Raw genomic sequence first — 72,089 nt, forward strand, 5'->3', positions numbered from 1 at the left:
CAACTGGCCAGAGGTGAGAAGGCCCAAACAGCAAACACACTTCTAGAACATGTGTGGTCCACGCAGCCATCGCTGCCACCATGTGGTTACCGCACGTTGTTGCCGCATGTCTTCGCCACGCCATTGAGGAAGACAGGCCGCTAGCGACCACTACACGAGGTCAAGGAAGACAGGCCATTGCACACCATCATTGCACTGTAGCCATCGCTGCACGAGGTCGAGGAAGACAGAATGCGCAATAGATCTAAGTAGAGTTGTGGCGTGTTTCAGGTCCACTGATGGGTCTCGGGTCCCCATCGGGGCTAGGGTCATTTTGCACTTGGTAGCAATTTCGGGGACGAGTCGGGTTTGATGTATCGGGTTTTAGGTCAGTGCAGCCTCACTCCACCTAGCTCCAACCCGACCTGTTGCCACCCTTGTGGAATACCTAAAGAGCAAGTTATCACATTGACCTCCTCCACCATTGATGGCTCCAACTATGATTTCATTGACCTCCATGTTTTCGTTGGATGTTGTTGACTATGCATTCATGAATATAGAGCATGTTTAGATCCTGTCTAGAATGTGTGGAGTCAAGACTTGATATGCTAAGCAAGAGAGAGAAGCCACATCCAGGGAACATACTGAGCCAGGATGAAAGATGTGAGGCAGAAGTAAGCCATAAAGCCGTCTCCTTCTAGTTCGCTTCATGATGAATAGAGTGAAGCTCTTGTGAGGCGACACCTAAGTTGCTCGAGGGTCTATCCTGTGTTTCCACTGGGCAGCACCCCACCACCAGCTTCCTTCACCTCCACTGAGTCTAGTCTCTCCCTCACAACCCCTTTGTTGTTATCACTGCTCCTCCAAGCCATGCCGTCTCTGAGTTGAGCTGCCATTCATCCACTTTACCGCTACTTGGGCATCCATGGCTTATCAGTCATTGTGCCTCTACTCTCCGACGTCGTAGGCCATCATATTTGCGCTTCCCCAACCAGATCTCAGTAGGGGAGCTAGCGATTTGGACATGCCATAGGGGGGCATCTCTGCATCGCCTTTCAACAATCACCACCCTAGTTACCCTTTTTCTGCAACCTGATGCCAGCCCATTAGCTAGAGCACCATACCATGGTGGTCCTACCATGACCCTGCAACTGCTGCCACTCGCGCCATCACCTCCAGAGGTCGTGGCTTCCACACTCCTCCATCGCTCCCCTATGCCACCTACGGATCTAGGTGGCTACCTCCTCAATTCCACTCTGTCACCGCCTTGATCCTGGCCATTGGCTCAAGATGAGGTTGATATGGTGCCTTTAGTGCCTGAGATTTACACCCAAAGCGGATCTCCACCGCCTTTCTCCTATGCAGCAATCACCAAACTCCCACCTCCAACAACTCCAGACTTCAAGTCCATCATTACTGTGCCAATCTAGCATCAAATAAGCGAAGGTGAAGACGTTTAATCCCCTTTAATTAGCTCCTCAACTCCACACCGAAGCCGCACATCCACTCAGAGCAACTCGTGAGAATATTTTCATCAAGATCAAGGATGGATCAAAGTGAAAAGCAGGCACTGGGTGCAACAGGACACTTGATCCAATGAGGAGCATAGTTCATGGGCCATGACTTTGAGGGGTTTTCAAGTCCAAATCTTTGTAGGAGAACTCAAGGACGTTGTTTCATCTGCCTTGCCTTAGACTACAATGCTTCATCGTGCTGAGACCTGGTGAAGTGCTGTGGCTCTAGCCACCACGAGCGGAACTGCCGCCCTCCAATAGAAGTATGCCTACGACCATTGTGTGATCATCATGGCTACAATAATGATAACTTCGATGCCCACAATAACCACGAACTCGTCGGCCATGACTTTGAGGGGTTTTCAAAGGTTGTGGGCATTAATGAGGTGCACCTAGAATGTGAGCACTCGTCGCGACAACATCATCGCCAAGGTGCAGACCAATAGATGGGTAGCCAACATCGCATGATCTCCTTTGTGCCTAAGCCATCCTTTCTGTCCAAGGATGGACACATAACAAAGTCTGACATCACCATGAGCAAGTCTATGCATCAACAAATCCCCTCCATGCTAAGATGTGGGAGCTCCAAGATGCAACCAAGCGGTGGATGGCCATTGTTGAGGACTTTGTGCTCCAAGTTGGGAGCATGGCCGACAGGCAGCGCACCTATTTTGCCTCTCTTCTCCTGACTAACCATGTGAGTGGGGATCAAGTGTGATGCCATTGTGTCTCTCCTCGCCTTGTGTTGCATGTGTTAACATGGTGCAGACGCTAATGCCAAACTGCGTCGATGCCCCTTCGGCCATGTGCGAAGGCATGATAGCTACTTCACCATCAGTGTTTTGATCGTGATCATGATCATAACACGATGAACAATGTAATAACTGTTGATGTAATAATTGTTCATCTCTCTTTTATATTGGGTGAGTGGGGGTATTTATAGGTATATCTCAACCACTCCCATTGTCATTACATCTATACCCCTTATCTACAGGAATATTCCTACTAACACTAGGGAATATTTTAGTGTATCTCAAGGGTACTATGGTCATTATCTACCTATATTGCCCTAAGCAACCAAATCTCAACACGTGTCTTGGGGGACCCACATTGGACCCTTCGTTAGGGTTACTAATGATCTCCCTTCACCCATTTCATTGTCGAGTTCTAGCTAACTTGCAGGTCCCTCTTTAGGTTAGCCTTCATTCTATCACTGAAGGTGCTCATGCCACCTTCCTTCGGCTTTAGGGCTTCGCTGGACCCTTCATCCTTAAGCTTTGTTGCACCCCTTTTTCCTCAGGGCTTCGCTACACTCTTTGTACTTTGGGCTTCATCGCACCCCTTCGACCTCAGGACTTCGCTACACTCTTCGTCCTTTGGACGTCATCGCACCACCTCAGCTTTTGGGCTTCACCTTCAAGCTTCGGTCCTTGGGTTTTGCTATGCCTTCTCGAGCCTAATTCTTGCATAACATAAAGGGAATTATCCCTACCTTGACATTAGCCTCTCTGTTTTGGTTTTTGGGATTTGACCATTGTGGTCAAAGTCAATGAACAGGGGCCCACGCAGTACCATTCCCCCAACAGTGGCCCATTTGCGGTTTTTGTCCTGACTTTGGGGGGCCAAAGCTGAGAATCTTTAGACAGTGGGTGGTACCCTTGCCTCGGTCTCCCCCTTTAGCTACACAAAGTAAATTCCCAAAAACGGCAAAATTAACCTGTTATAGAACAAAGGACATGAAAAATATAGGCATATATATTAAATAAGGGCATACCCCTCCACTGTCATGCAGTGAAAGCAAAACACAATACATTCATTATCCAATGGCGCTAACCTTCTAATTACATGCTAATAGTATTCAAAATATAGTCCCTACATGACCTATACAACATATCTATGCGTTGCGCGAAGGGTGAATGCTTCTCTTTTGCCAAAGCTACCTACTCCAAACTTGGAATAAACCAAGTTCCTGGTGCCCACTGATGTGCTTCGGAGATAGCCTGGCTGATGGCCAGGACATTCGCTGCAACATCCCACTACCAGACGTGATACTGGGCTCCATCACGGCTGTCAAGCTAGCTAAGGAAGTGGATGCAGCCTTTGTGAAAGCCCACGAGGTCCCTATCCCCTGCGAGGATGTACCATGTGTCATCCCAGCTCTACAGTATTATCTTCTCATGGAGTTCTCGGGTCGCGATCCAGTTTATGCAACCTGCGAGGTTCCAGTGCCCATTGTTAAGCACATTCCGGTCTTCACAGCTATGCGGTGCCTTCGAGGGTGAAGTCCATCAGATGCCGTCTGGTGGTGGAACCCAGAGCATGTTTCTTCGGAGGAGGATTACATGGCTCCTTGCCCGAATGTTCCATGCAGGTTCTCCTCCTTTGGGCCATATCCGTGCCCATAGCTCCTCTGCCAGCTCCGATGTCTAGCCATCCATACTACCAACTTGCCACCATGATGCATCCTCTAAGTACTCTCCAAATGTGATATAGCAGTTGTAGTATGCATAGATGATAATAATTCTTTCATAATTGGCCCCCGGCTTCAGGCGTATGAAGAAACCATTCGGGTTCTGATAGTGGGCTCATTCCGGTAGCTAGGGTAGCACAAAAACCGATCTAGTTAGTGGGTTTACGACTTTGAAAGAGTCATCATCGCAGATGAACCCTAACAAGTAGCTCCCTTCAAAGGTCCTGACTTGTGTTATGCGCCCTATGAACGAAGGGACTTGAATAATGAAAGTTCACTCCTCGGTCAACAAGTAGAATGACATCTCACCTGACTCATGGACTTCATTCATCTAGAGGACCCAGGGGTGAACTACGAGTGCTCTTTGTGACAGACGTTGTTGCACCACCCAGAGCAAACTGCCCTAAAGGACACAAAGTCCCTTGACTCATCAAAGTAGTCAATGATGACACAAAGGGCTAGCTATGAAAGGTCTGCCCACTCCATGACTACCTTGTTGGGGCTTTGTTGAGCTTTTAGCATCACTGGCTAGATGGCGTGCAATAATGTTGGATGGGCGTGGAGCTATGTGAGGTTCATGGCAGTAAGTTTTGTATTTATATGCGGCTGATTGGGACGGTTTTAGGGTGTGAAGAGTCGCATGTCACTTGGGGTTAAGTGGTATGATTTTCCATGGAAGCCCATGCGTCTCTGAATAAGGGCTTATGAGGGGAAGATGGCTCGGAATAAAAAGGAAATTGGATTCCGAGGAAGGCCATATGTGGACATGAGTCTTGGCATCGACGTGAAGCTCAAGACCATCACACTGGTCATGAAGCATCTTGGCTTTCATGGCCTTGCTTAAGAGTATTGTGCAACTGCACGTAGTCCGCTCTCCTTCAGCTAGATGTTCGAAGTGGTGCCTAAGAAATCTTCGAGCGAACTTCAAGTTTTTAAAATACATATTGAAGGGGCCCCAGGTAAGTGTCCTCGTGCATTTAATATCCCCCTTTTTTTGAGATGATGTGATTACTCACCTTTTATGATAGGAAGTGTTGAGGACATCGAGGTGGAGGCACAAGCTCTTCTCTGGCCATATACTGGGGCCAAGCACGAGGAACTGATGGCGAGGGTAGCAGGTGGATGGATGAATCGTGTCATGGACATCATATCCTTGAACTATGGACCTCACACTCCACCTCCCGAGGTCACGCAAAGGAAAAAAGTGGTGGATGTCACTGCTGATGATGCATCCAGTTCTGCTGCTGCCAAAGGCCCTCCGGTGAGGTTCCGGATCATGTAATGAGCCAGGACCAAAGAAACAACAGGTTGTACCCATCATTGAAGGACATGGTGATAGACACTGTGGCCTACCTTCAAAGCAAGCCGGTGATGGGGATGCAATGACGACTTCATCAACTCCTAGACCTCGCAGTTGGTGCCTCATCACTGTGATGCCTCTTACTTCTATGGCTCCCATGCCTTGCAAGGCTGCTCATGAAAGAGACGATGTGTGCAACAAACTCTTTGATTCCAACTCCATGGGTGATGATGAGGAGGATATTGGGGAGGAGGGTGCAGTGAACTTGCCCCCCCCCCCTCAGTGTGGCCCATGAAGGTTCTTTCATTGCCACTGACGGCTCTGCTTCAGATCCCAAAGGCTCTACCATGGGTCTCATAGGATCCTCTGACTGTGGCAGTGACATCCATCTAGACGCGAGTGCAGAGAATACTTCGGTTACCTTTCTTACATATTTATCTGACCTGTGTATTATGTCTTATGCCATATTATATTTGTTCATTAGAGAATGCCACTCCACACTATGCCTCTCTGCTGAGACTAGGCTTGGGGAAGGGTAAATCGTTGATGGGGACCCTAAGGATTCCTCAGCCTAGTGGCAGTAGCTTTGCTTCTGAAGGTTTTGACAACATGGATTTCTTTGCGAGGTCCTCTACATGGTAGGATCTTATCGTCCTTGGTGAGTCACTAAACAAAACTGTGATAGAGACAATGGAACCTCACTATGCTCCTGATGACTTGATTGACCGTCTGTTCATGGTGACTTCACATGTTTTTGTGTTTTCATGTCATTTCTCCGATGCTAACATGCGCGTAGATTTATGACATGGTTTGGTTGTTATGTGAAGTGCTCAAACTGTCATTAGCCATATGCTGGCTCAGCTTGATGAGGCAAGGTCCCGGTGCTACGGTGCCGAAGAGGAGGTTAAGGACCTACGACTACAGTAGAAAAGGAGTTTTAAGCGTGGCTTGCCTCAGAGGGTGCCCTCGGAGAAGAAAAGAGAAAATGACGTGCCTCTGATTATGCCTGCAAAGCGGAGAAGAAACAACGATGCGCTTTGGACTCTGCTCAGGAAGAAGAGAAACAGAGGAGGCTTGACCTTGAGGCCGCCCTCGAGAGGGAGCAAGGGCAGGTGCTTGAATCTACTGCAGCCCTTGAGCATGAGAAGTGTCACGTCCCCAAAACCGTAATCATGTCATTAAGCATAAGCATGCATCATGAGCATCATGTTTATTTGTTGAGTGCTTGTTAAATTCTTTTGGTGGTTTAACTTGCATTTAAAGTTATGAAAATATCATGTTTATTTGTTCAGTTCTTGTTAAATTCTTTTGGTGGTTTAACTTGCATTTATATTTATGAAAATACCCGATGCTAAAGTTTCTTTTAGTTTATATCCCGCATAGGTGTGGTGGGTGAGTCCAGTTTAAATGGGGTTCATCTCATTTTGTTATCGCTGCATAAGAATTCATAGAATTTATGGAGCATTAGAGCATCCTTTTGGGTAAATAGAAGAGGGTACGAAAATGGGAGAGAAGGAATAGAATTTCAGCTGAAATATTTCAAACTCTAAGGCATGGGACCCACTAGTCAGCCCCACCACCTCTTTCTCTCTCACTCGGCTGCAAGACCAGCAGCTCCAGCTCACTCCCTCATGATCTCTCTCTCTCTCTCTCTCTCTCTCTCTCTCTCTCTCTAAATCTAACTCTCTTGCTCACTCCAACAAGCCAAAGAGCAAGAAAGGGCAGCAGCTCCCTCTCCTCTCTCAAGCTCTCCCTCTCCACCCCAAAAATCTGCCTTCTAGAAGCTAAAGCAAGGTTTGCCTGTCACACCACCAAGTTCCCCACTTCTTAGCTCTCCATCCATCCAAGAAATTCTTGCATGCATGGAGATTTGGAGGTTTTGCAATCAATTTTTGTCACCCCTCTTTTTCTGAAATTTCAGGACCTTGGTTTCTCTTCTCCAAGCCATTTCCTCTATTTCTTTCCCAACCGAAGGTCACCAATCACAACAAAGAACATTGGGTAAGTTCATTAGGCTCCTATGGTGGGAATGCACGAATTCATTTGGCCTTGGATAGGATTTGTGGTTGTGTTGTTGAGGCTGCGAAGTACTTTTTGTTCTTGATTAAATGGAGATAGTAGGAGGAGAATGGATGAGATAGAGCTAGGGATTCATGTGTATTTCGTTGTTGGATGAAGACTAGAACCCATGTACTAGTGCAAAACCACCTTTTCTTTGAGTTAGTGAGACATGCAATCGAAAAGACCTTGGGTTCTTTGTGAAATTAGGCAAATTGGAAGTATCAGAAGTTCCGGAAAAAAAATTTTGGATCGGAATTTCCAGTTAACCTCGAGTTAACCCAACCGAGGGCCTCGTTTTCGTGCAAGTCCAGAATATCTGACCCGATCGGAAGTTCCAACTTTTATACCGGAACTTTTGATTGAATAGAGCTACAACCTCACAAACCTATTTTAGTAAAACACTGGATGTTCCGACCCGAGGATTGGAACTTCCGAAGTTACTATTTATCTGACAATTTTCCCCCTTTTTTTTACTTTGTTGATAGCTTGTATATTTTGTAATTAATTTATACAAACTCCAAAAATAATGAAACTAGTTGCGTTAGTTTACTTTGAGTATTAAATACATGTTAGAACTGTTGGAACTCCTGAAATACTTTCTGATAATAAATTAATTAATTAAATGTGTTTCAGTTTAATTAAATCACAGTTAATTAATACCATGTCCTAAAATTATAAAACCACTTGAAAAATTCATGTTATGATCAGTGCTATCTAGGAAAAATACAATTTGGTATGGAAGTGCTGTTTAAATTGTTGAAGCTCATTTAATCTTGATTGCTAGCTTAATTAAGGTTTTTTTTGACAGACCTTAACTAAATCATGTATACCATGAGCATATGTACTTCAATTCTAGTGAATCTTATTGCGTTTTGATCTTTACTCAGTACCACATCCCCTATTAAATTTTCATGCTATTTGGTGCATTTATCAAAGCATTTCGTCACGTTGATTGTGATACACCGTTCTTTCTTTTAGCGATCGATGAACCGGAGAGCGACGGGGGTATTCTTGAGGTGAAACCTAATTATGATTTTGTGTGTGAAGCAACTTTGCACCAATTCAAGTATCTAAGCATACTCATCTAATTACTTTGGATCATATGTTGTGTCAAATTGATAAGTTATGCTATTTGTATGTCTTGCATGATGGCTTGTTAAATATCAGGTTTTGTGAGTAGATCGTAATTGTTGCATTGATATTCCTTGGTATTGTTATCTCTTGATCTATTATAACCCTGGGTATCACAATCAATGGTCTAACTTAAAATGAATACATCATGCTTAGCAAGGCTTAGGTCATCGGTAGAAGTCGAGTGGTGATTTGACCATTGTTCATGAGCTTAAGGCTTACTCTTATCAAATACAATGATGATGATGGGACGTGTAACTCATTGAGGATGAGACAAGATTTGGATGGGCAATAGAGATGGCTCAAGAAGGAAGTCTCGGATGCTATAGGCTCGCTTGAATCGATTAAACATCGTCCGTTGTTGTAGTTGGCTTTAACACTTTCTGTACTTACCATATGTCGATATAATGGTAGGTAAGCCAAATACCATTTGTATCTATGACCTTTTGGCTTGTGGGCCTATGGTGTTGTGGGGATAATAGACTTATAGAGGTAACATCATAAAGGTGTTGTGGGCATAATAGGCTTATAGAGGTATCTAGTTTTCTCGAGGAGTAGTTCTAGTTACCTCCACATCTTTAGGAGGCGTGTGTTCCGATCCTGGAAGTAAACACATGTTGATACTACCGGGGTGATATTCCGATTAATCATTATGGACGTGATTATGGAAAAATGATCGTCCTAATGATTACTTGAATACTATTTGGATAGTTCCCCACAAGATGGTGAAGCAAGAAGAGCTAACCGCTTCCTTCGATCGGGAGAAGGAGGCACGAGAAAAACTCACTGCCACCCTCGAGTAGAAGAAGGTGGCACTCGAGCATCAGAAGGCAACTCTAGAAAATGAGTTAGTCGATCACAAATGATTGTTTGTGCCATTTCTGAGGCAATGTCTAAGCTATTCGGTGAGGTAGGATTGGTTGACTCCCCCCCCCCTCGTAGCTGGGTCTAAACTCCGAGGTGCCCTTGAGTGGATTGGTCAGGTGACATTTTTCTTGAAGATTTGTGTGCACTACTTTTGTGACTTCTCCGTTGGGGTGTCTATCAAGGCAACTTTGGCTGCTCTAAGGGCTACCAGCTATTCTCATGTTGAGATCCTCAGTGCACCACACTAAGTGCTCCCAACGAGAGCCGCCTTGAAGTCTGTGGGTTGTGGAGTGAAAACAACCAATCGTGCTTTTTTTCAACAAGTATTGGCATACCTGCGGGCAATCTGAAGCCCTTGCTGGCACATGGGATGTTGGCTCCAGCACTTCAGCATCAACGGCCGGAAATGATGGAGTGCATGGCGGGGATGCATCGGAAGGAGGTCAAGGCGAAGGAGTTAATATTGCATAGCCCAAGTGTGACTTTCTTATCCTGGCTCTGCCAATATGTTTCATTAGGTCATAGGATAGGTCACAGGCCAGGGCCTCTGCTCTGATTTTGTAAGGACTGGGGTCTATGTCAGTTCTCTGTAAGGCAAACTTTTGGTAATGGAAAAACCATTCATTAGCTTTGCTTCTTATTTGTTCTCTTCGTGTCTTTCAACGTTTCAAACAAACTGTCAGATGTGGTCCTCGTCCTTTTTACATGATGGAGAGGATGGTGTCACCAGTCCCCGGCCCGACTAGATGAAATTCCTCTAGCAATGGAGTATGAAGGTCTCTACATGCACTGTGCAACATGGCAGACATTTCTGTGTCAGTATCCACAAGGGGAATTTGAAAACTATTATCGTTTGCGAAGGGTCACTCAGGATGCCTCTCATGCTCAAGCCTCTGCATTTTGGAGGACCTTTGAGAGGTCAATTTTAGAGGCTCGACGAAAATACAGGGGAGCTCAACCTTTTTCTACGGCTGAGCTCCTCACCCCAAGCCTACTGAAGAAGACGAGGTTGTGACGATTGAAGGCTTCACTATGACTTTGTCATTGGAGTCCCCTTATTTTGGGAGCCCGTCTGATCAGGAAGTGGATCCTGAAGCTCCTTTTGACGTGAGTCACGACCATGCCTTTGCGTCCGCGCGTAGCCATAGGTATAAGGAGATTTTCTCCCATGATCCTTCGGGATCTTCAGTCGGCCCCTGACCTGTTTGTAATTTTGTAATAATTTCTATTAAATAATGTGTTGACAACCGGTTGGCAGCCATTGCACAATTTCATGTTCTTACGTACATTCCGAGCTATTAAGCATTTCTAACACTTGGGTCTGATCAGTATTTTAGGGAAATTGATGCCATGTGTGAGTATCGACCCTCTATTTGTTATGGGCGAGTCCTTAGACTTTAGCCCCTCATGACCCTTAGGCCCGACCGACATATTGGAAGGATTGACCCTTTGATTATTATGGACGAGTCCTTAGACTTCAGCCCTTGGGAACCCTTAGGTCTCACTGACATATCAGAAGGATCGACTCCATTCGAGTGGGTATTGACCCTCTGATTATTATAGGTGAGACCTTAGACTTCAGCCCTTCAAAACACTTAGGTCTGGCCGGCGTATCGGAAGGATCAGCCTCATTCAAGTGGGTATCGACCCTCCAATTATTATGGGCGAGTCCTTAGACTTTAGCCCTTCAGAACCCTTAGATTCGGCTGGCATATCAGAAGGATCAACCCAATTCGAGTGGGTATCGATACTCTAATTATTATGGATGATACCTTAGACTTCAGCACTTCAGAACCTTTAGGTCCAGCCGGTGTATTAGAAGGATCTTTAGCCATTGGAGTGGGTATCGACCCTTCGATTATTATAGGTGAGTCCTTAGACTTTAGCCCTTCGGAACCCTTAGGTACAGCCGACGTAAAGGAAGGATTAACGCCAGTCGGGTGGGTATCGACCCTCCAATTATTATGGGCAAATCCTTAGACTTTAGCCCTTAGACTGCTACCCTCTTTTGTTATGGGTGAGTCCCTTAGGCATCAACCCTCTGGGGCCATTGGGCTTGTCTGGCTTTTTAAATGGTGTGTCCTTGAACGTTGGCCATGGGTGAGTGCTTGGACTATCACCTTTGATTATATGAAGCACAAATGCACATTCTTCTTCGGGGAATTAATTTTCATTCTTCTGTGGTTTACATGAGGAGTCTGGCTCATTAGAAACCTTGCACCCTAGGATGGGGCTTCCTCTGCAAGGAAACGAGTACAACTCTGAAGTTACTTATATATTTTTATAGAAAAGTAAAGGCCGTAGCTAATCCTACTTATCCTAAAGGGTTGCACGAAGGCTGGTCCTTTGACCCAGTACATGTGGAGCGAATCCGCATTCCAAGTGTGATTTAGTGTTTCACCATCTAAAGTGGCCAAGCAGTATGAACCTGGTCGTTGGGACTCCATTATGACAAACATGCCATCCCACTTGAACTGTAGCTTCCCTACTATTTCATGGTTTAGTTTGCACCGAAATACTAGGTCTCCAGGATGGTAGGTTACACCTGTGATTTTCTTATCGACCCAATGCCTAGTCTCTTTCTAGTACTTTGCTAAGCTAGTGGTGGCAACGAGGCACGTCTCCTCCACGAGATCCTTCGACACCTCCTCATCGCTAGTGTCAGTTGATAGAACCCTCAAGGAGTTAATACAGGCCTCCTCCGGGGTCATCGCTTCATCCCCGAATAGCAGGCAGAATGGTGTGAAGCCCGTTGGCCAAGTAAGTGTTATGCGAAGGGACCATAGAACCTTTGGCAGCTCCTATACCCATTTTCACTTAGGCAGTCCCATCAGCCGCTTCGCTGCTGCCATTCATATGCCTCTATTGGCTCTCTCAACTTCTCTGTTAGACTATGGGTGGCCAACTAATTCGAAGCACAGCTTAGTTCCCAAACTGTCACATAAGTGCTTTAATAGTGTTGAGTTGACTTGTGTCCCATTGTTGAGGGTCACTTCTCAGGGGACCCTAAAGTGGTATATGATGTTCTGCCGAAACATTGAATGTTCTTTGCTATCATGAGGGCTAGTGGTACAACTTCAAGCCACTTAGAGAAGTAGTCCATAGCTCCTACAGCATAGTGAAGGTCTCCTGGTGCTCAAGGGAAAGGGCCAATAATATCGATCCCCCATTGCGCAGTGACCACACCAGAGGATTTGGCTGAAGAGGACATTTCAGATGTGTATCTATTGTCCCATCCATTGAAATCTCAGACATGAGCAGACCAGGGTCACCGTGTCTGCAATTGTTGTTGACCAGTAGAAACCTTAGCAGAAGGCATTTGCTACTACGACCCTTGGTCCTAAGTGAGATCCGCACAAGCATTGATGTATTCCCTTTAAGAGGTCCATGCCTTCAGCCTTCAACACACAACAGAGCTACAACGAGCAGAACCCCCCCCCCCCCTTTAGAGTACTTTATCGATGATACGTAATTATGAGCCCTGTAAGTTGTTCTTTTTGCTACTACGTCATCTTCGGGTAGTGCTTTCCTTCACAGATATGCTACCAAATGTTCCCACCAATCCTATTATGTTATCACAGTGATGTCAGATGGTCCTTTGTCCAGTCCTACCATTGGGGACTCGAGGACTTTGAAGAAGACTTCATATGGTAACAGAGTGCCTTGAGCTACAACCTTTGCAAAGGCATCTGCCTCCTTGTTCATCCCCCTTGGTATGGACTTTAGCATGAAAACAGTGAAATACTTCTGCATTTTGACTAACATCTGGAAGTATCTGGCCAGCTCTAGGTTCATTGCTTGGTATGTCTTGTTCACTTGATGCTACCAACTGTGAGTCCATCTTAACTATGGCATGCTTTGCACCTAGGACCTTTGCTTTTTGGAGATCTAAGAGAATAGCCTCGTACTTTGCAATATTGTTGGTGGCTTCAAAGCAAAGCTTGCCACATAGCATAGCTTTGACCCTCCTGGCGATGTGATGACTATTGTTGCCCCTATGCCTAAGAAGCCCCAGGCTCCATCGGTATGTATGGTCCATATCTAATCAAGTTGTGGTTCATCCAACTTCTTTGCTCCAGGTGTCCAATCTTCAGCCAGTGTTTGTGATTTTATGGCTATGCAAGCTACGAAGGTGACGTACAACAGAGAGAGTTCGACTGCTCACTTGCTGATGCGCCTGGTGGATTCTCAGTTCAAGAAGGCCTCCCTATAGGTCATCTTCTCAACTTTGGAGTGTCGCTCCTTCGCGCCATTGAGTGCTTCCGAGACAAAATTAAACTGGTACTTTCCAAGTCCCTAGTTTGTCCTTCTTTTCCTGAACAAAAATGGTACTCACTACCGATGGTGATGCTGCTACATACAGTAGCAATCCGCTCTCTAGATCTGGGTTGGCCAGGGTGGTCAACTTCATCAAATAGATTTTTAGAGCTTCAAAGGCTCACTGTTCTTCATCCGTCCATCTAAAGGGGTTTGAGTCTCAAAGGATCCAAAGGAATGTCATGCTCTTTTCTGAAGATCTTGAGATGAAACGTTTTAGTGAGGTCATCCTTCCTACCAAGTGTTGTGTGTCCTTCATCGACTTTGAAGGCTTCATATCAATGACAACTTGATTTTTTTTTCTATGTTTGCTTCAATGCCTCTACTGGATACCAAGCATCCCAGCAATTGGCTCGAATAGTACCAAGCATCCCAGCAATTGGCCCGAATGGACATAAAAAATGCACTTTTTTGGGTTCAGCCTCAGGACTACCTTTCGAAGGTTGGTAAATGTTTCCTCCAGGTCAGCTCCATGGTCCCCTTCACATTTTCTTTGAACCACAATTTCATCCACATATGTAGCTACATTGTGGTCCAGTTGTGCTTGGAGTACTTTACTTACTAGCCTTTCAAAGGTGGCACCTGCATTGCGTAAGCCGAAGGGCATCCGAACATAGCAATAGGTTCATGAGGGTGTAATGAAGCTAGTCTTAGCCTCGTCCTCATTGGCCATCCAGACTTGATGATATCCCGAGGAGGCGTTGATAAATCTCATGAGCTATGATCCAATGGTGGCATCGACCAGTTGGTCTATTCTGGCCAACATGAAGTCATCCTTTGGGCACACCTTGTTCAGGTCTATGAAGTCGACGCACATGCTCCATTTGTCATTGTGCTTCTTTACTAAAATAGAGTTCGCTAGCCACTCTAGGTGCATGACCTCATGAATCACCCATGCCTCTAGAATCTTCTTCACTTCCTCCTTCGCAGCATCCTGACTATCAATGGATATCTTTCGAAGCTTCTGCTTCCTTACTTTTACTCTCGGGGTGATATTTAGGTGGTGCTCTATCCGCTCTCTTGGCACTCCCGGTAGATCCTTTGGTGACCATGTGAATATATCTTCATTTGCCCAAAGGGTAGCCAGTAACATAAGCTCTTATTTAGGCGGTAACTACGTGCCTATGTGCACACATCTATCCTCGTTCTTTGGGCTTAACCGGATCCACTTGATGTTGCCTTCGAGCTTGGCTCTTGGTGGCGTGATGTCTTGCCCCTTCGTGTCCACCTCAGACAGTATGTGCACCTTCCACTGACCTAGGGTGTAGCCATGTTCTATTCGATGGGTTATGCTTTGATCTCCCTAGACAGATATCACACCCTCTGGGTCAAGCATCTTCATGCACAAGTAGGCATGATACACCATTGTGTCGAACATGGACAACACTCCTCTTCCAAAAAAAGGTGTTGTATTGAAAAGGAACATCGACCACATCAAACAGGATATCTTCTGTTCGGAGTCCTCCCCCTTTGCCGAAAGATACTGTGAGTTAGACCTTTCCCAGAGCTTCGATGGGCATCCCCTCAAAACCATGCAACGAGGTTCCCACCAGCCGTAGGCGACTTCTAGTAATTCCCATATGATCGAATGCCTTAGCGAATAGGAAATAGTGGAACTTCCTCTGTCAACTAGGACCCGATGTATCTCCGTGTTAGACACCTTCGCACTAACAAAGGTAATCATATGTAGATAATCATGGACCTGGAGGTCCTCCGATGAAAATGTTATTGGCTGGTGTGACCATCGAGACCTAACCATCAGGGAACTTATTCCCACATGATTGACTCTGTGCACATACTCCCTTCATTGCCTCTTGGACTCAAGGTCATAGCTGGCACCCCCAAAGATGACCATTATCATGCTGCGAGGCCTCTCCATATTCTGGATGGACCTCACTCCAGTTGGAGGGGCTTCAATAGCCATTCTTGATGGGTTGTCAGTAACTCCGACGTTTGTGACTGATGCAAAAGAGGGGCTCCGGTCCATGATGTGGGGTAGTAGGGTGGGTGGGTGTACACAGAGTTTGGCCCAAAACTGGGCCCACCACTCATCTCCACATGGTGCACCGTCCGAGGACCGTGCTAAGATCCCAGACCTGACAACCAAGATGATTGTCGGTTTAGCCCTTCCGTCAGGGCCACAACATGAGGGCATAGTTTGGTTGTGTGACCCACATCTTCACCATGTATCGCACAGTACAGTGGCCTGGGCTGTCCAAAGCGGTAGCATCGACCCCTTGTTGAGCCTCCGTCCCTCTTATTGCTTCTATCTGAGCTCTCCTCGATAGTGTGCACCCCTCGCTTATGGCCCCTTGGCTGGTGAGAGTGATGATGCTGAGTTATGTGCCTATCCGAGGACCTATAGGCCTCCCTCGAATGCTCTTCCTTCTCCCTTGCTTGGGGTGTCTTCCTTTCGCTCACCCTACTGTTATTGGCCTCTGGGATCAACCTATCTGTGTGTCTCTGAAGCTCATCCTCCTCGACCCTTGAGTACTCCTCCATCTTGGTGAACAACTCGTCCACGTCCCTTACTGGCTTCGTGCCAGGCACAAGACCATGACACCCAGACAGAGACCTTGTCTTGCAACATCTATCACTATATCATCACTAAGACCCTTCACTTGACATTTTACATGAATCAGTTATCGAGTGAATTCATTTAGGCTTTCACCTTCCTTCTGCTTAACTATGATAGATTTCCCACAGTGACTGGAGCCACATAGTTGCCCTGGAAATGTGAGAAAAATGCCTCCCGTAGCTGCTCCTAGGAGAATATCATTCTCACTGGGAGGGATGTGTACCATGAGAGTGTGATCCCCCTAATGGCAAGGATAAAATCCTTGACCATGGTAGCTTTGTCTCCCACCACGGACTCTATTCCAGCCTCAAAGCTCGTCACAAACTCCTTTGCGTTAGTTTCACCATTGTAAAAGTGCAGTTAAGGCATCTTGAACCCCAGAGTTCACGATCGCATCTGTAGATGTGTGGCCAATAGGGAGGCTTGATGTACCACCTGTAGTCGATGGGGTTCTTCCGACACTCACTGATGAAGTACCTCCGGGTCTCCACTTCCATTAAGGCCTCTTGGAGGTCCTTGCTAAGGCGAGAGGGATTTGTGGAGGGACCTGAGTTCCTCGTGCAGCTCTTGGATTTGCTTGTTGGCTTCCTCCGCTTGACTTCTGTACTGTGCATCATCGCCATCATGAACTGCTCCATGGTCCACTGGAGCATGTGGGGGAGCTGGATGATGCTACGGGGCCTCAGGCACAGCCATCTGACCTCGATGGTCATCTGGTGCGATCGCTTTGGAACCTCCTGCTCCGACCAGAACACCGACGCCTACTCTAGGTATTTTGACTCTGGGGGCATCGGCTGAAGCCCCGGCCCGCTTGGTCATTGCCGCTCCTTCTTGTTGTGAAGGGACCTGTGAACTTCCCTCACTATCTGCGGATGCTTGTGCCTTTTCTTTCCTACTCTTTGGTGGCATGGGACCACCACATGGTCGTGGGTTCGATGCCCATAGATGGCCCCAAATATTGTGATCGTGATTGCAACACAGTGAACACTGTAATAACTGTTGATGTAATAATTGTTCATCTTTCTTTTACATTGGGTGAGTGGGTGTATTTTTAGGCATACCTCAACCACCCCCATGTCATTATAGCTATACCCCTTATCTATAGCAATATTCCTACTAATGTTAGGGAATATTCTAGAATATCTCAGGGGTACTATGGTCATTGTCTACCTACATTATCATAAGAAACAAAATCTCGACACGCGTCTTAGGGGGATGCACTGGACCCTTCACCAGGGTTACTAATGATCTCCCTTCAGCCATTTCATTATCGGGTTCCAGCTAACTTGCGGGTCCCTCTTTAGGTTAGCCTTCACGCTATCACCAAAGGTCCTCATGCCTCCTTCCTTTGGCTTCAGGACTTCGCTGGACCCTTCATCCTTCAGGCTTTCTTGCACCCCTTTGGCCTCAGGGTTTCGCTACACTCTTCATCTTTCTGGCATCATCGCACCCCTTCGGCCTCAGGGCTTCACTACACTCTTCTTCCTTCAGTCTTCGTCGCACCCCTTTGGCTTTCGGATTCGCCTCCGAGCTTCATTTCTTGGGTTTTGCTATGCCTTCTCAAGTCAAACTCCTGTAGAATATAAAAAGAATTATCCCTACCTTGACGTTAGCCTCTCTATTTCAGTTTTTAGGATTTGATCATTGTGGTCGAAGTCAATGAATGGGGAGCCACTAGGTAACATTCCCCCAACAACTAGTGACCCATGATGAGGTCACAATAGCTCTTGACGAGATGGTAAAGATGGCTGCCTCCCTAGTGACACCTCGATGCAGCCAAACATGCATGTAGAACTGGGGGGGTGCACACTTCTATCAAATGACATCTAGCTTGCCTGGAAATATGGCATGCATCAACGCTACGTCATTTTCGTGTACTAGAGAGGATTACCCCCAAGCAGTAATGCCACCGAACAACTCTTTCTTGATGCCAGCTCCGACGGTGGTGCCACTAGCTAACTCCCAGCATGCCGATTCTCAAGGGGCGGAGTCCACTGGTCTCAACCAAATTATGGTGACTACACCCTCCTTGCCCTGTCAGTGTTCTTACTCTGTTATTCAATGGAGGCACGTGAACACGGTGGAGAAAGAATGCTCTAATTTTTGCTACAATTCAGTCGTTCTTCTGGACTCTATATTGCCGATATAAAGCAATGATTGCAGACGATATTCGTGGCCACTCAGCCCGACATGCGCGCCACCACTCCTTAACGGCGAATGCCATCCCAAAAGCCAGAGCTGTGCCATGTGACGTGCTCTCATGCAGACGAAGCTCACGTTAGAGCTCCATTGCATGCACGCTACTAATTTGACAAGATCACGCGCATGCCCAACTAACTAACTAACTAATCAAACAGAAAAAAGAAAACAACTGAGCCTAGACTAAGTGGACAAGGTTTATTCTCACAAATCTCCCCCTAAGCCTTGTGCCATTGATCTACCGAACTTGGTGAAGGCCGATCTGTGTGCACAGCTCTTGGAACTTGATCTTGCAGACAGGCTTTGTCAAGACATCAGCCAGCTGCTCCTCAGTTCTGATGAACCTCACTTCGATCTGGCCATTATGTGCATACTCCCGGATCAAGTGAAATCTTGTATCTATATGTTTACTCTGGTCATGATGCACTGGATTCTTGATCAATGAAATAGTGGACTTGTTGTCCACCCCCAGCACTGGCTTGCTTGGATCTGTCTACAGAATGTCAGCCAACAACCGCGCCAACCATACAGCTTGACAAGTAGCAGTAGCAGCAGCAATGTACTCAGTCTCACAGCTTGATAAAGCCACCACCTTCTGCTTTGTGGATTGCCAAGTGATAGGGCTGTCCCCAAGGAAGAAGATTACACCAGTAGCGCTCTTCCTGCTGCCAACATCTCCGGCAAGATCACTATCACTGAATCCCCTCAGCTCTGGCTTTGCACTTCTCTGCCTTGGATAGAAGAGGCCCCAATTTTTTGTGCCAGCAATGTATCTAAGGATATACTTCCCTGCTGCAAGATGTTCTTCATGGGGCTCCTCCAAAAATCTGGTAACATACCCGACTAAGAATGCTAGATCAGGCCGAGTATTAACCAGGCACCTCAAACTCGCTACCAAGCTCCTATATCTGGTTACATCAATGACTAAACTGCTGCTCTCTTTGCTCAGCTTCAGTCTTGCTTCCATTGGTACTTGACAGGGGTTGCAGTTCCAACATTCCTCCCTTCTCAAGAATCTTGGTTGCATAGTTTCCCTGACTCAAAGAAATGCCATCAAGACTCTGTGACACCTCAATGCGCAGATAGTAACAAAGCAATCCCAGATCACTCATCTTGAAGAGATTTGCCATCTGCAGCTTGAGCTTCTTGATACTGTTGCTGCTAATGCCTGTGATCACCAGATCATCTACATACACTCCCAGCACCAACCTCTCAGCTCTATCACCCCTGTAATAGATGGCATGCTCTGAGGGACTCCGATTGAACCCCAGAGAAAATAGGATTTCATCCAATTTATGATTCCAAGCCCATGGGGCTTGATGAAGAACATACAAAGCCTTGTGGAGTCGGAATACCTTGTGCTCATTGCCATCGTTGACAAAGCCTGGTAGCTGCTCCACAAACACCTCCTCCTGGAGGTCACGTTCAAGAACGTAGACTTGACGTCCACATGATAGACCTCCCAGCCTTCATGTGCCGCCATCACGAGGACCAAACGCACCACCTCCATCCATGCCACCAGAGTGAAGACCTCATCGTAGTCGACGTCGTGGCACTGTGTGTATCCATTCGCGATGAGCCATGCCTTGTGCCTCACCACCACGCCGTGCTCATCCCACTTGATTTTGAACACCCACTTGAGGCCGATCGCACGACAGCCTCTAGGGAGCTCGGTGAGTGTCCATGTGTGGTTCTCCGCCATCGACCGCAGCTCCTCCTCCATCGCCTTGCGCCAGCATGGCTGCAACTCGGCCATGGCCAGTGATGCAGGCTCCTCTGCTCTCACCGTGTGGAGCTCTCCTGACCCAGATCATGCAGCGCATAGCCCGGTGGGGAAGCCGCCCTGACAACATCGTCCACAATTCAGAACCGCAGCGGTGTGTCATCGTCATGGTTGATGTCCATCTCCCCCCCACCCAACGTAGTTGGTGGTGACACATACTGGACGCCCGGGGAAGCAGCCGCAGTCGATGCCGATGTGCTCGCCGCGACCGGTGTGGCAGGTGGTGATGTCACGGGCACTGCTGGAGTGTCACCCTCCATTTCGTGTGCACCCTCCACGGCACCATGCCAGTGCACGGTTGTGTATTCCATGGTGAAGGAGTCATCGCTGACCTCCTTAGCATCACACTCGTCATCACTGTCCCAATCCCATTTTGCCGACTCGTCGAACACCATGTACAACGTCACATGGACGCATTTCGTGATAGGGTCGTATGCACTGTAGGCCTTGGTGTGGCGCTCGTAGTCGACGAAGATCAAACACTAGCCTCTGTCATCGACTTCTTCTTGTGCAGCATCATGTTCTTGATGTAGACAATGCACCCAAACGTGTGCAAGTGATGGACCGCCGGCTTCTTCCCATACCAGGCCTCGAAGGGGGTCATCCCCTCCACGCTCTTTGTTGGTGATCGATTGAGGATGTACACTGCAGTGAGCACGGCCTCGCCCCAGAACCAGCTCGGGAGGCCCTTTGCCTTGAGCATGCCGTGCACGGTCCCCACCACCATGTCATTCCGACGCTCGACCACGCCGTTCTGTTGCGGGGAATACAACACCGTCAGCTGGCGTCTAACTCCTTCACTCGTGCAGTACTCCGCGAAGTCCACCGAGTTGAACTCCCCACCGCGATTGGTGCGGAGTGCCTCCAGCTTGCACCTGAACTCTGCTTCAGCCGCCGCCTGTTATTGCTTGATGGTTGTCGCTGCACAAACCTTGGACCACCTAGAATGGTGTTGCAGCCCTCAATCCGCATGACCGAGTCATCGCCGAATTGCACCAAGCCACAGACCGTCATATCTAGATTCGCGAAAGCAGCTCAGGACCCTATCATGTAATTCGTGGCCCCGGTGTCGAGGATCCATGACTTGGCATCGCGCCCCCTCTTGTCGTCGAGCTAGGCAAAGACCTTCTCCTCCCGAAGCCTTATCAGACCATGGGGCATCTCCTTTGCCGCCGGGCACACGCCACCCACGGACGCGTGCAGTACCTCCCGCACCAGCACGCCCACGCACGATGTCGTAGCTAGAGAGGATGACGGTGGAGACCACGAGCACGGCGGGGTGGAGGCGCATCAATGTCACGGCCCAGAGTTTCTAAACATGTAATTAAGTGCTAATGAGGATCATTAGCATCATTTGTTTTTGTTTTGAGCAGTATAGACATGCAATGTGGATTAAACCGAATTTGCTTAAACCAGGTTTAACTGATGCGTTGTAAAGCATCTCCCAAAACTTCTATGGAACATAAGGCTGGTGACAATTTTAGAAATTAGTAGATGTCAGGAGAAGAATATAAATGAATTTTCCCAAATTTTTGGGAAATATTTAGAAGGCATAAAAATTATCACAAGTTGGAAAAGATAGCATCTTTGAACAATTTTTATTCAAAATTGGCTCAAGCATTCTGGGTCAAACAAGTTCAAATGGGTTCCTTATGAATTTTAGTTTCAAACAAAATTTGTTTTACCAATTTTGGGCAATGGGAAGGCTTCCATTTGGTTAAGGTCTGTGGAGTGGGATATTTGCATTACCGGCACTGTTCACGTCCCCACCCGTCATCCCCTTCGCACACACAGCTCTCTGCTCCCCCTTCTCCCGCTCTCTCAGCAAGCAAGTGGCGGCAGCTATCCTTGACTTCGGTGGCCAAGCCACAATTGCCGGCCAAAAGATCTCAGCCCAGGCGCCTTATCCTTTCCCCCCTGCCCTCTCGCCTGGCTCTCTCCCTTTCTCTCCCTCTGCTCGCTCTCTCACGTGGGAGGCACACGAGCAAAGCAAGCTGCACAGCACCAGCCGCCGGCAAGAATCACCGCGCCGCCAACAGTTTCCGTCGAGCCCGAGCCCAGTGGAGCCGCAGGGAGGAGCGCTCCAAGCTCCTTCGCCGTTTCCCCTCCTCCCCAGGCCGTTTTCCGCACGGGTTGAGCCAGCCGCGTCTTCTTCCCCAACGGCTGCAGCCGTCTCCACCCTTCTCCGTTGAACCGGCGAACCACTGCCTTTCCCCAGTGACCGAACTCACCGTAAGCATCACCGTTCCCCACTAAGTCTAGTGCGCGTGTCCGTTGGGGCTTAGCCCGTCGCCGGCGCGCCTTCCGCCATGCGGCCGTGCACCGCCGCCTACGGCGCACGCCGTCGGCCGAGCCACCGCCGAGCTCCTCAGTGTTCGGCCACACCGTTGGGTCCGCGCGTCCTCGTAAAAGCTATAGCCGCCCTCGTCCGAGTCTGTTGCGTCGCCATTCGCCGTCGGCGCGTCAAAACCGTGCCGCCGCCGTGTAGTTTCCGCCGTCCGCCGCCGCTGGCCATTCTCCGGCCGTCGCCGGTGACCACGTATGCCTCAGCTGGGTCCACGCGTGCATGCTGGAGCCGCAGCTGCCCTTCCCGGCCGCCTGGACTGCACCGCTCGCCGCCGGCGGGCACAACCCGAGCCACCGGCTGGCCGCGCTGCGCTGTGTGCTGGACGGGGTTCAATTTTGACCCCAGTCAAAATGGGCTCGGCCTCACTGTCTGTGCCTGTGGCTAGTTGGGCGCCGGTAGGAAAAGGCGTGGGCCCATTTTAATATTAGAGGAAATCAGAAATTGCGAAATGAATATCTGTTGAGTTGATAAATCGGCTGAAATCTTGAAAAATGCATAGGAAATTATGTAGAGCTCCAAAATTCATGAAACCAATTTTGTTGGCTTTATTATGACATGATCTATCCATTAAAAATACCATTGGCCATGAAATGTGTGCTGTGAATTATTGAATTAATGAAATATGTCTAGGCTTTGATAATTCATAGTTAAAGTTTGGTATTTCCAAAATTGATGAATCCAATTTTGTTATTCTTGTTTTAATACCCCCTGTTCAGAAAAAATAATCACCCACATGTTATATGTTGTTACAATTCTATATAGGGTTAAGCTTAATTAATCCTAGAAGTGTTCAAACGTTTAACAGTAATCCCACTTAAGGAAAATCTTTGATGCTTTAGAACTCGTGCCCTGACGATTTGCACTATTATCGCATTCTATGGAGCATCCTTCATTTCATAACATTCATATTCATTACATTGCACGCGTTATTCTTTTAGGGAACTTCGACCCGGCGAACGAGGCTGTCCCCGGAGGTTCCCGCAGTGGTGATCGTGACTCGGGTAGTGTCGGGCAGCAGTCAGGGCAGCAAGGCAAGCATCTATCATATTGCACTGTGTCAATTCGATATCTAATATGTTATCTACGCTTATGTATACATTGCATGTGTCGGGTACCGAGTTGGGTAGAACCTATGCCGATGCATTATCCCATTTTGGTCATGTGTCATGTGTTATTCCTAGGAGCCTAGTGGTGTCGTCGAGGTCTAATTATAGTTCGCTATGCTTAGTGGTACTTAGGCTTTCCGGTAGAAGTCGACGACGGCGTCCACCGTTGTCCCGAGCCTAGGGCTTATTACCTGTTCACATTTGTGGTTGTGTTGATGATGAGTCGGTTTGGTGAGTGGTGAGTTGAGACGAGGTGTGGGTGGTGTTAGGGGTGTCATCTACTCACGAGGAGTCCTCAGGCAGTTCGGGGAGGGAACCCGGACACCGTAGACCACTTGCACCGGTTAAGCACCGACCGTCGGTTTAGTCGGCTTTAGCACTTACCTTACTCACCACATGCTGATATAATGGTAGGCGAGCTGATTACCTTCGCAGACGTGGTCATGTGGGCCTCGTCATAGACGGTGTGAGTCCGGGCTTTTAGCGGTATTCGTTTGCTCGGGGAGTAGTTCTAATACCGCCGCGTCGAGCTATGGTTGATCCACATGGTTGGGCCTAGTTGGGAAAGGTTGTCACGGGTACCCCCTTGTGTGCATCTTAGCGGGTGGCACAAGCCGTATGGTCCCTGTGTCGTGTGGGTCCAGGAGTATCCTCCTGCAGGGTGTATAATCAGTTCGAACTACCGCGCTCTCGGTCATGAGCATCGCTATTGCTTATCTCCACCGAGCGACCATGTTTTGGTCGTAGAGTTTTGATGTGGGTTGTGGCACGGTTGATTTAGGTGATTTGGTCGGTATGTGGTCGGTGGTTTGGTGGTAATGGTTTACTCTTATACACTTGTTGTTTATATATCTGTTCTGATCAGTTGGTTGGCAGGGTTTGAGTTGGTGGTTGGTTAAGTCAGTTGCTTACACCTAGAGTCTAGGTTGCTTACCGCTTAATGAACTTAAACATGTCTTAATCCTTGCTACAGCTTTAAATGCATGATCCTTGGAGTCAAGAATATATATACTCATACTGTGTAAGACTTGCTAGTACCTTCGTACTAAGGGTACTGCCCTTAAGTTTCAGGTTCACAGGTTGGCGAGGAAGAGGCAGTGTTCAGCTACTTTGTGCCTGCCGATCAGGGTGGCGGACAGGAGTAGCACCTTCTACTCCGAACTCCGGCGCTTTTCGTATGGAGCCTAAGGGCATGCGGCTCCATACTCTTTTGTTGTATAGGTTTATCTTCTGCTGCGTAGTTGTTGTTGTTCCTCTTTTGTTGTAAATTGTGGAAGTAGTTGCATGTTTAAGTATTGTAATACAGCTTAATTACTTGCTCTCTATTAAACTGTGTTGTGATATTTGAGTTGGAAGACATGTGTTCCGATCCTGGGCACAAAACACGTGCCGGGACTACCGGAATGGTATTCTGGTTAATCGTCGAGGTTGTGATTATGAATAATGATCCTCCTGATGATTAATTAGAATACTATTTGGACGGTTCCTCACAATCAAGGCGGCGGCGCCAGAGAAGTGGGTGAATGAGACACGCTCTTCCTGGGTCATGTGGGCCTGCTCCGGCTTCTTGGGCTTGGACCGGCAATCCCGGGCCCAGTGCCCATACTTGCCGCAGTTCTGGCACTGGTCCTTGGACCGAGCCTGACCACCACCCGAGCCAGACGAGCTGGAGGCCCCGTCATTCGGCGCGTTGTCGCGCCCGCATCCTCAACTTTTTCCTTGCCAGCAACCAAAGAAGCCACTCCTGTCACCGCTGGACTGGCCCTCCGCATCGCATCGCTACCACCAAGCCTCCCTCTGCTCCTCAGCCAGGTATAGCTTGCCATTTCTCTTGCCCGTGGGACCGAGGTTGTACCTCTACTCGATGGCGTGGAGCAGGCCGGTCACCTCCTCAACTGAGATCCTGCTCAGGTCAAGAAGGGTTTTAATGGAGATGGTGACCTGTTGCAGACGCTCCAGAGCGTCCTGCAACATCCTTTTTACCACCACAACATCAGTAATGGGATCTCCCAACACCCTAAGATGGTTCACGAGATTCATGATCCGCATGGCGAAATCGTCCACGGACTCTCTTTCCTTGAAAGCGATCTCGCCGAATTCACGTCGAAGATGTTGGGCATTTGCTTCCCTGACACGCTCCATGCCAACGCGCATGATCTTCACTGCCTCCCACGCCTCCTGTGTTGTTTCCTTCACCGCCAGCGTCGCGTTCATGTCTTGCGGCACTACGCGAAGAATCGCTGCGAGCGTGAGCATGTCGTCATGTTACTTAGCATCGCCAGGGTCGATGGCGTTCCACAGACCATGGGTTTACAGGTTGACGCGCGTTAACAGGACCCATTCTTGGTAATTTGCACGGGTCAGCATCGGGTAGACAACGGTGCCAGCGGATTCCTTGACAATGCGCTCGACCACCCTGGTGTGGCCTTCATCGATGTTGCGTCCCCGGCGAGGTGATGGTGAACACCGGTGCGGACGTAGCACGGGCATCCTCGATCCCCGGCCCGCTGGAGTCCATGACTCCGACAGCATGGCGCGCCCAGGAACACAAACGCGGCTCTGATGCCAAATGTCAGAGTTCTTACTCTGTTACTCTGTGGACGAACGCTATCGCGAATCTTTTAGATAAACCCCTTAAGAAATTGGAGGGCCACACGGTGGAGATAGAACGCTCTAACTTTTTTGCTATAATCCGGCCGTTCTTCTGGATTCTGTATTGCCAATATAAAGCAACGATTACAGACGAGATTCGTGGCCCCTGGGACCGACATGCGCGCCACCACTCCTTAACGGTGAATGCCAACCCAGACGCTAGAGCTGTACCGTGCGACACGCTCCTGTGCGGACGAAGCACACGTCAGAGCTCCATTGCATGCGTGCTACCGATTTGACAAGATCACGCACATGACCAGCTAACTAACTGATCAAACAGAAAAAAGAAAACAACTGAGCCTAGACTAAGTGGACAAGGTTTGTTCTCACATGCCCGCCGTTAGTGCGTCATGGGTAGAAGATTCTACAGTACCAACCCCCGCCTCCTCCGATGATAGCGGCGCCTGGGAGGTGCAGACGCCGAACCTTCGACATGTCCACAATGCATAAAAGTGCTCGTCTCGCCAATGCAAGATTGATGACAGCCATGCAGTGTGCCCAGCACAACTTGTGGCTCAAGCCCAGTCTCCTCCATGACGAACTCAAGCCCATGGAAGCTGTTCTGTAGGAGTACTGGCTATGTTTGATGGTCCACTCCCACCTGAGGTGATTACAGCTTTGACAGCGTTGTTCAACCTTGATGATGATGATGCTGTCCAAATGGACAATGCACTGATTGAGCTCGTGGACGAAGGAGTCGCTGACTTGCAAGATGCGGCTGCTCCTGCAGCAGACTAGAAGACCAAAGATGTCACACCGTGAGGAGGAGGTGCACCGCGAAGGTGGACTTTGGAATCACACATCAATGAGTGAGCGCGACGCGCGGTGGCTACAATCACACATTGGCAGACAGGCGCAGCGTTGGCAACCTCGGAATCGTATGAAGGCAGACCAGAACGACAGAGGAAGTCCATCCAGGGCCAAGGTGCCTTCTGTGCATCTCCCTCCGATCGAGAATAGTCTTTTCATTTTTTCGAAGGTCTTGATGGCCTTTGTACCCTGCCCCGTATGGACTTAACTTCTTATTTAATATAGGCATCTCTCCTGCCTATTCATTTTTTTCTTAAAAAAAAGAAGAAGTAAGCCACGAGGCATGGAGCAAGGAACCAAGAGCCATGCTGTAAAAGTTTTAGTTGGCCCCATTCCTATGCAAGTAATGGTCGAGCTGGTCATTATTCTCCTTATATTGTGTTAGTCAGGATGGAGTAAGAGATAGAATTGGTTTGGTTTATATTTCCTGTGTTCGGTCAAGAGTTGGAGTTGAAGTTTCGATGTGCCTGTGTACACTATAAATAGGGCAGAGCGCGCCCTTGCAAGTCAGAGTGTTAGACTGGCTGCAGCCTGGGTTCGGCTCTTGTGCCGTGCCCTCTCTCCCGTTCGGTTGGTCACGTAACCGTATCGGTCTCCGGATATATCTCCCTTGATATTCTATAAATCATCCTTGGCTGGGTCTATATATTTTTAATAGTTGTAACTGGATGAAGACAATCTTGTGCTACGTGACTAACTCCGCTTACATAGTATCAGTTAGTTATAATTCCAGACAACGCTTGATTGTTGTTGTGTCCAATTGAGGAGCGAAAACTACGGGTAGAAACAGAATACAACAAGGTTTTCAGTTTCTTCCTGAGTTTGGTTTGCAGTTCTTCTGATACATTTGCATCTATTTTGGCTTGTTTGCTGAATCACATTGGATGTTAATTTAAAAGGAAGTTTCATAATTTAATCCGTGATTGTAATTATTTATTACAGCAGAAATGAGTGGTCAAAGTTATGGTTCTCAAGACCACGTCAACATCCAAAGCACGGCCCGGCACAGTCAGCTAGTCTAAACCCACTATGAAGTTTACTGAGAGGGAGCGGAACCACACATGTACAGCTCCACATAACTCAAGTGATGTTTGTACTCAACTCACTCTACATATATACCAATTCAATTCTATTAGCACAGGTCGTAGCTTGCTGGCCTTATCGGCATTTGAGGTCCGGGTTGTCGAGTAGGGACTCGGGCAGCCCCTCCTGCAGGCAGCTGATGGGCGGGATCGTTGGCGTCTGCTGCAGCCCGTACGCGCTCCAGCAGAATGGATCATCGACGAGCTCGCCGCTGAAGGGCAGCAGCTCGACCTCGGACATGGTGATGTTCGTACAGGGCACGGTGTCGCTGCAGGCGAAGTGGATGGGCGCGCTGCGGACGTCGTAGGACCCCCGGATGTTGGCGTAGGAGACGTCGGTGACATGCACGGCCGTGGACTGGTTCATGCACCGCTTGTCCAGGCAGTAGTACTGGTCGACGATGATGCAGTTGCGCACGTTCTCCATCAGCACCGTGTCGAAGGTGATGCCGGACACGGCGCCCATCCCGCCCTGCCACGTCTTGATCCGCACGCCGTTGTCCGAGTTCCGGATCACCGCGTTCCGCACCTTCACGTTCGCCACGCACGCCTGGGAGTTGTGCACGCCCAGGCTGCCGATGCTGCCAACCAAAAGCAATGAGAGGGTTTTGTTATTTTTTCACTATTGCAAGATACAAATGTACAAGACATTCACCTTCACCGAACGGAAGAAACGGAAATCAGATTCAGTTTTATGTATTGCCACTTTTATGTATTCTTTGTACATGTGAAGTCACGCCTAACTAAATTCTTACAGTCCGATCATGTGACTTGTAGCTGCGAAATGCTCCCTACTATGCCCTTTCTAAAAAACCTCTTCTCTCTTCATGTGACCCCGAGTCGAGTACTTTGACAAAATTTGGCATGTGTAATCTAGGACGGCGAATCACAATGCAGAAGAAGTCGAGCGGGAGCTAAGCTGATGCCATCACGCATTTATGTCTTGGATGTTTCTGACGCTTTGCTGGTTTCTCCCGAACCTCATGTACATTTGAGTTTTCAGGTGCATCATAGCACCTAAGCATTTTAATAAAGTTCGTTTAAAGTAGTCCCGATTTTAGTTCCTCAAAGTTCAACTTAAATTAATTCAGAACTGCTACTAGTACTGCTTAATGGATCTTATAAATTTTCATTTTTTTCAATTCTATCATTCTAATAGTTTAAGAACAAACAATGGATTGCTTCAAAAACAACATTCAAAACAATAAAGAAAATAGGAGGCATACTTTATTATATATATTTTCCTTCATGTACCACAAAACAAATTAGAAAAGAGGAGAAAAAACAGAGGAAATGGGGTCTACCTTATGCCATGTCCATGGTCACAAGTAACATTTTGTATGTCCACGTCGTAGCTCCCGGTCCCAATTGAGATGCAGTCATCACCTACGCCAAAGCAAATCGTGTTCAGTTGCCAACACGTCACGACGTTTACAAAATCTAACCAACAACTCGCTGAAACGAAAGAATCAATCGGCATTCGCAGCGGTTACCCACCGTTACTGATCCTCGAGTTGTAGATGGCGACGCGCTCCGTGTTCTCGACGTGGATGCCGTCGGTGTTGGGGCTGTCGGCCGGCGAGCTGATGTACAGGCCGTCGACGCGCACGTCGCTGCAGCCGTCGAACCGGAAGTGGAACTCCGGGCTGTTCTCCACCCTCAGGCCCTCAACCACCAGGTTGTGGCTCATGAAGAACCTCATTAGCTGCTCGCGCACACAAACACGTAAGCTGACTGCACACACCTTCCTACCTGCTACATTTAACCTGCCGAATGATGATGCAGAGAAAGGACGGCACGTTGCTAGTTGCCACATACCGTGGGGCTATCGCACGGGCCGCGCAGCGTGGACCCGTTCGGACCCTGCAGAGTTGGACATGGAGCTTGTGACGCTGTGATGTGATGTCAATTCGAGCCAAATGCTTGTTATTGGAAGAGTTTGGGATTGTGAAATGCCAATCTAGGAGCTGTGACGTACCCTGTGTGGCTTGCAGGGGAGGTTCCACCAGTCCTCGCCGTTGCCCTCGATCGTGCCGGCGCCGCGCAGGGTCATACCATCGAGGTTGGAGAAGACGAGCCACTGCCGACGGTTGTCAGACGGAGGCCAGCAGTCCGGCCCGTCCGGCGGCATCAGCACGCCGTCCACCTGCTTGACACGCCATTGACAGGTTTAGTCAGTCCGAACCAGGATATGAATTGGTGACCGTGGTATTGCGAAACAAGCATTGTTACTTGGAACACGAGGCCGGACTTGCACGGCCCGGAGAAGGTGGTGGTTGTGATGGTGAACGTGCCATCTGACGGCACCAGCAGCACAGCAGACTCGGCGCCGCACGCCGCCCTCCACACCTCCCTGAATGCCTGGGTGTCGTCCGTTGTGCCGTCCCCCACCGCGCCGTACGCCCGGACGTCGAACACGCACGGTTCAGCCGGCTCGACCGGGGTGGCCGGGTCGGAGGGCACAATGCTCGTCGGTGGCGGTGGCGTCACCGGCTGTGTATTGTCGTCCGCCGGGGGAACCGCCGGGGACGACACAACAGAGCCCTTCTTGCCACCGCCCCTGTGCCGGCCGCCGCCACCACCATGTGGCGGCTTCTTGTGGAAGTGGCTCCTTCCACTAACACCGTAACCGAAGAGCGCAACGGCCATCAACAGCGCAAAGAGCAGCCTAATTGCAACTCCCATGGCGAAGCGATAGTCTGCTTCAAGAAACAGGGGACAATGTGGTGTGTGCTTGCTGTGACTGTGAGTAAGAGAAATTTGAAGATAGACGCAATGCAACGACGAGGCTCAAATGAAAATTGTTGCAATGCGCTGCAAGTGTGGTCTCACGATAACGATTAGCTTTTGGTATGGTTGTGAGTGTGATCTTGTGATGGCTAGCTTGCGAGGGGTTGGAGGTTGAGGCGTTCGCATACTTATGCTGTAGTGGAGACGAATGGAGGGAGAAGGCACGAGCAGGGCGACGCTTGTTAAGAGCGCAGGCAGTGAGATTGGTACCGCTTGGGGTTGTGTAGAGTACGGACTCATCTCGCCGCCTATCGTTTTCGTCACATGAAACTTTGCAGGTAGCAGGTCCAAGAGCTAAATGTGTAGTATAATATTTCAGAAGAAAAGAGAAAAAGGATGCGGGTTCAAATCGAACTGCGTCAGGCTTTGGCTAGCTCTGCGCCTCTGCAATGATTTAGTAGGGAAAACAGGGGGAACTGGAGTATAGTAGAATTTTCGGTCTCATGTTTATCTACTAGTTCTGGTAATTATGAATTTGTGCTGGAAGGGACCAAAGTGAAGGTTTAAACTCTTAGCATCCTGAAATTGACTTTTATAAGAAATTTACTGCAAAAAGCTTTAGCTTGCCAAGTAGTGGTCAGTCCACCTACAAAGACACAATATGTCAGTGTTGTATGTGTTGAAAACTGGCATAACGGAACAAGTTTGTGGACCTTCAGAACCCCAACGAGATCCGAAGACTAAGAGAAAGAACACACAAGGTGGAAAACTGTGCACTGCTATTAATATCACTTGTTTTTTCGGATACAGAGCCGGTCTATTTATAGTCCGTACTTACCCACTCCCTATTATATGACATTGTCCTACTAACTGCCACATTCTCGGTATATTCATGGGTAATTCGGTAGTTTTCTAAGCACAACCGGCTTATTTACAATTCTATCACTTATTGTCTTTGGTTGTTAGCAGCAACCACTCTTCGCTTGGGCTCCTGAAGGCCCACGCTTGTCAACGCCTTCGGCCTCTCTTCATTCATCCCCCTGATAACACCAAGCGGTGGTCTTCGACTGGCCTCGAAAGGCCCAGGGAAGGCTTTGCCTGCGATGACACCTCCAACGCCCATTTAACTAAGTCCTTCACGATACCGAGCGAAGGCCCTCTGTTGGCACCTGAAGGCCTAGCGCAGGCATTGCCGATTCCATCCAGTGGAGATGTTCTTGCAGTTCCGATCCGAATACTACCTTCGGGTGTCGAACGATTCTTGTAACATGGCAGACCCACGACAATTATAAGCTCTGCTAGTTAACAATGGCTGCAGAGGTCTTCGACCCAAGATCCGAAGCGGGCCTGTGAGACCATTCCCCAACAGTACGGGTAAGGTTCCTCTTCGATGGACCGAACCTGTGAATAAGATGGTACCACCGAACATCGTACCCTTTTGTCCATTGAAGGCCTCCTGTTACTCGATTCACCTTCACCAAAGTAGCCCCCCTGTTCACCCGATGGGTCTATTTTTCTATTAATGACGGTTTTTGTTAAGACGGTTCAATTTTCGAGGCACCAGTTACCATTTATTCTGTCTAACTGCCATTTAAGAGACGGTTCAATTCCCAATACATGTCTTTTTAACTGCCCTTACTATTTTCACTACTATATATTACCCTCTGGTTCATCTTTACCTCACTCTGTTCAAACCTGCGCACATAGCTTTCACGCTTTGCACGAAGGTACTCACAACCCTTCACACTCTTAACCCTTCAGACCTAACACCAGGCAACACGATGGCTCCAAAATGCAAAACTGGCAGGCTGATGACCTACTGGATTGGGACCTACTGGATTGGGAAATCAAAGGGTGATGAGGAAGTCGTGGCCGGTCTCAAAAAAGAGGGTCTGATAAGTGATGTATCGAAGGTCAGGCTTTCGAAGGGTTAGGAAACCCTGATGCTAGAAGACGACGAAGAGATCGTCTTCATGGACTACTTCAGAGCTGGACCTACCCTACAAGGAGATGGTGGTGAAGGTCCTCAAGATTTTTGAAATTTTTCTTCACCAACTTACGTCGAAAGCAATCATTCCGCTTAGCCTCTTCGCCTGAGCAACAAGGTTTAAAGAAGCAAAAGCCTCATCTAGGGCCTTCGTTGCCGCCCACTAGCTCCACCACCAGCCGAAATCGATGTTTGTTAACAACGTGCAGTCTGAAGCTCACTACGGCTTTGCAAATTTCACGTATCGATGGGGTTTGGCCACATCTGTTGTGGCTTAAAAGAACAAATGATCAAAGGACTAGATACAATGGTGGTTCTACAATAAGGTGGACAACAGGGACTATCTTGTGTCCAAGTTCCAGGACTACAAGGTTAACCGCGCCCTGACCGTAGTCATAAGGGACCCCAAAAGGCGGCCTTTGAAGCTTTAACGAGGTGTGCGAAGCACCTGAGAACACACGACCTTGTCGAGGAGTTCATCACCGTAGGTGTCTGGTCACTTAGCGAATGGTAGAACATTCCATTCTTTGGGTCGAAGGGCCTAGAAGGACTATGCTGACCCCATTTTTATTTTAGGGAAAATCTGGTAGGCACTTTGGTCCAACTTCCATTGGCCTTCAAATTTTACTTTTTCTTATGTTTTTGTGCTCTGAAACAACTGTGATGGTTGCTGAGGTGGAGGCTGAAGCTCGGCTCCTTCTGGGAAATTTACCATGGTCGAAGGACAAGCCTGCACCGAACTAGGCCTTGGTCGCCCGGCTCAATAGTATCTTTGAGCTTTGAGACCTCAGTTATGGAGATAGATCGAAGGCATCCGGTCTACCGATCGAAGGTATAGAAGAGACGGACGATGCCAGAGGCAATGAAAAAAGGAAGGTTCGTAACCCTTCGGCCCATGGGACCAAGAGGAAAAAAACTAGAGTCCCAAAAAAGATTGCTCGCCCTGATGTCCTTGCCGGTAACACAGGGGGCACGAGGATCTCAGGGGTCCCAACACCATTCTGGCAGGGGCCTCGAGAGGACATATCGGAGGTGGATGTCACTTCCCCAAAACACATCGCACACACTGCGCTAATTACCCTCACTCTTCTCTTCACTAAGAGTGACAAAGACGACGATACGATACAAGAAACGCGGGTCACCACCTAAGTAGCTATAGATGAGACTATGCTTCGATGCGATAGGAAGGGGGAGAAGTTGTCCCTAACAGCGCCGGATCCGAGGCAGCTAGCTCGTCTAGTTCAGACTCTAACTCCTCCCAACATATGTAGACCACATAAAGTGAAGACGGGGGGAATGCTTCACCATCTTCGCACCTTGGTGGTGGCAAAAAAACTAATGTCACTGGGCACGTCATGCGATGCCAAAGTCATCAAAGCCGAAGAGCTACAGGTGACTTCGTTTGAACCAAGCACTGGAGAGGTGAAGGATGCGAAGAACGTATTTGGCAGCTTCGTCCTCCCTGAGCTCTAAATTCCATTGGCGTGGAAACCTGCCACTGATCTTCTTGATGCCTTCAACATGGCAACCACAAAGGTATTCCTAATTATTATAAATCTTCCCTTTGTATTACCGTTCTTATAGTGTTTTATGCTTTTTATAGAGTGTGCTTCTTTCACGTGCTCTTCATCAACATGCTGAACAATTCAAAGCTCACACCAAAGGGGCGGAGGATTTGAGACTGTTTCTGCTCCAAAGTGCTGAAAAGGCCAAGGCAAAGTAGAAAGAATTTCTTCAGTGGGTGAAGGATGCCGAGCAGAGGTCGCAAGAGTTAGAAAAAGAGGTGGAAACCCTTCACTCAAGTACGCAGGACTAGAGCAAGAGGTATTCACCCTTCGACAATGCGCATATGCATCTTAAGTGAACGTATCAGAGCTCAGACTCTATGACACCAAGAAAGCTGAGAACCAACACTTAAACCAAGAGTTACGAGAGGTGAAGCAATTTTCTTGCGATTCTGTTAGGGAGAAAGTAGATGTTTTGGAGTCAAAGGAGGTTGAAGCTAGCCAAGCTATTTGCTAGACTCTTGAAAAGCTAGGCGCTCCGGCCATGCCCCTAACCCTCAACCAAGTTGATCTAGGTGGCTTCCTCAGGTGGATCAATGAATTATCTAGAAGCCTTCAACAAGCAGCTAACATGTATGGTGATTTTTCAGGCTGAAGCCTTACCCAATCTTTGGAGCTAACAGGCTGCAACCATCACAAGGCGTGCTAGAGCACTTCGTTTTGCTATCCGCAGGACATGTCCACCAGGGCGGTGACGAAGGCATCAAAGACCTCCTCCAGGTCCTTTATCCAGTACTTCTGGTGCAAACACAAGCACGCCCTCGCCCTTCATGAGGTGGAGTACAACCGTCACAAAGTAACTCTTCTCTATACGTTAGCATCTTTTCATTATTTTTTCATTTAAAACTACCTTGTTTTTGCTTAGGCTATTGCGAAGGCCATGAATGCTTCGACCATCATAGGAACCTCTGCCCAGCCCGCTTAGGTGCCTACCTCTTCGCAAGCGGCTGATGGAGCGCAAAATGTAGGTCCAAAGTGAGTGTGAGCGGGGGATTGTCTAGTTGCACTTGAAACATTCAATGTTATTCGTAACGTTTGTAATATATCTTAATTTCTTCTTTAAACATTTTGATAGTCTTCGCTTCCTACGCAGGTCCTTCCCTCGGACGCTGTGCAGGTAGCCGAAGATTTTGCTCTCTTAACTATGATGCAGGATAACTTTTATATGTCATGGGATCGTTGGGAATCATTCCATTATCGCCATCCTGACATAAAAGTGCATGAAAGTAAATTTCTTACAAGGGCTTTGCCTATTACTATGAAGGTCCCTCCTGATATCTTCAATTACACATAATACTTGTGAAGGATGTCAGCATAACAAGTATTTGGAATCTCTTCTCCTTCGAGAGTAGTCAAGTGGTAAGACCCAGGCGTCTTCGAACTATTAACCAAGAAAGGCCCATCCCACATGCTCTGCGGCTTTCCCATAGTCAAAGCATTGGGTAGCCTTCGAAGCACAAAGTCCCTTGGACCGAACTCCTTCGGAGATATGTTCTCGATCTTGCAATTTTTAGTTTCCTCTTGGTACTTCGCCAAATTTTCAATGGCCTACATTCTGATTTCTTCTAGTGCATCTTTGGCTACAAGCTCTTTGCCTTGAGCTGTCTCAGCTGTTACCTAGAATGACTTGTTTTTACACTCCTCTGGAGTCATAGCCTCTTGGCCAAAGAGCAAGCAAAATGTCATGAAACCCGTTGGCCTGGTTGCTATTGTTCTGATCAACCATAGGACTTTCGGTAACTCTTTGACCCACTTTCCCTTTGGCAAACCTTGCAGGCGTCTTGCCACACCAGTCAAGACAATGCCATTCACTCTTTCCATAGCTCCATTTGACCGAGGATGGTATACCAAAGAGAAGCAAACTTTAATTCCCATGTCTTCGCAAAATTGTTTAAAGCCTTTGCTGTCAAACCGTGTCCCATTATCAACTATTACTTCATGAGGAACACCAAAGCGACATATAATGTTTTGCCATAAGAATGTTTTTAGAGAAGTATTCAATAGCCACTACGGCATATAGAAGGTTTCCCGAAGCAGCCGACAATTGTCCAATGATGTCAATCCCCTAGCGAGATAAGGGCCAAATTGATGGGATGAGTTGTATTGCTAACAAGGGCCTATTTGAGCCCTTAGCCATGTATTGGCATTTCGCATAGCTTCGTACTATGGTCTCCGCGTCAGAGATAGCCTTCAGCCAATAGAACCCTTGTCTGAATGCTTTTTCAACAAGCGCTCGAGTGCTGATGTGCAAGCCGCACTGCCCTTCGTGTATCTCTTTAAGTAAATCTTTCACTTATGCATGGGATATGCAACAAAGCATCAATGCATATACTCCCATTTTGTACATGTCAGCCACCACAATCATTTAGTTTTTGGCTCTCTGCACCATACGTTTTGCCTCCACTTGATTTTTGGGTTGGTAATGACCTCAAAGGTAAGCCATTATAGAAGATCGCCAATCTTCGCTTTCGATCGCAATGACGCTTCGTGCCACCTGCTGGGGGGCTTCAATAGATGGTATTTTTAGACTCTAATAAAAAAAACATCTAGAGGAAATGGTAGATTATGTGCTGCAGCTTTAGCGAGATCATCGGCCTCAGAATTGTCATTTCTTGATATACTTTTGACAGTGAATCCCAAGAAATGCTTTTCCATGCTTCACATTGTTGTCATATACTTAGCCAGCTCCAGCTCCCTGGCCTGTAATGTTTTGTCAATCTGGTGTACAACCACCTGGGAATCTGTCTTAACCAGCACCCTTCAGGCACCAAGGGCTCAAGCTTTGCGAAGGCCGAGGAGAACTGCCTCATACTATGCAACATTGTTTGTCGATCGGGAATCAAGTTTGGCCACATACCACAGCTTCATACTCGAAGGTGAAGATACAACTACTGCTGCGCCAGCCCTGAAGCCCCAAGCTCTGTCACAATATATGACCCACATTTTGTCTAGTTGTATTTCTTCTTGGCCTTCGGCTTGCGGCATCCAATTTGCCAAAAAATATGCTAAGGCCTGAGATTTATGGTCATCCACACGACAAAGGACAACATAAATGGTGCTATTTCTATGACCCATTTTCCAATTCTTCTCGTGGCTTCATGATTTTCAAGCATGTTGCGAAGGGAGAAGAGGTCATCACCGTTATCTTGTATGATGTGAAGTAAAGCCAAAACTTTCATGAGGCCATCACCATTGTATACGCCATCTTTTACATTTCAAAATAGAACCTCTTGGGCCCTGTCAACACCTCCAAAACATAATACAATGTAAACTGTTGCAATTTTTCACTAAGTTGCTTTTCTTATACAAGTACAACACTTATTGTCAAGGGAGAAGCTGCTATGTATAGCAATAACTCGGCCTTCGGATCTGGGCTAGAGAGGAAAGTGAGCTTCGTCAAATACACTTTCAGTGCGTCAAAAGCATTTTGCTGCTTCGCACTCTATCTAAAAGGGTCAGAGCCTTTGAGTGTTTTGAGAAAAGGTAGGCTTCGCTTAACAGATTTGGTGATAAACCAGCTCAAGGTGCCCAACTTTCCAGCTAAATGCTATGCCTTCTTCCTATTTTGCGGAGGCTTCATGTCAAGTATTGCTTGTATCTTCTCTGAGTTTACTTTGATGCCCCTTGTCAACACTAGAAAACCCTACAATCTCCCAGAACACATGCCGAATGCACACCTTTTGGGATTCAACTTTAGTCCAACACTTCACAGATTGTCGAAGGTCTCCTGAAGGTCATCAAACTGATTGTCTTCTTTGATGCTCTTGATGACTATGTCATGGACGTACGCAGATACATTTCTTCCCAAGTGGGACTTAATACCACCTGGACCAATCTAGCGAAGGTAGCTCTTGCATTCCAAAAGCCAAAGGACATCCTTACAAAACAATATGTTCCGAAGGATGCTCTAAAGCTTGTTTTTGCCTCATCCTCCTTCGCCATCCAAACTTTATGATATTCAAAATATGCGTCTAGAAAACTCAACATTTCACAACTAGCTGCGGAGTCTACTAACTGATCAATGCATGGCAAAGGAAAGTCATCCTTCGAACAAGATCTGTTTAGGTCTGTGACATCAATATACATTCTCCATTTACCATTGCTTTTCTTGACTAACACTGGGTTAGTCAGCCACTCAAAGTGCAGTACTTCACGTATAACCCTAACATCGAGCAACTTCTGCACCTCGGCCTTCGTTGCATCTTCTCTTTCTTTGGAGGCCTTCCGAAGCTTTTGTTTCTTTGGATTCGCATATGGATCGGCATTGAGAGTATACTTGATGATATCTCTATTAACACCTTGCAAGTCCTTCAGCAACCATGCGAAGACATCTTCGTTATCGTGAAGGAATTCTATCATCCGTCACTCAGCTTCTTCTATCATTTCAGCTCCTATGACCATTGCTCTATCTGGCCTATCCTCACACAGCGGCACTTTATTGGTCTGGCCTTTGGGCTTAGCCTTCGCACTCTTTGTGTCTTTAGTAGGTCTTTGCCTTCTTGGGGCTTTGACATAGGTTCTATTACGACATGAATGTTGCAGCAGCTTGGAGTGTATCCCACTTCAATTATGTGAGCTTCTTGCTGATCTCCTAGCACTGTTATAACGCCTTTGGGACTGGACATCTTCATGCACAAATAACAATGGTGTGGTATCGCGCTGATCTTGTTTAGCACACCTCTTCCAAAGATAGCATTGTATGGATAGGTTATATTGACAACATCGAAGTTAATTTCTTCCGTTCGAAAATTTGAACCTTGCCAAAATATCGGTATCTATACCTTGCCCAAAGCATTGTTTGATTTTCCACTGAAGCCTATTAATAGTGATCCAGTCTGTCGTAAGATACTTCGCTGCAGACCCATCCTATCGAAAGCATCGGCGAAGATGATGTCTGCCGAGCTACCGCCATCTATTAGGATACTATGGACTTCATTGCCTGAAATGTTATCTGTGATGATGAAGGCATCTGTTTGTGGATATTCCGGGACTCTCATATCTTCCTGAGAGAAGGTGATTGGGACATGAGACCACTTCGAATGGACGAAAGCAGGGCTTACGCCGACATGGTTCACCCTTCAAACATATTGTTTTGCTGTCTCTTAGACTCGGTCTCCTGATTAGAGCTACCAGTGATTGCTAACACCATGTTCCATCTGTGTCTTACTATGTTTATTGACCTGCTGGTTTTTAGGGGAGCTTCGATTGCAGGTCTTGGAGGAGGAGGTGGAAACAGTGCTTGAACAGTCATAGATCAAGCATAGGTCTGATCTGGTGGAGTCAAAGGTGTTGGCATATGTGGCTGCACTGAAGTTATTGGGCGCCATTGAGGAGTAAATATTGAAGGGTTTGGCCCATACGCCTGGCCCTAGCCCTGCTGACATTGCCACGCATTGCTCAGCTTATATGGCATGGCATGATGCACTACTCTTGCATGGTCAAAGGGTAACTTCCCCAAGCTATATGAAGGGTGGCTTCATGGGTACAATATGTGAACAATGTTTAGTTGTATGATGGCACCTTCACCATGTATCTCACAATACAACGTTCTTGGGTCGCACGGTGCCCGTCCTCCTCAGCCACCTCGGCCTCCGTGACCTCTACCGCTTTGGTTGCCACGTAACTCCAGCGCCCTGGGCTTCGACAACCTCTTGCAAGACACCCTCGGGCCCAGGTTCTATCTCGTTGACTTCTTTTTGCTTCAAAGTATACCCAAAGGACTCGTATTTCTTCAGTTGCTTATGCCTGTCTTTCCTCTAACCAACGTTTGCGTCCTTGTTTGAGGGATAAGGCTTGGACATTTTCGAAGCTACCATTTAGCCTTTCCTTCGATGATGGTCCACTTCGAACCTTGTGTATTCCTCCATTTTGTTAAAGAGTTCCTAGACACTCTTCGGCCTCTTACATGTTAGTTTTCCCACCAACATCCCTCCCCTGATGCCTTGGATAGCGGCATCGATGATTGTGTCTTCACTCAATCCCTTCGCCTAACAACGCACATGTATAAAGCGACGCATGTAGTCTTTCAGTGGCTCCGCCAACTGTTGCTTGACTGCGAAGAGATCTCTGGCTGTGATTTTTTCAACATGATTGCCCTAGAAATTGCAGAACATGGCATCATGCAAGTGCTCCCACGAGTAAATCGACCCCGGAAGTAGGGTGGAGTACCAGGATCTTGCTATCCCTTTCACTGCCAACACAGAGGCCTTTTCTAGTGTTGTGTCATTTCCACCAGCGGATTCAACTGCTCCCTCGAAGCTCATGACCAATTCCCTCGGATCTGATTCTCCGTCAAACATCACCACCCTCAGCATTTTGAAACCTGAAGGATAAAGCTGGTTCTGCAAGCCAGAGGAGAGCGGTGAGTCTGGGTCGCCTGCGTGAGACCTGCGCCAAAGGTCTTTCATGAGCCGAGCCGCAAACATTGACGAAGGGATGATGGTGTGTGATGCCTCCCTGTCCTCGCGCTGCAGCATGTTAATTTGGCCTTGCAACTGTTCCAACATTCTTCTGGCCTCATCAGCTCATCAACAATATTCGTCTACCTTCCGACTCACTGTTAAGTTTTCTAACATTCGCTTCTTTGTGCTATTTGTTGCTTTAGGTGTTTGGCTTCTAGCCATGCAGCTCTTTCTGCTTCGGTTTCTTCTTCTTCATCATCTTCACAGTCTTGAAAATGATTGGAGTCGTCATGCCCTTCAATCTGAAGGGCCTTTTCCTTCACAGCTGATGAAACTTCGAAACGAGCATGAAGGCCGGCCTCTACCCTTCTCATTGAAGTATTTGCATCTTCCTGGTGAGTTGGGTCTTCGCGAACTCGACCCTCCCTATCGATTAGCACAACCACATCGTGTTTCTCTTCATGGACTTCTTTGACTGCCCCAGCCTCGATGATGTTCAGCTCCGTAGTGGCCGAAGGGGTAGAGGTCGTAGTCGAATCCCCCTCTGTAAGCTGTTGCATCTACTGCGTTGATGCTTCGATGCCCTTCGACTTCTTCTTAGGTGGCATGGCTTTGAAATGTGTCGATCCCCACAGACAACGCCAGTTGTTGGAAACTGGCGTAATGGAACAAGATGGTGGGTGTTCGAAACCCCAAAGATATCTGAAGGTTAAGAGGAAGAACACATAAGGTAGGGAACTGTGCACTACTATTAATATCACTCATCTTTTCGGTTACACTGTCAGCCTATTTATAAGTCATACTCACCCACTCCCTATTATAGTTTATGATATTGCCCCTCTAACTGCCGCATTCTTAGAATATTCGTGGGTAATTCGGTACTTTCCTAAGTATAGCTAGCTTATTTACAATTCTGCCACTTATTGTCTTTGGTTGTCAGCAACAGTCAATCTTCTCTTGGGCTCCCGAAGGCCCATGCTTGGCGATGCATTCGGCCTCTCTTCATTTGTCCCCCTGGTAGCGCCAAGTGGTGGTCTTCGACTAGCTTCTGAAGGCCCGAGGAAGGCTTTGCCTGTGATGACACCTCCAACGCCCATTTAGCTAATTCGACCGCGACGCTGAGCAAAGGCCCTCGATTGGCACCCGAAAACCTGGCATAGGCTTTGCTAATTCCATACATTGGAGACATTCCTGCGGTTCCGTTCTGAAGACTACCTTTGAGGTGTCAAACGGTTCCTGCAACATGACAGACCCACGACAATTGTAAGCTCTGCCAGCAAACAATGGCCGTAGAGGTCTTTGATTCAAGATCTGAAGGGGGCATATCCCCAATAGTATGGCTTTGTAAACTTACATGTTCTGTGTTTACTTCGAATTTTCTAGGATATCATCATGTAACCTTTCGATTCTGCAGAGAGTTGTCTCAACCAACAGTGTACCCATACTCTGAAATAAAAGAGAACGCATAACCAACTGTGTACTCGATTCTGCAGGGCTCATTTGTCTTATTGATTCAACTTTTAAGCTGAACCTGAAAACTGAGCTAGACAGGCATGGTAAATATCCAAATCCAGTACTATGAAGAAGCAAGAACTTAAAAGGATTTTAACCTTTCAAACTGCGATTTGCCATAGCTTAGTGTAACACTTGATCTTGAAACGTATTCCTTCTGTAGCATTTTGGATTTCTTCCTCAGTGGTACATGGAGATGTGCGCCAAATGCCCAATGCCCTAATTCGCGCAAAGAAGGGGCACCGTATTCAGAGATCATAGGGGGATGCCAGGATGCAAACAAACTTCTAAAATGTCGTATTTGTTTTGTTCTCTGCATGAGAACAAAATGAAAATAAACATCGCCTAATTGCCCCTCTAGTGTGTCCTGCTTAGATATGTGTGCTGTGATAAACTATTGTTGAAAAGGGATCCCTTGCTTGCAGAGATAAGCTGACGGTTGCATTAGAGGTCTTTTTAATGGGAATGCTCCAATGACTCGCAGTTCACAAGCTGTTGTCCTTATCGTCCGACCCAAGTATGTGATCTCCCAGTGGCCGCTAAAGTTGACGGCAGGGTGAGTCACAGTGCTAGGTACCTAAAGTTGCCAATCATGAGCGTCTGTTTGGCCTTTGGTTGAACCTGATTATGTAGTAAACAAAGTTATTTGAATGCACATGCTATTCAAATCTGCCTTGGGAGTGTATAAATTTGCACTTGTAATGTGCAAAAACTGGCCAGGAAACAAATATGAACTGAGAATCGCTTAATCATGTAGCAAGATGGTACTCATTTTTCGAATACGTATACCAGGATATTATTTGAATTCAATGAGGAACGAAGCAAGGATCAGATATAATTCACACATTAGTTTATGTTCATATCACAAGAAAGGTTTATAAAGTTTTTTCGGAAGAATAAGAGAGTTTCGTAAAGTGAAGTTGTACATTTCATTAGATATTAGTCTCTGTAGTACATCGATAGGTCAAAAGCGTATCTTGTTAGATCTCGACAGCGAATCGTTTTCATGGTTAAAAAAGGCTTAGAGTGTCGGGACCGCATCAATGCACTCTCGTGACTGAGGTAACCAGCTCTAGAAGCTTCATGCGTATGTTGTTGTTATCTTGCCGAAAGGGGTGTTTGGATGGAAGCCCTCACCAACCATACCAAAATTTGGTATTACCCAGGGGTAATACCAAATTTTGGTAGGCCTGAAAATAACGTGGATGGCTTCCAAACCGCATAGGAAGCTTTGCCAGCGGCCGTCGACTGCATGAAACTTCATTTCCAGGCGATTGAAGAGTGGGAAATGTGGAATAATAAAGTAACAAAGTTCGAGGATGATGTAGCTAACTGGCTAACCTATGTCAAAGTACGGATGCTGGTTAAGACCGTAGTCACAGACGGAGAAAGAGATTACCAGCTTGTGGTTGGAAGATCCAGTATATTTCATATCGGAGCAATCGAATTTGAGTAGCGCTTGATTTCAACCATATATTCTGCAACGAACGTCGTACAGACAGCACACCCGGAGTATACCACCATGGCGTCCCTACAAACCACAATAAAGACTAATGCACCCTCATCCGCCGGTGGGCCCCTGAACCACGAACACTACATGAGCGAACAGGAATCGGAACGCACAGGGCAGCCCGAAAGTTGAAGTCGGCCGGACAAGCAAATGAGCAGGTAACTGACGGTAGAGCTGTTCTCCTCCCGGGTTCCACCCACGTACCAAGAGAAAGGTGGCTCGCGACAATACCGCCCTGCGAATGGGGCAGTCGGTTAGTCGTTGGAAAGCGAAACGGAGGGCAGGGGACGCGAGAGCAGGACTTGGTGGTGGCCGTGAGGCGCCGCGCGGGGCCGGGGCGCGGCCCGTGAGCGCGGCTTGTTGCGTAGCTCGCCAGATGTGCGGCTGGGCGCGCGCGCACGTTCCTGGGGACGGACGAAGAGCAGGAGCGGCTGGGTATCGAGCCTTGACAAGGAAGGATGGAAAGAAAAAGGCTGCGGGGTCACGGGCTCACGGGCGGATGGATCAACTGCTACTGCATTCCCAGTTTCCTACCGCTGCTGCCGCTGCTCCTCCGGCTCATGCACTGCTGCTCCGCCTGTGCCTGTGCGTGCGACACCTCCACTTCCGTGGGCGTATGATTTGACGCCGTTCCGTGCTCCCTAGCTAGCTGCCGTTGGATATATTATTATATCAGCAAGCGGTTGATTGAGCTCATAAACTTATCAGCCCCCAATCCTATGGTCCACCGAGCTGCATCACTGCAGGGAATGTATCTGCGCCGCTTCGCCCGCGTGGAGCTGCTGCAATCTATGGTTTTTATTATGCAGTTCTTTTTTTTTATCCCGTCGAGTATACAACAGGGGTGGACCCACGATTCGCATGGTATATATTTAAATTTTGAAAGTAGTAATATTTGTTCGATAGAATAAAGTAATACAATATTCAGCCACAAATAAGTGACGTATTAAACATCAACACTATCCTTAAAACACATTTAACTAATATTTTTTATTGTAATATATTTATATAATATAGCAAAAATATATTATTATAGAACTACTTTTCAATACAATTCTACCTATATCATTTTTAAATATTCAAATTCAATACGTAAAGAGAATTTTTTAATTAAAGTTTGAAATATTTAACTACAGATAACTCAAAATATCACATATCTGTAACTAGAGAGTAGTTCATAATAGTATAAACTACAATACAACCCAAAACATCATTCATTTATGATTAGAGGAATTAGTTTATAATAGTAAACACTGCAATACAATACAAACTGTATATGAGCACATAGAGATGATTATAGTTTTTCTTTTTAGAATTTTCTGAAGCGCAGAGGGGCCACATATTTAAACATAGGTGTAGAAAGATTTAGCTGTAGAAAGCCTTCATTCCTCCGTTCGCACACCCTCTCATCCTCTCTAATCATCGAGTCACAGGCTCACAGCGGAGCGGAGCAACCGTGGGGCTAGGGTCTAGGCTGCGAGTTGCCAGGAAGGTGGCGAAACGTTTATGTTACCACCTGTGAGTGAGGGCTGTAGTAATATTTGCCATATTGGTTATTATACATGGAAACGCCATGTGGACCAAGGCATTAAACTCGTCTTGTAGAGATGCGGCTTCCAAGTAACTATACATGTAGATCATGCTAAAACATTTGCATTTGAAAAGTTTGTGCAAATTCTGTTCATGTGTGCACTGTGCAAAGAAACAAAAGGTGAGGCTTATCTTTTGTACACACATCTGACCATATTTTGGCACATCGTATACAAAATTTGATATGAGTTTTATGTATGATTTTTTTTAAGAAAAAAATTCAAAAGTGCACAAGTTCAAGATTGCCAACTACTGCAGCGATAAACTATCGTCGAAGGGACTGTCGTGCATGGGGTGAGGATGCTTTCTTAGCATGAGGTCATATTTTTTACATCGAATCAAAATCAGAATAAAAAGCATATAAACATCTCCTCCGTAATCCAATAGCAACGAAATTAACTTGTAATCTTGATTTTATACAAAGCAACTTGGAAGAAACAAAATTATTATATCCATTTCACAACTTCAATAAAATTGAGCAACACAAACGTAATAGAATGTAAAAAACAGTTGAATATATACATGGAAACGCAATATGTGGATTTACTTGAAGATCTCACAATTACCATTAAAACATGTAAAAAAACAGTTGAATATATACATGGAAACCTTAAGAACAGCATAAAGAATAAATAAACCAAAAAAGGATAATAAAGCTGAGGCAACACAATAGCACCATTCCTGACTGGAAACAAGCTTACATAACAATAAGGGCTGCAAATGTTTATTATCCTGTTTCATGTAATGGGACGACAAAAGAAACCCAAAGATGGGCTCAAGGTCTGTTGTTGCCAGATCAAGGAGAAGGTGAATGGTAGAAGAAAAAATCGGCCAAATCAATATAAGGTTGGGAAATAAAAATAACAAACGAAAGCATGACCACAAGAACAGAACATGCACAGCTATGAAGGTGTCTCGGCTAGGCGGACTGAGCGTGGAAGCAAAAATTCAGCAAATATGGGAAAGTGCGAAGATGGATAAACACCGTCTATATTGTCATTTATGACCTCACAGAGTGCAGGAACGAGTGGGCGTCCCCTAAATAGGATCCAGTCAATATGCAAGTCCTGTGTCTGTCGATCCCAGCAGAGGCAAAGAGCTCTAAATATTAATTTAAGAAATTCTAGGGCACCTTGTTTCTCCCCTGCAACAAAACATTTATTTTGTAAGATTACTAAAACAAATAATAGGATGAGCGACCTGAAAACAAAAAAGCATTGGCAGGTTCAACTAACAAGATCACAAGTTATAATGAATAGATCCCAATATTCGCCCATGTAGCGCAATTAGTACAAATAGTCATCATTACATGGATAAAGTACATGCTGAAGAATAGTGTTCAGTACGATAAAGGCTACAAGACTAAAGTTTAACATATATCTACATAATAGTAAAAAAAAAAAAAACCCATTAACATCAAGCAACATATTCGAGCCATTCTCCTCTTAATTCCTGGTTTTATTTTGATAATAAATCAAACCTTCCCAATCAATTAAGTTGTTGTCAAAAATTGAACAAATGTGTAGCAAAGTAGAAGTTATTTATAGTAATGTGTTTTTTTCATACAAGAGTAAATTTAAAAAACTAGAACTATTTTGACAGATGTTGCAGAAAACTACAACTTCTTGTGCCTATTTCAAAAACGTATAACTATTTTGACATATGTTGCAAAAAACTACAGCTTTCTCACTGTGGGTTCACCTATCATATTCTATAACATGTAATAGGAGGATTAACCGTGAGCCCACCTGTTGACAGAGGATGGCAGGTAGATACATGGTGAGAAAGTTATAATTTTTTGTAACATGTGATAAAATGGTTATAGGTTTTTTAAATGAGCACTAGAAGTTGTAATTTTCCGCAACATATGCCAAAATAGTTGTAGGTTTTTAAAATTTACTCTTCATACAACCATATAAAATACAATAGCAGTAATCACTTTTTTTATTGTACAATAGAAACTGGAGTACCAGGGGCACCTTTAAATCCATGATATGTGTGTATTAGTGAAACATTTTTACGCACACGAGCATTTGGCCAAGCATCTCTCATATCACCCACAACACCATGTTCTCTGTATTGACACCACAAGGAACTGTGTCAATAAACATAAATGAAGGAAATTGCTCAGGTACTTCACTAAAACACAGAGAAACATATACTAAAGAAAATATAGTATTAGTAAATATAATCAGGGGCTCCTCTGTACAAATATTAATACTTAAAAGTGTGGTTCCTTGGGTCCACTTCTCTATAGATGCAATTAAGCAGTTCAAAATGATTTTCTAAAGCTCAAATCAAACAACAACACTTATTCAGCCCTAAACTACTCTGCAGCTTGTATCATACTGAACGCAAATGCTTTCAAAACTCAATAACAAGTCTTCTTGAGCAAAAAAAGGAAAATAATATTATATATGTGGCTTGAAAAGTCGAACGATGTAGTATCAACTGTTGATTTTTCCTATTTCTATATATCATCAAAACATTTGAGTATTATCTAACAAGCCTTTTGAGTTTTGACTGATATTTCTGAAACAACCGAAATACACCGTGCAAGACTTTTCGAAATGTGATCTTGCAGGGTTGTCATAATTATAAAGGACATAGGAAGTTATTTGAAATATGGCGATTCTTATATTCAATTCAAACTCGAATTTCATTTCTAAGGTTTGAAAACTTAAAATATCAAGTACCTAGGATCTTCACAAAAAGAGAAAGGTAAATCTTTTTCAAAAAAAAATATCAAGTGTACTCTAGCCATTTTAAAAAGATATATTGAAATGTAGATGATGCACAAAATTTCAATGGTATATACAGAAGAAGCAAAAAGTTGGTGGTGGATCCAATGCACAACTTTGTAGTGGCACAATTCTTAATTACAGCAATTTTGGAGGTTGCGTGTGTGCACTGGCGGTGGTAAGAGGATGGGCGGGTTTAACAACTTCTGGATATCGATGCAAGGAACACAATATGTTCAATATAATTAAATAAGTGTACCTGACCTCATTCTTTAGTTTTACCTCAAACACAGTTTAGTTTGAGCAGACACGGAATGACACAGAAAATAAAATCTTCCAGCATATATATCGGTAATGGATATATGTCAAATAACCGTGTTAATTTTGACAAAATAATAATCTTCCATCAAGCTATACCTGGATCTGCCAAGCAAAAACCGCCCAGTCATAGACTCCTTCTGTGTGTTGAAGCCTCCACAATAGATAACAGGCAAATTGGGTGGCAAAGACGCTATATGTTGCCACGTCAGCAAAGCACTTCTTCGACGAGCACGAGGGCTAACTTCATCAAGATTTGTATTTACAATCTGGAAACTGAATCCAGGTGGTTCTACTCTTTTGAGTTGAAACGTGTGTACATCATGTTAAGGCAACAGACAATCTTGAGTCCAACCAAGAGACTATGAAAATGATAGAACAATAAAGCACGAGAAAATCATTGCACTAAAGGATATTGCCCATGTAGCAATGCAGGGTGCAGTTGCTCCCCATGAAATGCTTCCTGGAACTGATGGTGATTCTGATAACCAAAAGGTACCACCTTCAGTAAGCTCCACCTTCATCAAATGCACAGGAATTCAGCTCAACTAGGAATATATATATCCTTAATAATTTTGACATTGGCATTACTAAAAAAAGGCAGATATGTTTTGAAATGGAAACGAGATAAAGTAACAAACAATGTACAGAAATGATTGGCAAGAAATGTCAAACCTTCTCTTTTTCATAGAATATTGTGCAGTATTCATCAGTGGTGTCCTGTGATCCTTTTCTTGATATCCCAAACTGTTCATAACCTAGATGAGTGCAAAAGCTTGGTCATTCTGCTTCTCGATAAAAGTTGACCAATTAATAAAAGGCTATCTTAGTTTAAAAGTTCAACATCATACACCTCAGAAACTCATGCCTGGGTCCAACAGACACAGGGTGCGAAATAGACTTTGTTTACGGATCAGGGAGAACATGGGACTTTCCTTGCGTGAGATGGTAGATGATGGAAGGAAAACAGTATTTACACGGGTTTGAATACCAAGGATGGTGCCTAACTGACTACTCCTATGGATCAATAAAGGGGTACCATTTGTCTTGCACATCCAAGGAGTACATAGTTCCAAGTGAAAGGTGATCGGAAGTGTGCCCTCCACCCTCCAGTGGTTTCATAGTGACTAGCATATACAAATCAATCAGCCCAAACTGGGAACCAGGAAACATTTCGAACAGGATGACGTGCAATGGATCTGTGAAGGCTTCTTGATGATACCAAACGGGTGATTAGTATATTGATTAAGATTGTGAGTGGATGCCCAACAAAGATTTTTTTTTTTCCTTTTGACTTGAATGGTACCAGTAGATTCCAAGATTGGATATCTACTTGTTGGTCAAGTATGCTGATACCTTAGTCTAGAACCTCAAATATTTACTTATCCAAACAGAAAAAAAAAGAATATATATCTCTTTTTTACTACAAAAGATTCCTCAAATGCAAAAGACTAATAGATTACTCCCGCCATTTTAAAATACAGGGCGTACTAGGATTCAAGAAAGTCAAACTTCGTAAATTTTGACCAACAATTAGTCAAATTATATGCATATTTAGTGTACAAAATATGTATCCATAGATTTGTATTTCACATATATTTTAATAAGATATTGGTTACGTAGCAATTGATAATATAGTGTCAGAGAAATTAATGGTCAAAGTATACTTTGAAAGACTTTCTCAAATCCTAATACTCCTTGTAAAAAGAAATGGATGGAGTACTTGTTTTTCCCATTTCTTTTGAGCCATTGGAATTTGGCAGTCAATAGCCAACGCAGCACTGCCAATGGACATGGCTATACTGGCGGAAGCAACAGACAAGGCGCTGCAAGTCATACCAGAAACCAAGATTCAAGAACTTATTCATGTTAGACAACTATTCAGTTGTGTGTATCTGTTTTAAATGGTGGAAGCCTATAATACTTGGTTCTTTGCTCCATGTGACTCTGCATGATTTATCACTATAAGTAACTAGGATCCTCTATAATGGAGAAAATGCAATATAAGCCTTTTGAAACATTGTGTGACAGTAATTTTTTTCTGAGGAAGCAGAGTTCTTCCTGCCTTTTGTTCAGAAAATGTGGTTCTCATGGGAACCTACCCTAATTTCTAAATTATATACCGCAGACCAATTGACATTTAACTAGCACCTTACTGAATTAATTATACCCGATGCTGTGGCCGCTTGACAAATTCATTCTAGGATTACATTTTTACCGGTTCAAAATAGAGCTAAGATGTTGATATTAGGGACTACTAAGATCTTTGTTTTGTAAAATAATATGGGGGTGTTTAGCCCTCACAGCTTGCCAAATGAAAAGATCTATCTTTCCAAGAACCATGATAATCGAAGTAATGGTATGTACAAAAGTAGTTCACTGTTATAAGACAATACCCAAGTTAGCATGTAAGAAGAGCACAAAATAGAACGGAGCGGGTGAATTACCCGGCAAACACTGTTGTAGGTAGTCCAGCTGCCACCTCAAGCCTGCAAATAAAACCCGTTATTTACAGCCTAGAACGAAATAATAAAACTAAGAAAAAAAAGGGAAAGAGAAGTAACGAACGCAAAAAAATTATCAATGACAACAAAATTTGTGACTCTGCAGGTCCCACCAAAAGAACCAAATGATGAATCAAGTTCGCATGCCAAATTTGTTCCAAAACTGACTTAGTTAAACAAAGTAAACCAAACCAATCTTAGAGGCAGTAGCATTAGCAAACCCAAGCAACTCTCTTGAGCTCTTTGCTAAAAATGAAAACAAAATCTTGCTCACACTATCAGGCTTGTTCAGTTTCATGCCTAGCCTGGAGCAGTACGACTCGTATCTAACACCAATATGCACCAAATGAACATCTTATTGCATCATATGCATCACAGCTCACCTTGCTGGGTGCAGAGGATGGTGGGGGAGTAGCTGGTGATGACGCTGACGCAGATGTCCCGGCGCTTCTCCCAGCTGTTGGGGCTCTCTCTCGGCTGCTCGCCTTCGTGCAGATTCAGCGTCATCACCGTGATCGACAGGCTAGTCATCCCCTCCTCTCTCGCTCCGTCTCGCCGCCTCTAGTACAGATTTCTGCAGCCCGTGCCGTTTTCTGGACTACCCTGCGAGAAGCAGGGAGGTGATGGCTGGTGCCCGCGGTGATCGGAAGCGGCCGGCGGGGAGATCGCAGGCGAATCTGGTAGGGTTGGTAACGATTTGGGGGAAGGGAGTCGGGTGTGACCTTTGGACTGTTCTCTTGTATTCTAACGCCATTTCCCCCTTTCTCGCCGGATTTTTCTTTTTCCCTCCACGTCTAGTTGAAAACGGAGAGACCCTTCTTTGAAAACATATATCATTACAAATCGGATATTTAAAAACATATCATTACAAATCTCTTTAAATTGAATCCATGTCATGACCTATGTCTCCAGCTCCATTTCATATGTTCTCTCACCGTCGTATTTCTGTATGAATCATTTTGCCCTCCCCACACCGCTTTTGGTCCGACCAGTGGGGCCTCCAGCAACCTAGAGGTGCTGTCATGAAAGCAACGGGGTCGGCGAACCGAGGGTGGTGGGAGCTTTTGCGTGCGATGACGAGTTTGTCCAAGGGCTTCTTGACCAGCGGGCTTGGTCGGAGTTCGGTCGGCAGTGAGAGACCCAGCACAGTGACGCTTAGCACACACGGGCTACCGTGCCAACGTTGAGCCAAGCCTTAGGTGGCGTACGAAGAAGTAAGCGCAAGGTGAGAGGAAACTCACCATGGCTCCAATTGGAAGGTAAGACTGAAGTGACGGCGGCTTGTCAGTGCGATTGCGGAGAGCCGCTGGAGTTGGGGAAGAAGGTAGTGCGTGACTTGATTTGGCAGGCAATCACTTGGGAAATGGAGGGGAACACTTCACACAACTCTCATCTTCGCTATTTGAGGCTCGACTGATGGGATCTAGGCTCAACAGTGACAGATTTAGGGTGGTGGTGTGATGTGTAGAGAGGGAGCTCGGGTGGTGCTCTTGGTGGGGATATATGGAAAATGAGGGAAGGCGAGAGCAGTAAGAAGGCTAGGGAGAGGATAAGGGTCTTGGACTTCCACTTGCGCCCGGGACAGGACGGAGGTGACAACGAGCTTGGGCATCGATGGACTTGTGGTTTGTGCTTTGTTGCAACAGAATGGGAGGGAGAGAGGGAGAGAGGAGAGGGATGATAGGTGGGTCCATGAGTAAATAGTGCACATGAGATCAATTATCCATTTCCTCTTTCCAAAAATCCTAAGCCAAATTTTAGAGGGGGAAAACGGTCATTATGGAAATACGGTAGTGAGAAAACGTATGAAATGGAGCTCGAGACATAGGTAATAATGGCATGTTTCCAAATACCAGATTTGTAATGTGAAGATAGGTAGTATAAAACTATCGTATATCAGTATCATGTACACACCCCTAGGGTTTTTTATATTCTCGAGGCATACGTCTGTGTCTGGGAAGGGAATCCTTAGACGTACAAAAACACCCATAGGTATCAACATATCTCGTAAATAGCGAAGCTAAGGATGACAAAGGAGTCTAGAGATCACATGATGACCCCATATACACATGGAGTTGGGAGACCCTGCAGAGGATAGATCCATTCAAGCCTACAAAAGCTTTAAGCCTTTGAGCCTTTTGTACTTTTGATCTACATCAACAATTCTCCTAGACAACATGTAAGGAACCTCTCGACTAGGTTTAGATCTATCTAGGCTAGCCAAAACCTCCCTGTAAATAGTCTTGAAGATTAATACAAGACAAACATGATGAAAAAGGCTATTATCCTAAGAAAGGCTTGAACCTGCACAAATTTCTATGTGTGACATGTGATTCGACTATAGGGAGTACCCCTACTTAATTCACAAGTTTATAAGATCGGTAGTTCATAAATCGTCAATAGCTGGCACCTTCCATAGGAATATGACCAAAGATATTGAATCCTCAACACACCAAAAACCGGCTTTTCTGGATGAGGGGTTCTATGACAACTTTACCCTCTCAACCGGCGAGGTCCTAGTGACCTTATTGATGCCAACTCCAGCGACAAGGTAAGTCTTTTTATGGATCAATGAGCCAAAGATTATGACATCGAGTTTGAACCACTCAGTGACTAAGACGATGACGCAAGCGATGTTTGCTGCAAGTTAGGATCCTCCCCTACAGCTTTTGACAACATGGATTATCAAAGTGCCTGCCTTGAGTTCTCCTCCGATGATAAATCCATGATGGATTTGGACTCCTCCTGAGCTGAAGATTACCCTTGAGAAGTCTTTATCGTCAAAAAAAGGGGCACTAGGTCATCCGATCATGATGATAATGATCCCACAAACACATGGGGCACCGCTACTCCGGTTGCTGGAAACAACAACCAGCCACCACTTATGACAAATACTCTGATCCAAAATCTCAATGGGATCCAAGATCTCACATTTCCCGACCATCAACTTGGAACCCAACGCTTCAGATCTGCAATGGATCAGAGGGTCCTCCTTCTACAGGAGGCCCTATGATAACCCCCCACTATAGATCTGACTACCCCTGGTGACAAGGACTAGATCAACTTGATGACCAACATTACCAAATAAGCTATGCTTCAGGATGAGAATTCCCATCAAGCAACAGCTGTGAACTGCTCTAATCGAGGGAAGTCACGTGTTGATCCTTCTCGTAATGATTTAGATCCAGAGAGACGTAACCCCCAAAGCAAGATAGTCCGGGAAGACAACTGAGTGCCTAGCAGTCACAAGACCTCACCGAACAGGAACTACCCCATAAACGATACGTGCGAAGTTATCGAGTAGCAGAGACGCTCAAAGACCCCTAAGGAATAGTCAACTTCTCATCAATGGACTAACCGAAGGTCATCCCAGTGTAGTTTGAGTAGAAGCCACGACCGATCTTTGGCCCCGGTGAGTAGAACCCCAGTGGCTCCCAGGATCAACGAGGGTGTCATCATCAGTTGCCAGGCTTTCTCTCTAGATCTACGGAGGGTGAACTGGCTGGCTCGGTTCGAGTCTAGGTTGATCAAGAAGTACAATAGAACCACTAATCTCGTTGAGTTTCTCTAGATTTACACTATAGTCATCCAAGCAGCCAGTGGGGACAAAAAGGTTATGGCTAACTGCCTCCCCATAGCCCTTGAAGGGTTAGCCAGGACTTGGCTGACCAATCTTTTGTTAGACACAATCTACTTCTGGGAGTAGCTCTGTGACTTATTATGAGCCAACTTTCAAGGTACTTACCTTTGCTCTGACAAGAAAAACGACAGGTTTTGTGTCATACAGACGGAGAAGGAAACCTTGTGTGAGTTCGTCCACCACTTCAGCATCACCCGAAACACCATCCCGGTCATGACTATTGAGCCACCAAGTCACAAAGACAACATCTCAACCCGAATGAGCCACCAAGGTAAGGTCTCACCACTAGCCTCTCTTTCGGTCCCTTTCCACCGTTATCACTTCGAAGCTTGAGCCACCAAGGCAAGGGCCTCCGCATCCCTGTACAAGTGTCTTGCGGTTGCTCCACACCAAGTCGGAGGGTCAACAAGCTTGAGCCATCAAGACCCAAGATGCCGGTGAGTCACAAACACTACAAGGCACTGACGTCCCACTCGGTACAAGCTAGGATCACTCATCGATCCCTTCCTCAAGCCGCAACACCTAGCTACAACTCACTCTAAACCTATAAGCACTAAACACTCTCTAATCTTGTGCTTAATTATCTTGGATGATCACTTTAAGCATTTTGGTGGCTTGAATATCTTGTCAAGTGTATATGAGCTTCCTCTAGACTCCAGCAGCATGCCACACCTTTAAATGACTGAGTGGAGGGGTATTTATAGCCTCAAACTCGCCAACTAGCCATTTTTCTAATGGCTCAAAAAAGCTGTTAACTTCGGATGATTTCGTAAGAACAATAGTACTAACACTGGATCATCCGGTGAGTACAAACTCAGAAACTAGCTATTGGAACTCCACTCATAGCCTTTGTGAACACTAGACACTCTGGTGTGCCTTCAAATCCATCATCGAACCTCCCAGTAAGTTATCTTGAGCTAGACTGCGCCACTTCTTCTCTGCAATAAATACTCCGGTGCATTGATCTTCAGAGCACCGGACCTTCCGGTGGGTTATTCTTCATTCTTCAACACTTGTAGTCTCCTCCGCAAGAAATGCTCTGGTGCTATACTCTGGTATGCACAAACCAAGCACCAGGTCATTCGATGTGTTGATTTTCAGTCTTCTGCACTTGCATTCTTCTCTACAAGAAATGTTCTAGTGCTATCCAATGCAGATCATCAGACTATCCGATGAGGTCCTCAACCTTCTCCTCTTTATCAGAAATACTCAAGTGAGTTCAACACACAGACCACTAGACTATCCGGTGAGGCTATTAGCCTTTGTGCACAATGCTCCGGTGAGTGCAAACTTCTCTACACCAGACTATCCGGTGAGGTTAATTCTCCTGGAGCTTCTCCAATTCAATTAAACTTTATCCCGACTATGGTGGCTTGTTGATGTATTTGCATCCATGAAACCTACTAATATATATTCTTCACAAATATGTTAGTCCCAATGACTATATTGACATTAATCACTAAAATCACAATCATGACCTAATAAGGCCATTTTCGCTTCAACCTCTCACTACAAAGCCTAGCCATCGCCGCCCTGGTCGGTTGCCGTGCCACCCGGCCAGTGCCGATGGAGGCCACAGGCTGGGCAAGGGGGTGAGCATGGGGAGGAGGCTGGGTAAGGAAGGGGTTGAACAAAGGCAGGGAGGGAGAAGGGGTCGGGCGAAGAAGAAAAGAGGAGAAAGAAGAAGGAAGAAGAAGAAAGAAGGAAGAAGAGGAAGAGGGAGGAAGAGGAAAAAGAAGGAGGAGCAAGAAGAAGAAAGGAGAATAAGGGGATTTCACCATTGATTCATGACCTCACTACAAAGGTGACCTCTCTGTAATCCTTAGATGCTTGTGGATAGTTGGGATTGATCGATCTCATCGTCGGATTAGTATTTTGGTGATCCATTTATCCTCCAACAATTTAATTTTGTAGTTGAGACCTAATCGGTGTTGAATTCGATCATAAGCCTAAAATGAAGGTCGTAGGTCTTGTTAATATCATTCCGATGACACTAGTGTTGTTCTCGTTGGATAAGAGGATTTGGAGTAATTGATAAAAAGTGTTGTTGTCCGGTATGCTTTAACTCGGGCTTTTATTTCGGTTCTTTGGTCCTCGACCTAGAGGAGGATCCCACCCATCATCGTGCTAGACAAGCGGTATATGTTTCTTTGTTGTTTTCATTATCGCCTTGTATGCGGGGTTTCGGGCGCGGGAGCGTGTCTCCTTTTGTTAAATGAAATATGAAATTTTTATTTGTTACCTCCATCTTTTAATTGTCGTACTTACTAATAATTTATTAAATAGAATGTGAACATGTTACTTACTTTCCACCTTCTAAAGATTGGATGGTTTTTGCTAGATTATGAGGTAAATGAAGTGGGATAGGTCTTCTCTTTTGCAGTTGTTTATATTCCTTGTATGCAAAGTATGACGTATATACCTATGTTGCAAATTATATCCTTTGATTGTTCTTGAGCTTCTTGCCTTAATATTTACTTTTCTGAAGTTTACTTGAATACTTGAATTAAGAATTGAAGTAAGCAAAATTTATCGCTTGGAAGTTGTTCATTTATTATAATGTGCAATGTTGAAAGTTATGTTGTTACCTATGTATGAAGCATGTCATACTTATGCATCTCATGCATTGGAAGTTATGTCATCGTCTTATGGCGGAGACCGTACCGGTACAACATTGTGTATTGCTCGTGGAGGGTTACAACGCACACCCTTACATTGCTTGTGGATGGGTAAGGGTGAGTACAAACATACCATATGCATACATAAACATTCATATAGATGTCTTTATTTTAATTGCTTTGATGTCATTATTATATTATAAAGAAGTTTTTAATACCATTTTGGATGAAATGATATGGTGATAGTATGTGGTTGTTGAGCTTTATTAGGCTTAATTATGTTTTTTGGTTATTGTTAACTTGTCCAACTTATTATCTTTATTAAAGATGAATGTTTAATCAAATATAACTAAATAGTTTGTTAATATAATTCACTTGCTAAGATTTTTGATCCTCACCTTGCTATCCTTTCAGGTGCACCTTGAGGTGATGTCGAACATGCGGGATGGGTAGCAGCATAAATTTGGCACAAATCACCTCCACTTTTTGTCTTTTTGGTTGTAATATCAATTTGGTGTCTCTTAGTTGTGTTATGTCTATCTCGTTGCGGCATGGATGTATGATCGAGACTTGTTCCTTATTTTGTTAGGATGTTTATTTCTAGTGATTGGTCTGTTATACCTTTAGATAGAGGTGTTGTTGATTTTTTTAGGTTCGACGATCTTATAGGATGGTTTGTTGGCACTCCAAGCCTATGGTGGTCCCAAAGTGTTACACCTTGCAAGGCCACGAACCACCCACCTAGATCCTTCTCACCGTTGATCATGTCTCACAATCTTGTCTCGCTCCCGCAAGTGTCTCCTCTTCCCCTCGTGCGATAGCTGCAACTTCTGTTCACCTCAACTTCAGGACTCTGCCATGATCGTCTTTAGTTCAAACATCGTAGGACCGTAACTCATGAACTTGTCCCCATCTGCTAGTCAACAATCACCAAATTCCGCCTTTTATCAATGCCACCAACTTCAGATCTGGCTGAATACAATAGAATAGCTTGGGCAGTACCCAGCAAGGATGACAACACATCAATACCCGTGAGCCTCGACTTCCAAGTAGTCATGGCGATCTTGGCTTCGTGATATTTTCTGATATTTTCTAGTTCCTTTTGAATTTGCTAAAGTTTGTGGATTTGTACTCTAGCCTCTGAAATGATCCATGGGGATTAATTTGGCTGGGTTAAATCTTACATGAGGATCTCTCGAACAAGGCCTAATTGGGAATCAAATCAGCAAAAGGGAAATAGAGAAGAGAAACAAATGTAATCGAGTTATTTAATCTCCTCTCTTTGCTGCTCTGCTCTATCCTGCTCTTCTTTCGCATCTGTTGCTTCCACGCATGGGCTGCCGAGCTAGTCACCATGCTCCGCCTGGCATGCAACCTCAGCGGTGCTTGTGGCACCGGGAAGTCCGACCGCGAGGGCTTTCACATTGTCATGTGCCGTCCTCATTTCCTCGCAAAGATCGAGCCATGGAGGGAGGGTATTTTGGGTATAGAAGAAAAAAAAGGAATGGCACCGCGAAGGAAACAATGATGGTTGATGGTACAAATGAAACAATTTTGTAAGGGCTGCAGTATGGAGCAGGGAGGCAAAAGTGGTAGTATTTTTGCTACCATCCTCTTATTTTGGTGGTACAAATGAAATTTTCTTTGTCAACCATTTGGTTGGGTTGGTCCTATTCCTTTTCTTCCATTAACCAGGAGCAGATCCAGGGAGTGATCGGGTGGGCCGAGGCACACCCTAAAGAAAATTTGAGTACCCTGCTTCCTGGCCCATTCCAATATATCTGATCTCCCCAACCCCTCCATTTTTTTGTTGAGCTCAGGAACTGCAAGCCCCTTGCTCCCGATGTTCGACTGCCCGATTTTGTCGCCCTAGGCACCAGCTGCCATGACACCTCTAGGCTCTAACGTGTTATGCCACATCGTCACATCTAGCCATCGGGCTGTTCTCTGCCTCAACCGCTCTGTACCTCTACCTCCCGTTTTGCTCCTCGTCTCTTCCTGTGACTCCATGAGGTTGTGTCACTGGCTCACCGCTTGAGTGCCGAGTATGTCACATGTGCTCCTACTTGGCGGCTTCATGCCTCTACCAGGCACCGGGCCACCAGCTTGCCACATGAGTGCTGAGTGCATGACCCATGCTCCTGCTCGGCTGCTCCGCACCTCTGTCAAGGACTGAGCTGTGTAACACCCAGTTTTAAATGAACAAAATCGGGCACAACACATGTATGCCAGGATCAAGTTTCATACATGTGCTTACATCATTAGTAATATCATCACAGTAACTTTATTACAACATCGTATTTAACTTAATACAAAAGGACCCGAGGGTCTAAAGAAAACACAGCGGGGAAACTAAAGGGGCCTTCAGCGCCAGCGGCTCCATCTTCCACAGGCGTCGACCGGGGGCAACACAGCCTAGAACAGCAGCTCTGGATCGAAGTCGTCGTCGAAGACTCTAGCTTCATTGCCGGCTTCTGAACAGCGGTAGGATGCAGGGTAGGGGACAACAAGTGTGAGTACAAAGATTGTACTCCGCAAGGGTAGGGAGAAACATGAAATGCGGCTTATGTCAAGGAATGGACTTTGACACTGGCTAACAGCACTAAGCAACTATGATCTGCCTATGACTCCAACATCAGGCATCCTATTTACTAAGTGAAAAGACACGACTATATCCAAAGGTTCGACTCATCGGATTCCATCCGACTACCAAGACTCACCAGATAATTCCATTACCTGGGTACCCCAACTTACCATACCAAACCCTGATCCCAACTAATCCTGAGGAAGTCCAAGCTCGCTCTTATCCGTGAGCACGGCTGATCGACCAGATTGACACTCTGCAGAGTTTGCACTGCTTTCCCCACGAGTCGTGATTCCCTTGTTACTCCAAACTTCCGGGGTGTGGAGTCGGGGTCTCACTACAAGGCCTTTACAAAGATCCCTCTAACCTGCAGGCACCCACTGAGGTTTCACCGCTAACAGACAATTACATTGCTGCAGAAGCCCCCTCTTGTGCCACTTATACCGACCTATGGTGCCCACTAAGCTAGAAGGTGACTAATTAGTTAGCCAGGCCGTACCCATATAGGTCTCGTGGTTGTGCGGATAAAACTTGGTTACATGCCCAAGAACCGGTCCTTAGGACCCCACACAGATACAAACACAAACATGCCATAGGCTCCACCTCAAACCATCCATTCTGTTGGGGAAAACATATACCATGTTGCTACAAAAAGAATTACCATCTCCCAACCTTGTTGCATAGTTCATTAATCAATATTAAGATTTCCCAACCAAGACTGCGCTAGCATAAACTATCCATTTTCATAACACGATGAACAACGGTGACAAGGAAAATATTGATTCAAAACTAGTAAACCCTAACATAGGATTCATGTTTAGACAAGCATGCATTCCGAAGGTTAAAAACTACACATGCAATTCTAAAATAGGATAAATATGCTCAAGGACACTTGCCTTCGACAGGGTGCTGCTCAACGTCTTCAAACACTTGATCTTGCGGATTCTCGAACTGATCACCTCCTATTCGACAGACTGGAAAAAGACATACAACATGAAAACCTAAGAACAGTGCACCAAACAGTATTGAAACTAGACAAAAACCCTACAAAAAGATTCTACACGTCGCTACAAACATTTGGGAGCCAAAATCGCCCAAATCGGAGCTACGAGCAAAAAGTATTGAGCTTTTGAAGTTATAGGGGCTATTCTGCAAATGTTACTTGAATTTCAGAGAACTACCGAATTGTTTTTATACTGAAAACCTTATTTATAAAACAAATCCAGGGGTTTCTATAAAAGTACAGGGCTTTTATGAGGTTACAGAGAAGTCTAGGGGCTAAAGTGCAAAAATACCACTTTTCCCGAATTAAAACAAATATAAATCTGACTGGGTAAATGGATGATGATGTGGCATTGCTACGCGGGCAAAAAGGCTGAGGTGGCCGGCTTATGTGGGCGATGAGGTGGCGGTTCTTTGCCGACTGGGATTGCATAACACACGTGTCGCAACGGAATTGGTTAGGCGAAGGGGTATTGGTGCATCTAATCTGGGCCATCCATCTCGGATCCGACGGTGGGAAAATGAGGGAGCTCGGACCTGCGGCGCAGACACGGCGGCGGCGGAATGGCCGGAACCTCGCCGGAATCACGCAAACGGTCACGAAATACGACGGGACAACTTTCAAATGGAAGAGGAGCTCACGGGGAGTGCACACCGAGGCTTCACAGTGGTGGAGATGGTCCGAGTGATGGCCGGCGACGGGGAAGAACAGGCGGCGGCCTTGGAGCTCGGTGCGACGGCGTTTGGCGGCGGGAGAGACACCGAGGAGCGTCGGGAAGCGTCGTCCGGGGTCCTGCGACACCAAAGAAGCGAAGACCAAGGTCAAAAGGTGTTCGGGAGCGGCTGCAGGCCGGCTCGGCCGATGGGCCAGTGCGGGGAAGAAAAGGCGGCCCACGAGAGAAGGAGAAGGGGGAGGAAAGATGGGCCGAGGGAGAAAGAATCGGCCCAAGGGCATTTTTCCTTTTAGAAATTCTTTTTTCAATTTGATTTTCAACAATTTTCAAATAGGGGTTTGAACGAGCGATTTCTAGCGAATTTTAACAAATTTTTCCACGCAATAAAAACCTTAATGCATCTCTAATGGCATGAATGCATCAAACATTATCCTAGGATAATTTAAATTTAGAAATTAATTTTCCTATTGAACAAAATTGCAACCACCTATTTAATTTCTAGCAAAATTTTAAATTATTGCAAAAATTGAAATTTGGGGTGTTACAAGCTGCCAGCCCGCCCCCCACCATGGTCACGGCCCCAGTGCCGCACTGCCGACTACTGCACAATCGCAAATGCCAGATGCTCTGCCCCCCATGTCTGGGTATGTATGGCCTCATCGATAGATCAGATCAAATAGGCAAATTGAATAATTTCTTGCTAAGTTTCAGTTCTGAACTTCCGATGCGCATGATGGTTGCGTTGCTTCTCATGGATTTCGTGTTACAGCTTGTTAGAATGACAGAAATGTGGCATCCATTTTTTTCTGAGAGCCCCACTAGTCATATCTGCTAGGAAATACAATAGATGTGTATTTGGGGAGCAATCTGGGTTGTAATTTTGGCTTTGATCATGTTGCTATATATGGTGCATGTGTTGTTTCAATTAGATTGTTGATTCAAACCTCTCTGCTGGGTTATGTGTGTTCAGGCTGACAGGCTGTCTGTATTATTTAGGGTTTGGCTTCAATGTGTCTCCTGAGCTATGGAACATGGAATTTGCCATTAGGGTTAGTCTGGGTTTGTAGTTTGGTTGTATTGATTTTGGTAATACATGACCGTACTTTGAGTGTGAGCCACTTTTGGTGTTCTCACAAGACCATTTGGTAGCCAGACAATTGGATAAAGCCTTGTTTGGAGATGACATCACCGAGAGGTTCCTCATTTGCACAATTTTAACATGCAAGTTGAGAAATCGCATGGGTGATCATACTATTGAATGATTGTCTCGTGGCATTTATAGAGCGAGACATGTTCTTAAGGGTTAGTGTTGATGATGTAATCAAGCACTTCAAAAATATGGGTCATCATTGTGTGAAATTGAATTTAGAATTTTTTTAGATAATTTGCAATTTATATATGTAAAACCAATTGGTACTCTTATTTGAACAATTTTTATTGCATTTTGCCTAATTTGAACCTTAATTTTATTGGACATATGATATAGTGTATATGATATGTGATATGTCGTGCTAGAATAAGCACATCCTTTTCAATTTTTCTAGATTCACCACTGCCATTAACCAAACCTGGTGTAGCAAAAATAATCCTATTAGGCCATGATTGTGATTTCAGTGACTAATAACAATATAGTCATTGGGACTAACATGTTTGTCAAGAATATATGTTAGTAGGTCTCATGGATGCCACACATCAAGAAGCCACCGTAGCCGGGATAAAGTTTGATTGAATTGAAGAAGTCCCAAGAGAATTGATCTCTCTGGAAGTCCAGGCGTAGAGGAACCACATGTTTGCTATTTTTTCTTTATTCCTAATCACTGGCATGATTCCTCTTCCCCTCTCGTCTCGGTCACTACCAGTCTAAGCACTTCCTGCGGGCTTGTCAAATTCTGACTTATTTTTTTGGCTTTATTCTTTATTTATTTCATTTCAAAAACTATATCTTTTCTCACCATCCCCATAGTGTATGAGACAAATGTATGCATTTTGATTAGGAGCAGATCCCATTGAAGACGAGAGTGAGGTACAACAATGCCATTTCCGTCCACCTTTTCACAGAGCCGTACGTGGACATTATTTAGAGATGCTCTTACAGAATCCCATGCTACGCCGAAGATTTGTGCTTGTGGGCTAGGGTGAATATTGCGGACCCGAGTGGGTAGGGGCGCCTATAGTGGAGGGAGCTCTGCGCGCGCCTGCGCGTATAGATAGTCCACAGGAGCATTGTGCATAGAGGTTTATTGTCTCACCGGATAATCTGGTGCTTTGTGTGTTATACTCACTAGAGTATTTCTGACAAAGGGGGAGAAGGCTAAGTACCTCATCGGATAGTCTAGTGATCTGCATAGGGTAACACCGGAGCATTTCTTGCATAGAAGAATGTGAGTGCAGAAGACTGAAGATCAACTCACTTGATAGTCTGGTGATCACAAAGATGAATGCACTGGAGAATTTTACACAGAGAGGCTACATGCTCGGATGGCTCAAGATAACTCACCGGAAGGTCCGGTGATGGATTTGATGGTACATCGGAATGTCCGGTGTCCACAAAGGATTTGAGTGGAGTTCCAACGGCTAGTTTTTGAGTTTGTACTCACAGGATAATCCGGTGTTAGTACTACTGTTCTCACCGGATCATCCGGTGTTAACAATTTTTCTGAGTCGTTGGGAAAATGACTAGTTGGTAGGTTTAAGGCTATAAATACCCCTCCACTCAGTCATTTGATGTATGGCAAGCTGCTAGAGTCTAGAGGAAGCTCATAGACACTTGAGAAGACATCCAAGCCACCAAAGTGTTTAAACTGATCATCCAAGACGATTAAACACAAGATTAGAGAGTGTTTAGTGCTTATAGGCCTAGAGTGAGTTGTAGCTAGGTGCTGTAGCTTGAAGAAGGGGTCTAGGAGTGATCCTAGCTTCTACCGAGTGGTATGTCAGTGCCTTAGAATCTTTGTGACTCGCTGGAATCTTGGGTCTTGGTGGCTCAAGCTTGTTGACCCTCGGACTTAGTGTGGAGTAGCAGCAAGACACATGTACGGGGACACGGAGACCCTTGCATTGGTGGCTCAAGCTCCGAAGTGATCATGGCAGCAAGAGACTGGAAGAGAGGCTTATTGTGAGGCCTTGCCTTGGTGGTTTGGTGGCTCATCTAGGTTGAGACCTTATCTCTTTGTGACTTGGTGGCTCAGCAGCTGTGACTGGGTGCCGACCGGGAGTATATTCTTTGTAGAATTCCAACATGGACTAGGGATGACATTAATGATACCACGGGATAAAAATCCCTTGTGCCGAGTTTGTCTCTCTACCTTATTTACATTTTCCCATTTACATACTTGCAATTTACCTTGCTAAAGTAGGTTGCAATTCTTTTAAGCGGTAGAGTAAACACACTAGATAGACCTAGAGAACATTTAGATAGAAATTGAGATAGGTTTATCTTATGAAGTTTTTAGAGCTGAATAGTTTCTAAGTGTCTTAATTCACCCCCCCTCTTAGGACGTCATCGTTCCTCACAATTGGTATCATAGTATCATACTCTTGGTAGGCTTAATATTCTAGAGTTGTGACGTCTGGGATTGGGATAGATACCCATAGTGCTCTATTTTTTATGGCACAAATATTAACCTTAGAAATTTCTAATGTCTTGTTATTTACAAGCTAAAGGTTTAGATATTTGAAGAGTCACCGAGGAAGGGATGAGACCTCGCATCACCAATAAGGAGAGGCAATTAGATGCATTGGCGAAGATTATCCTTTTATCATCTTTAAATATTGATGCATTTAATCATGTTTATTCTCTCACCAATGTACATGATATTTAGACTAGTCTCATTGAAATACATGAAGGAACAAAGGATGTGCGCAATGAGAAATATCATGTGCTTGTGACTAAGCTCAATGGCATCAAGCAACTACCCCATAAAAGTGCTAATGACATGTACTCATGTTTGAATATTCTTATTAATGAGATCAATGGGTTAGGTTTGACGCCAATTGAAGATGATCAAGTGGTAAGAATAATATTTCAAGCTCTTCTTCCAAAGTATAAGTTGATAGTCTCCATCACCTACGAAAATAATGACATCAAGAAGATGACTTCAAGTCAAGTGCCCATGAGATGACAATGAACATGGAGGTGGAAGCTCCTATCTCATCCAACGCCAAAAATCTTGCTTTCACAAGCAAGCAAGCTCAATGCTCACACATGAAGGCGAAGATGATGAGGCAAGAGCAAGAGTCAAGCTCAAGTGAAGATAATGATGATCAAGATGAAAAGAGTGATTTAGAGGATGATCAAAGCACATCAAGTGACGATGAAATTGATCCCAAGATGGTCAAGATCTTCTCGAAGATAGAGAAGAATATGAAGAGGATCAATTTCAAGATTGATCATCCTATCTCTATTGAAAATTGATCAACACAATCGATAATATCAAGAAGGAGAAGAAGACCAAGGACAAGAGGGAGACAAGGGGAAGAGCCAAGGCATTCGCAAGGTTAGGAAGATGGGTAAGTGATGATGAAGTGTCAAGCTCAAGTGATGAAAGCTTCACAATCCTCCCCTCCAAGAAGAGCTCTTCCTCAAGGTCATCATCACACAAATTGACATACAAGCCATCTCATAAGTGCCTTATGGTCAAAGGTATGGATAGCGATGTAAGTGGTGATGAATCCGATGAGAATTCTCTGTCCTATGATAAACTCCTTCATTTGATCAATGAGCAACAAAGGGCCCTTAAGAAACAATCTAAGGAATTAAGAAATTTGATGCCCTCAATGACATTCATGCTACCTTTATTTCTAATTATGAGAAATTATTGAGCAAATTCAATTTGCTAAATAAGGAGCATGATGAGCTTAAGGTAAAATTTGAGTGCATTGAATCTCAATCTAAGGCCCCTTTGGAATAATCTACCTCTCTATTTAATTTTAAGCCTATGATAGATGGTTTTACTTCTTGCAATGATTAAATTGATATATCATGCTCAGCCCTTTACAATAACATATGTGTTGAGAATGTTCTTATAGAACCATCTAATGAACTCATTGCACAAGAAAATGATGAGCTCAAGAAGAAGTCGAAAAGCTCAAGATGGAATTGACAAGATTAAAGGGCAAGAAACATATCCAACCTCCTCAAGATAACCATACTACCGTGGTGAAGAAGCTTACGTATGTGTGCACCGTGACATCCTTCAAATGTCATCAAGAAGGCCACAAGTCTTTCCAAAGGAAGCAAGTGAAGAAGGAGATCAAGGAGAAGAAGAAAGCAATGAACCTCTCCAACAAGACCTCCAACATTACACCAAGCCTAATTACAAAACTAAGACCGAGAGCAACAACTACAAGCTCAAGAAGAAGAACAATAGCAAGGTGGTTGAACATATGGTTGGGAGAAAGAATTGGGGGAGGAACTAACCTATTTATGTGCCTAAGGAAGTCATCATCAATAAGAAGGGACACCAATCGGTTTGGGTTCCAAAGAAGACTTGAAGCCTGAGGTGGATATGGGATTTGAATACTTGGCTCATAAAATAAAGTGAAGGTTCAAGCAAGGAAGCCAAGTGTATAAGATTGGGCATTTTAATGAAGATCATGATCATTATATACTCAAATATCTTTCCAAAGGTAAAAAGGTAATGAAGCTAGATGTAAAATCTTTCAATTGTTGTAGCTCATTCGCCTTGTTTAGGATTGCATATATTTATTTCAATTTATTGTAATGCCTAGTGTAGGTTTTCATATGGTAGGTTGCTTGTGTTTCTCTCTTTCTTATAAGCAACCTACATAGTTTATTAGTTTAGGTTCTTTTCGTAGCATTAGTTTCACAATTGATATCTTTTATGTGCTATGAACCAATCTATAGGGTACCCTTCCCATTGTTATAAAAAACAAGTGCATATGTATCACAAGTATTCAAAACTTATATGCACACATTTACGGGGAGCATATCCTATGGGTTGTGATTTTGAGACTAACATATGTTGCTAGATGTATCTTTTGTAGTCTCATAGAGAAGTCAACATGTTCCCAGAGGTATGAAATGCTTAAATGCTTCAATCGGTATCATTGTCAAATCATTTCTACATTTAAGCTACCTCCATGCATGATATGATTTAAACTTCCTACCTCTACTTATTGTCTAGATGTGCATATATTGCTACATTCCTACAAATGGTATTCACAAGTGGGTCTTATTATATATATGCACATATAAAGGGGGAGTTTAGATTATATCATGTGAGTTTCATGAATTATAATCTTTGTTTGTCTTTTTCAATTGATATCAATGTCTCATATCCTTACATTTGGTATATCTTTTCAATTGGTATTATTTCATTAGTATATCTTTTCAATTGGTATCATTTCATTAGATCATGATTTATGAATCTCTCTCTCATGTGCTCTAATGCTCTTCCTCGAGTTCAACATATGTTTGTAGCTCTTTTTGAGATTGTTGATAAAGGAGGAGAAGTTTCATGACGAAAGCAATAAGCAACGATACAAGATGTCTAGGAATTCTGAAGTTGACAAAGAGGGAGAAGAAGAAGATACTAGAAGCAACATGAGGCACCTAGGTTGACAAAGAGGAGAAGTTATTACATGGGTCAATCAAGGGAGATAGTGACAATGGAGAAAGGGGGAGCCACAACATAGAGGGACTAAATGGTAAGAACATGCATCCAAACAATGTGGTAAGGCTTTGTGCTCTTTACGATTGATATCATTTACTATTTACCACTTGCTTTAGTTGTATTGTTATCAATCACCAAAAAATGGGAGATTGTAGTGAAAATGACAACATAGTCATTGAGACTAACATGCTTGTCAAGGATATATGTTAGTAGGTCCTATGGATGCAATATATCAAGAAGCCACCACAGCTGGGATAAAGTTTGATTGAATTGGAGAAGTTCTAAGAGAATTGACTTCACCGAAATATTCGGTGTAGAAGAGTTTGCACTCACCGGAGTATTGTGCACAGAGCCTGATAGCCTCACCGGATAGTCTGATGTTTTGTGTGTTGAACTCATCAGAGTATTTTTAACAAAGGGGGAGAAGGCTGAGGAGACTGCACAGGGTAACACCGGAGCATTTCTTGCACAGGGTAACACCGGAGCATTTCTTGCAGAGAGGAATGCGAGTGCCAAAGACTGAAAATCAACCCACCGAAAGGTTTGGTGCTTGGTTTGTGCACACTGGAGCATTTCTTGCAGATGCGTCTATAAGTGCTGAAGAATGAAGATCAACTCACTGGATAATCCAGTGATCACAGAGATCAATGCATCGAAGCATTTTATACAGAGAGGTACAAAAGACTCGAATGGCTCAAGATAACTAACTGGAAGGTTCGGTGATGAATTTAAAGGCACATCAGAATGTCTGGTGTCCACAAAGTCTTTGAGTGGAGTTCCAACGGCTAGTTTCTGAGTTTGCAACGAATGATATAATGTTAGTAATATAGTTCACACTGGATCATCATGTGTTTACAGCTTTTCTGAGCCGTTAGGAAAATAGTTAGTTGATGGGTTTGAGGCTATAAATACCTCTCCACTCAGTCATTTGAGATGTGGCATGCTACTAGAGTTTAGAGGAAGTACACATATACTTGAAAAGATATTCAAGCCACTAAAGTACTTAAAGTGATCATCCAAGGTGATTAAGCACAAGATTAGAGAGTGTTTAATGATTATAAGTCTAGAATGAGTTGTAGCTAGGTGTTACAGCTTGAAGAATGGATCAAGGAGTGATCCTAAGTTGTACCGAGTAGTACGTCGGCGCCTTGGAGTCTTGGTGACTCGTAGGCATCTTGGGCCATGGTGGCTCAAGCTTGTTGATCCTCCGACTTGGTATGGAGCGGTGGCAAGATACGTGTACGGAGAGACGGAGACCCTTGCCTGGTGACTCAAGTTCCGAAGTGATTACGACGGCAAGAGACCGAAAGAGAGGCTTGTGGTAAGGCCTTATTTTGGTGGCTTGATGACTCATCCGGGTTGAGATCTTGTCTTTGTGACTTGGTGGCTCAATAGTTGTGACCAGATACCGACCGAGAGCATATCTTTTGTGGAGCTCTAACATGAACTAGATGTGGCATTCATACTATCAATACCACGAGATAAAAATACCTTGTGTCATTGTGTCTCTATCTTATTTACGTTTCCGTATTTATGTACTGGCAATTTACCTGACTAGAGTAGGTTACAATCCTCTTAAGTGGTAGAGTAGACATACTAGATAAACCTAAAACATATTTTGATAAAAATTAAGATACATTTATCTTATAAATATTTTAAAACCAAATAGTTTCTTAGTGTTCTAATTCATTTACCCTCTTATGATCTTACCATTTCTCACCCCTGGTCTACCGAGATGGTTTATGCAAACCACCGTCCCAAAGTGTCTAGCCTCTCGGGCTAGTGTATTTCTATTTGCCACTCTTGCTTGGTACATCCTCCTAGTTGCATCCTTCTCTTCCCACACAACTTCATACTTCAATATGCAGTCATATAAGCCAAGTTGCAGTAGTATAGTCAAATGATTACTCGTGTACAATGCTAAGCTTAACTTTCAACTTGTATGAATGTGCAAAAAAAGAGCACATTCACAAATCACAACATTTTTCTTTCGGATAATATCCACGTTCATACTTTGAAACGCAAATTTTGAAGCTTGCCACATTCCCAAAAACCAGAATCGAGATCTCAGATAAAAAAGAATTATTTGAATTATTTTTACACCAAATTCTCGATCGCACAACAACGTTTTTATTAACTGAAGTTATGAAGAAATTTAGAGCTATCCTTTTCTCGATGTGGTTTTGGTGACTAGAGCACAGGGCGTACACGCTAACTTGCAAATTCAACGCCTTAGAAGCCACGGTATTTTGGATCGACTCCCAAAGACATAGACACCTCTTAATGCAACAATTTTCTTGTGATGCGCGTTTGCCCGATTTTTCGAAAGGTAATATGATAAGTCGATTGGTGAAGCTTCGACGTTGATGATCCAAAGGCTCCAAATAAAACTGATCGAGAACCCTCGCAACCACTACACCACTACTCTGAGATTATCAACCGTGACAAGACGCGGTTGACCTTGCAAAGAAGGCTTTTCCTGCAAGCGAATTGAGAACAAAAGTAAGAATAGGTAAATACAATCTGAATATTGCTAATTACCAATGAAGTACTCGAGTTGAAGTTCAACAAACTAATAAACGGCGAAACTATCTAAAACATAATAATCTAAGCTAAATCCGAGTTTAAACTACGACGGCTACTGTGTATATATAAGAGGTGGCACTACGCTCAGAGTGTCAGTAGTTAGTTGCTCTTGCGTAGGACGTTGCCCGGATCACCTTCGATGCTATGAGCTGCCTTGGGGCCAGGTGTCCGCCACTACCCTCCGAATCGAAGGCGTTCGTTATGCCACTCTTCTGGCTTCGGTCTGCTGCGAAGGTCATAGTTAGGGCCGTGGAGACCTACGTGAGGTCCAGCGCACACCTGGCTACGGCGCTCTAGCTGACCCTGCTGCACCAAGCGGGGGTTGGTCCCTTCGAGGTACTGGAGCAGCAGGTGCCAGACTCCTTGGTTGAGGGTTTTCGGCTAGAGGCACCTCAAGCGGAGATTCGCCCGGCTCTGGAGAACTTCCGCCACAACTTATGCGAGAGGCATGGTCGGAGCATGTCGTTGCGCCATATGGCGGGTCGGGTGACTCCAGGCACCCCGGGGGGTCTTCGCTCAGGTTGTTCGTCAGGAGGTCCGGTCCTTCATCTGGAACCTGCAGGCACACTGCGACCCTCTAAAGGCCTTTCGCTTCGCGTTGTGGCTCCGCGTGAGCGGTCTTCAAGTGTGGATGCCCCGGAGGTGTAGCTCTGTCGTATGCTGTCTATTTTTTTGCTTTCTTTTCTTTTCGAAGAGGGTCAAAGTTTTAGTATGTTGACTACCCCCTTCTGCTTCATGTACTTGGTCTTTTCCTTATCTAATAGAACCATGTCTGTCTTCTTGTCGTTCGCCTGTGTTGTTCCGGAATGTTCGTTCCTTTGAGGCTAATTGGAGTCCAATCTGTGTATGTGACGGCCCGAAGCCGGAGGGGGCCTTACTCGTATCTGGGATGGGGCCTCCGGGGAGGGATCAAGTTCGTCCAAACCGTCTGGGGCTACTCCGTCCATCCAACGATGGAGTTGTTTTGTTATGCCTCGTGATTCCGAGGGGCGTGTGGACCCAAAGCTGGCTGCCGATGTCTTGGTCAAGATCGAGCCAGAGGGCCCCCTTGCATATGCTCCGGATGTCTCTTTTGTTGCAAAGGACGATTGGTGTGTAGCCTGAGAAGCCCGGGAGGTTGCTGGCTCACGCTTCTTTTGACGCCTTATCCTCCCCTGGGATTTTGACGGAAGGGTGCCTTCGGAAATCCTTGAGCCTATTCTGGCCGAGGTGAAGGCGGAGGAGGTACAGGCTGCAAAGTCCCCCGCCGGAGGAGAAGGGGGAGAGCTAGATTTCTCAGCCTTTGACTCGTATCCC

General features: G+C 45.3%; 2 protein-coding genes across 4 annotated transcripts; both read right to left on the reverse strand.

Annotated features, from left to right (window-relative positions):
• Positions 1–28,007: 28,007 nt before the first annotated feature.
• On the reverse strand, positions 28,008–31,262 carry LOC133885811 (polygalacturonase At1g48100-like). 2 transcript variants are annotated; one of them, XM_062325557.1, is made up of 6 exons: positions 30,429–31,262; positions 30,175–30,345; positions 30,015–30,059; positions 29,694–29,901; positions 29,501–29,582; positions 28,008–28,777 (listed from the first exon to the last, which is right to left on the reverse strand). In XM_062325557.1, exons 1-6 carry the CDS (start codon positions 30,879–30,881, stop codon positions 28,273–28,275), a joined length of 1,464 nt encoding a protein of 487 aa, XP_062181541.1. In that variant the 5' UTR covers positions 30,882–31,262; the 3' UTR covers positions 28,008–28,272. The 2 variants fall into 2 exon arrangements, with proteins under 2 accessions (XP_062181541.1, XP_062181542.1); XM_062325558.1 differs by having other exon boundaries at positions 30,175–30,342; positions 30,429–31,261.
• A 14,888-nt stretch (positions 31,263–46,150) lies between these two features.
• LOC133885407 (uncharacterized) lies at positions 46,151–51,840 on the reverse strand. 2 transcript variants are annotated; one of them, XM_062325117.1, is made up of 7 exons: positions 51,438–51,840; positions 50,998–51,039; positions 49,226–49,308; positions 48,966–49,068; positions 48,650–48,863; positions 47,471–47,565; positions 46,151–46,635 (listed from the first exon to the last, which is right to left on the reverse strand). In XM_062325117.1, the coding sequence occupies exons 1-7, from the start codon at positions 51,583–51,585 to the stop codon at positions 46,394–46,396; spliced, it is 927 nt and encodes a 308-aa protein (XP_062181101.1). In that variant the 5' UTR covers positions 51,586–51,840; the 3' UTR covers positions 46,151–46,393. The 2 variants fall into 2 exon arrangements, with proteins under 2 accessions (XP_062181101.1, XP_062181100.1); XM_062325116.1 differs by having other exon boundaries at positions 47,462–47,565.
• Positions 51,841–72,089: the final 20,249 nt, after the last annotated feature.

The sequence above is a fragment of the Phragmites australis genome, chromosome 11 (assembly GCF_958298935.1).
Source record: "Phragmites australis chromosome 11, lpPhrAust1.1, whole genome shotgun sequence".
Classification (NCBI taxonomy): Eukaryota; Viridiplantae; Streptophyta; class Magnoliopsida; order Poales; family Poaceae; genus Phragmites; species Phragmites australis.

Excerpts from the sequence above, each read along its gene's own strand:
- LOC133885811 (XM_062325557.1), bottom strand. The coding sequence starts at position 30,881 with ATGGGAGTTGCAATTAGGCTGCTCTTTGCGCTGTTGATGGCCGTTGCG. Across the intron at positions 30,060-30,174 it reads TCCCCTGCAAGCCACACAGG|GGTCCGAACGGGTCCACGCT; the intron begins GTACGTCACAGC and ends CCAACTCTGCAG. Across the intron at positions 29,583-29,693 it reads CAACTCGAGGATCAGTAACG|GTGATGACTGCATCTCAATT; the intron begins GTGGGTAACCGC and ends GCTTTGGCGTAG.
- LOC133885407 (XM_062325116.1), bottom strand. The coding sequence starts at position 51,585 with ATGACTAGCCTGTCGATCACGGTGATGACGCTGAATCTGCACGAAGGC. Across the intron at positions 51,040-51,437 it reads CATCCTCTGCACCCAGCAAG|GCTTGAGGTGGCAGCTGGAC; the intron begins GTGAGCTGTGAT and ends TTTTATTTGCAG. Across the intron at positions 47,566-48,649 it reads TTTTTGCTTGGCAGATCCAG|AGAACATGGTGTTGTGGGTG; the intron begins GTATAGCTTGAT and ends GTGTCAATACAG.